The sequence below is a fragment of the Paroedura picta genome, chromosome 14 (genome assembly GCF_049243985.1).
Source record: "Paroedura picta isolate Pp20150507F chromosome 14, Ppicta_v3.0, whole genome shotgun sequence".
Lineage (NCBI taxonomy): Eukaryota > Metazoa > Chordata > Lepidosauria > Squamata > Gekkonidae > Paroedura > Paroedura picta.
The window spans coordinates 5,182,991-5,254,532 of NC_135382.1; the positions used below are offsets into that span (position 1 = coordinate 5,182,991).

Sequence of the window (71,542 nt, forward strand, 5' to 3'; positions counted from 1 at the left end):
GGGCGAAGGCTCTTCCCCCGGCCCACTCACCTTCTTCTTGACAGCGAACGCTCGTCCCCCGTCCCCCTCACCTCTTAGACTGACACTCGGAGGGGGCAATCAGGAGGCCGGGGGAAAGAGAAGGTCGGCTTGGCCCCCCCACCCTCCGCAAGTCCCGAAAGGTCTTCTCTCTCCCCCGGGAGAGGCCTGGCTGCAGCCTGGCTGGAGCCAGGCCACTCCTGGGGGAAAGAGAAGGCCGGCGCCGCCCCCCCCCCCAACTCACATGGCTGTGGCTTCTCCCAGCCGCTGAAGTGGCCCGGAGAAGCAGGAGGAGGAGCAGGCCGGCTGGAGGACTGTCGGCACGGTCTGGCTGACTGGACTGAGTCCCGGCCGGCCGAAGCAGCCAATGGGGAGGCGCGCTTCGTGCACCTCCCCATTGGCTGCTGGCCCTGGATGGACACTTTGCGGCTCCTGATTGGCCCCTCCGAGTTTTTATCCCGGAAAGGGCCCGCCCTAACTCCTCCCCAACAGCCCTTCCCCCCCCCCGGGGGGGCGGCACCAGCCATAGTCAGGGAGGCGGTTTACAGATTATTATTATTATTATTACTATTACTAACTCCCTAACAGGCTTGTGACGGGTAATAACATTCTGAAAAAACCAATTAAAAACCAATTTTAAAAACTCAACTCCCAACATGGCGGAAAATAGTCAGTCAATAGATCTACTTCACCAACCCCAGCCTCAACCATAGGCCTGGTGGAAGAGCTCCATTTTACAGGCCCTGAGGAATGTTCCCAAATCCTCAGCTCACCCGGGAGCTCATTACACCAGGTAGGGGCCAGGACAGAGAAAGCCCTGGTCCTAATAGAGGCTAGGCGCGCTTCCCTAGGGCTAGGAACGACCAATAGATTCTCATTCGCAGAGCATAAGGCCCTGCAGGGGGCATAGGGCAATAAGCGGTCCCTCAGGTATGTGGGTCACAACCCACATAAGGCCTTAAAGGTTAAAACAAAAACCTTGAACCGGATCTGGGCATATGGGCCCTCTAAGGTGTGCCAGTGAGGACCCTAGCAGCTGCATTTTGCACTAGCTGAAGTTTCCGGACCAAGGACAAGAGTAGTCCCACATAGAGCGAGTTACAGAAATCTATTCTGGAGGTGACCGTTGCATGGATCACTGTGGCCAGGTGATTAGGGGACAGGTAGGGCGCTAGTAGCCGAGCCTGGTGAAGATGGAAAAATACCTGGCCCGCTGCTCTCTTGACCTGCGCCTCCATAGTCAGGGAGGCATCAATTGTCACACCCAAATTCCTGACCTGGGATGCGATGGTAAGTTGCGCCCCTGCCAGAATGGGTAAGTCTCCTGACAGAAGATCTAGAGAACTTTTTAGGCGCGTGTCACTAAGTTTTAAAAAAATAGGAGGGGGCATTTTTGCCAATGCCCTAGCTAAGCTCTATAGTATTACAGAAAGTGGTGGTCTTAGTTTTTAAAGGATATCATAGAATCATAGAATCATAGAGTTGGAAGGGGCCATACAGGCCATCTAGTCCAACCCCCTGCTCAACGCAGGACTAGCCCTAAGCATCCTAAAGCATCCAAGAAAAGTGTGTATCCAACCTTTGCTTGAAGACTTCCAGTGAAGGGGAGCTCACCACCTCCTTAGGCAGCCTATTCCACTGCTGAACTACTCTGACTGTGAAAAACTTTTTCCTGATATCTAGCCTATATCGTTGTACTTGAAGTTTAAACCCATTACTGCGTGTCCTCTCCTCTGCAGCCAGCAGAAACAGCATCCTGCCCTCCTCCAAGTGACAACCTTTCAAATACATAAAGAGGGCTATCATGTCCCCTCTCAACCTCCTTTTCTCCAGGCTGAACATTCCCAAGTCCCTCAACCTATCTTCGTAGGGCTTGGTCCCTTGGCCCCAGATCATCTTTGTCGCTCTCCTCTGTACCCTTTCAATTTTATCGACATCCTTCTTGAAGTGAGGCCTCCAGAACTGCACACAGTACTCCAGGTGTGGTCTGGCCAGTGCCGTATACAATGGGACTATGACATCTTGTGATTTTGATGTGATGCCCCTGTTGATACAGCCCAAAATGGCATTTGCCATTTTTACCGCTGCATCACACTGCCTGCTCATGTTTAGTTTACAGTCCACAAGTACCCCAAGGTCTCGTCCACACACAGCGCTACCTAGAAGCGTATCCCCCATCCAGTAGGCATGCTTTTCATTTTTCTGACCCAGATACAGAACTTTACACTTATCTTTATTAAATTGCATCTTGTTCTCATTTGCCCATTTTTCCATTGTGTTCAGATCTCGTTGAACTCTGTCTCTATCTTCCGGAGTATTTGCCAGTCCTCCCAATTTGATGTCATCTGCAAACTTGATGAGTAGTCCCTCCACCCCCTCATCTAGATCATTAATAAATATGTTAAAAAGTACCGGGCCGAACACCGAGCCCTGAGGTACCCCGCTACTCACCTCTCTCCAGTCTGAAGAAACACCATTGACAACAACTCTTTGAGTGCGGTTCTCTAACCAATTCCCTATCCACCTAACTATCTGAAAATCCAGATTGCAGTCCTTCAACTTATCCATCAGAACATCATGGGGAACCTTGTCAAAAGCTTTACTAAAATCCAAGTAAATGACATCAACCGAATTTCCCCGATCCAGCAAACCTGTTCCTTGGTCAAAAAAGGAAACCAGGTTGGTCTGTCAGGACCTGTTGGAGACAAATCCATGCTGACTTCCTTGGATCACCAAATTGTCCTCCAGATGTTTGCAGATCGCTCCCTTTAATATCTGCTCCATTATCTTCCCCACAACAGAGGTCAGACTCACTGGTCTGTAGTTTCCCGGGTCATCCTTCCTCCCTTTTTTGAAGATCGGAATAACATTTGCTCTCTTCCAGTCCTCTGTGACATCTCCAGTCCTTAAAGAGGTTCCGAAGATGATGGACAAGGGCTGTTCAAGTTCTCTGGAAAGTTCTTTGAGTACTCTCGGGTGCATTTCATCCGGACCAGGGGATTTGAACTCATCCAGTGCAGCTAAATGCCTCTCGACAACCTCTCTATCCATGTTAACCTGCCACCCAGACACTGTCCTTTGGCTATGGCCATCTCTAGATGTGCCTAAACACTTTGACCTGTGGGAAAAAACAGATGTAAAATAGGCACTAAGCCTTTCTGCTTTCTCTGCATCTTCCGTTAGAGTTTGTCCATCCGCACCCAACAGTGGGCCTATTGCTTCCTTCACTTTACGTTTGCTCCTCACATAGCTGAAATATCTTTTCTTGTTACAATGGGCTTCCCTGGCCAATCTTAGCTCACCTTCAGCTTTGGCCTTTCTTATGATTGATCTACAGTGCCTAGTAACCTGTAGGTACTCTTCTTTAGAGCTCTGTCCTTCCCTCCATTTCCTGAACATTTTCCTTTTCTTTCTTAGTTCCTCTTGAAGTTCTCTGTTCATCTAAATAGGCTTCTTAGAGCTCCTGCAGTGTTTTCGTCTTTCTGCGATAGTCATTGATTGAGCATGCAATAACTCCTGTTTGAGTAGCGCCCACCCTTCAAATGCTCCCTTCCCTTCCAGCATTGTCGTCCATGGTATGACACTCATCATGTCTCTGAGTTTATTAAAGTTTGCCCTACGAAAATCCAACATCCGTGTCTGGCTACAAGGTTCCTTGGCTCCCTATGTTGCAAGAGGCAAGTCTCCACTAATGTTTAGGGAGATGTTTCCTTAGAGAACTCTCAAGATAATCAGTCATATTAAACTGGAAAGTTTCTTTTATTAAGGGGAAATAAGTGGTAGGACACACACTCGAAATATGCTGATACATAAAGAAGGCTAGAATCATAGAATAATAGAGTTGGAAGGGACCTCCTGGGTCATTTAGTCCAACCCCCTGCATTATGCAGGACACTCACATCCCAATCGCCCCCCAAAAAAACTATGTTCAAAGCATTAAAGAGGGAAATGTTTTCAAAACTTTAAACTTTGAGAATGTTTTCAAAACTTTAAAGGCAGCTGTAGTAAAGCAATATCTAATTGTGCATTTACAGTCCAAATTTTCTTCACACTTTGGAATTATTCAGACATAAACAGTATGTCAAACGTTCAACTCGGATATTCACAAGCAGCCAGGAAGCTAAAAGCCAAACTGGCTTATAATTGAGCATTCCTAATTTTATGGGGGATTTGGGTCTTTATTTTTAAAATGAAAATCTGACTATTATAGAATTGCAGCTTTTGGAAAGATTTAACTATTCAGAAAGGCAGGCAAACACACACGCAGTTCCTGTAATAATGTGAATTTGACAACAATTTGTATATTTTATGGATGTTATTAAATATTTGAATATTTTTCCACTTTGGTAGCATGACATAAGCCTCCATTTTAATTACACAAAGCACACTATGAGGCCACAAACTTGAAAGACCTTCTGTATGACTGGACTCACTCATAGGAAGTGAAGTGTCCAGGCCATTTCCCACCCACCCACCCACCCACCCAGTATTCAGTGTCAGCAGCATGGCTGATTAACTCTCTTGGAGCTTCTCTAGAAGCTCCAAGTACCTCCCAATACACAGAAATATCTACCAAATTCAGAAGGACTCTTGTGAACAGCACCAAATTCTGCACCTTCCATTGGAGAATGTTCATGGAAGCCTGAAGTAAAAATGGTGGTTTAATATGTAGATTGAACATAACATTCCAGCTTAACAGGTTTCACCTCAAATAGTTTTATGGTGACCTAGATGAGGTCACAATGTTTGTAGCTCAAGCTGCTCCCTCCAAATGCCTCTGGTTCCATTTATCTCGCAAACAGGGCGCGGGAAGAATATTGGTTTACATCTAGTTTTAGAAGTGAAGCTGATTTCCAATAAACAGTATAATTGTAAAAAGGAGAGATTACTGCACTCTCAGCTTCCAGTCAGTAGGAATTTTGGGCTCCAGCTGTTTTGGGCACATCACTTATATTGCACTGCCACCCACTGGATCTCATAAGTAAAAACACCACAGGAAATGCATTTCCTCCTACATTTCCTCAGCTTAATTCCTGCTAAGGGACAAGCTATCCCCAGACAGATATCCTTCCAATTCATTTCCTCTTGCCATGATAACTGTGAAATTTACCCAGCTCACAAAGAAAGAGAACTAAACTCTCTAATAGCCTTAATGGGTTTTAGAGGCCTTGGCTGGCAGCCAAGAGAGACTTAGATATGACTGCATAGGCAAACTAAATACACAATTTATTCCATGTGTGTGTGAGAGTGAGTGTGTGCGTGCATGCACAGCATGTTCATTGTCAGATAAGTTTCAAAAGTGATGTGTTAATGGAACTCCCTTCCACTGTGATGCAGCCAGCCATGGCTTTTCCAGACAACATCAAGAGACATAAATGAAAACTAATTGTGCTTCAAAGGGGTGGGGGGGGAATCCTGTTGTAGGATTATGTTTTCTTATAATAAGATTGTAGAAATAAACAGTAAGGACGGTAGGGTAGATTTTTCTTCTTTCTGTTGTAGTTTAGTTCCACTTTCTTATTTGAAATCAAAAGAGCTCATGCTGTACAGAAAAGCATTAAAGGAAAGAACACGCATGCCGAAACCCTTCCCCAAAGCAGCAGTAAAGAAGTGTACTTGCTTTACTTAAGTAGCTACATTGTTCTAAAACAGTAATCTGAAGACATTTGGAATATCACAGTTTACTAGGCCCCTTCCAAGTTTTAACGGTCCCTAAATGAGTATGCTGCTGTGGATTTCTCTGCCGTGATATATGAAAACCTTCCTGATACAGCCACATCACTGCTTCTGCTGCTGGGGATCTTTATTCTTCTCCCCTCACTCCCATGGTCAATAAAAGCCACCCAGAATATTTTGACCACTGCTAGATGTTATCACCTGGTCTTCTCTGGTCTGCAGGTAGATGAAGAGGCTAAATGAATCACAGAATCATAGAGTTGGAAGGGGCCATACAGGCCATCTAGTCCAACCCCCTGCTCAACGCAGGATCAGCCCTAAGCATCCTAAAGCATCCAAGAAAAGTGGGCATCCAACCTTTGCTTGAAGACTGCCAGTGAGGGGGACCTCACCACCTCCTTAGGCAGCCTATTCCACTGCTGAACTACTCTGACTGTGAAAAACTTTTTCCTGATATCTAGCCTATATCATTGTACTTGAAGTTTAAACTGGTTACTGCGTGTCCTCTCCTCTGCAGCCAGAAGAAACAGCATCCTGCCCTCCTCCTAGTGACAACCTTTCAAATACTTAAAGAGGACTATCATGTCCCCTCTCAACCTCCTTTTCTCCAGGCTGAACATTCCCAAGTCCCTCAACCTATCTTCATAGGGCTTGGTCCCTTGGCCCCAGATCATCTTTGTCGCTCTCCTCTGTACCCTTTCAATTTTATCGACGTCCTTCTTGAAGTGAGGCCTCCAGAACTGCACACAGTACTCCAGGTGTGGTCTGACCAGTGCCGTATACAATGGGACTATGACATCTTGTGATTTTGATGTGATGCCTCTGTTGATACAGCCCAAAATGGCATTTGCCTTTTTTACCGCTGCATCACACTGCCTGCTCATGTTTAGTTTACAATCCACAAGTACCCCAAGGTCTCGTTCACACACAGCGCTACCTAGAAGCGTATCCCCCATCCAGTAGGCATGCTTTTCATTTTTCTGACCCAGATACAGAACTTTACACTTATCTTTATTAAATTGCATCTTGTTCTCATTTGCCCATTTTTCCATTGTGTTCAGATCTCGTTGAACTCTGTCTCTATCTTCCGGAGTATTTGCCAGTCCTCCCAATTTGGTGTCATCTGCAAACTTGATGAGTAGTCCCTCCACCCCCTCATCTAGATCATTAATAAATATGTTAAAAAGTACCGGGCCGAGCACCGAGCCCTGAGGTACCCCGCTACTCACCTCTCTCCAGTCTGATGAAACACCATTGACAACAACTCTTTGAGTGCGGTTCTCTAACCAATTCCCTATCCACCTGACTATCTGAAAATCCAGATTGCAGTCCTTCAACTTATCCATCAGAACATCATGGGGAACCTTGTCAAAAGCTTTACTAAAATCCAAGTAAATGACATCAACCGAATTTCCCCGATCCAGCAAACATGTTACTTGGTCAAAAAAGGAAACCAGGTTGGTCTGGCAGGACCTGTTGGAGACAAATCCATGCTGACTTCCTTGGATCACCAAATTGTCCTCCAGATGTTTGCAGATCGCTCCCTTTAATATCTGCTCCATTATCTTCCCCACAACAGAGGTCAGACTCACTGGTCTGTAGTTTCCCGGGTCATCCTTCCTCCCTTTTTTGAAGATCGGAATAACGTTTGCTCTTTTCCAGTCCTCCGGGACATCTTCAGTCCTTAAAGAGGTTCCGAAGATGATGGACAGGGGCTGTGCAATGGCCTAATATCGGTTTCACACAGCAACAAAAGGGCTTGTTTCTTTAGCATAATTATATGCTATTTCTCCAAACTGGTAAATAGATGGGGAAGAAATTGAAGTAGTGACAGATTTTATTTTCCTGGGCTCTAAGATCACTGCAGATGGGGACTGCAGCAAAGAAATTAAAAGATGTTTGCCAGACCACCAAGCCAGTCAGAGGACTTGAATGAGATACTGCTAGGCCAAACTACAAAATTTTCAAAAAGGGGGGAAACAGTGGTCAGATATATGTTGGAGGACCAACTCGGCTAAAAATACGAACTCCATTAAATTCTTAACTGCCAGGATCAGCCCGTCTGATCTCTGCCATGTTGTGGTTGACCAAAGAAATTCCATGTTGGTTTGATGTGTGTTGTTTGAAAAACCCTTTGTAAGTGTTTTACAACCCTGAACTATTTCACACTGTTCTGTGTATCATTTCATGCCTTGTCTCTTTCTTGCAAATGTTGCTTTGTGCTTTGTTATCTGAAAAGGAGGGGGCCTGTCAACCAAGGTCAGACGGACTAGGGATGGTTTGGCAGGTAGCCCAGGATGGCACCTGTGAGAGGGGCATAATTCTACCCTGGGAAAGAGAGGGCATTTGGGCAGGAAGGATGCATTGATAACTGCTTGCTTGCCATGTATCGATTAAGCTAAGATTGGCCAGGGAAGCCCATTGTAACAAGAAAAGCAAATGTAAAGTAAAGGAGGCAGTAGGCCCACTGTTAGTAAAGCTTTTGACAAGGTTCCCCATGATGTTCTGATGGATAAGTTGAAGGACTGCAATCTGGATTTTCAGATAGTCAGGTGGATAGGGAATTCGTTAGAGAACCGCACTCAAAGAGTTGTTGTCAATGGTGTTTCATCAGACTGGAGAGAGGTGAGTAGTGGGGTACCTCAGGGCTCGGTGCTCGGCCCAGTATTATTTATTAATGATCTAGATGACGGGGTAGAGGGACTACTCATCAAGTTTGCAGATGACACCAGATTGGGAGGACTGGCAAATACTCCGGAAGTTAGAGACAGAGTTCAACGAGATCTGAACACAATGGAAGAATGGGCAAATGAGAACATGATGCAATTTAATAAAGATAAGTGTAAAGTTCTGCATCTGGGTCAGAAAAATGAAAAGCATGCTGCGTTGAGCAGGGGTTTGGACTAGATGGCCTGTATGGCCCCTTCCAACTCTATGATTTTATGATTCTATGATTCTATGATTGATTAGAATCGACTAAAGACGTTGGATTGTTCAGATCTATTTCCAATAAAGCTTTCTATTAATCTATTAGTCTATCTCCCTTTGACAGTTAGTCAATTCTCACAACCATCTTTCTCCGGGCCGGGATGTTGGACCACAGAGAGGATCAAACCCAGGACCAGCCACTGACGGATGGAGCGGCTCCCAAAGGGTGAACTGAGCAGGCCACCGGCAGCGCGGCTGTGGAAACCCCCACCGGGACACGTCCCAGGACAGCCGCCCAGACTGATGCCAGGTCTGGGATGGCAAACACCATAGACCGCCCAAGGGGGAATTTTTATTTGGAGAGGCATGTCACGGATCGCAGACGCATCTCCAGATATGACGACCCGGCGGGGGTCGAGTGGGGACCAGCGCTGAGGCGGGGGGTCACCGACCACGAGACAGTGATCCTCCTGGAGAACCTGGAACTCCAGGATCGAATGGACTGTATGCAAAAGTGGCTGGCGACAGGGGCAGAGGATCCGGACCAGGATCTACAGTGGGGTGCACGCTTCTTCTTGGCCGAATTGAAGCACCCAACGCTGATCCCAGAGGGAGTTGTCGGGCTGGCAGCCCTGAGACTGGCAGTGCGGGAGGCGGCTGCTCCAAACACGGGTGGGTGGGGAACCCCTGGCTGTGGTGCAACTGCAGCCGAACCAGCTGCTGGCTGGCCAAGCAGCCCCGAATGAACTGCCGGGGGACGCGGTGGCAGGGGATGGGCGCCGTCATCGCCGGTTCCGCACCTGCTTCAATGGAGACCCTGAGGAGTTCCATGGTTTCCTGATCCAACTCCAGGGCTACATGGTGGAGTTTGGCCACACCTTCCGAGATGACGCTGACCGTGTTCGGTTTGCGGGTGACTGCATGGATGGCGAGGCCACAAAATGGTTCATCAGCTTCTACAAGTACGCCCAAGCCATTTCATCCAGCGCATGTGAGAACGCTTCGAGAATCCATTCGAGGCGGAGACTGTGGAGGAGAACCTGCAAAACTTGAAGCAAGAGTCACACTGGGTAGAGGCGCAGTGGGTCCAGGCATCTCAGAAGGGCCTGTGCAAGGACGTGGTCAAGAAATGTTTGCATCTGGACGACCTGGAGACCGTGATGGGCTGGGTGAGGTTGGCCGGTGAAGTAGAGAAAAGGATGCACCTGGCGGCCCAACACAAAGATGAAAAGCCCAAGGGGGGAAGAAGCCAGCAATCCCGAAGCGGAATCCCCCACTGAAATCATCCACCCGGAGGCTGCGGAGCGGTCTCGGTGCCGTGAGAAGGGGCTTTGCCTGGGATGCGGAGGACAGGGGCACTTCCTTGCCAACTGCCCCTCCAAGAAGACCAAGACGACCACCCAGAAGAAGTCTCCGGGGAAGAACACACCTGGCAAGCCTGCCGCCGGCCCGGCTAAAGGACCATCTGCAGGAAAGAAGTCAGCAAAGGCACTGCTGACTCCTTTGCTGGAGTCTACTCATCCTTCTCTACTAGCAAGACTGGGACCAAAGACAGCAGAGCTTCAGGGGAGCCTTCGGGAAACGTGGACGACCTGCTGTGAGGCGGCCCTGCCAGCAGGTCCGAGGCAGGGGCAAGTGCACGGTGAGTCCCATCCCCCTACTACTCCTACCAGTGACTTTGACTGTTCCTGGGATGGGGAGGAAAGTAGGGGTGCAAAGTATTCTAGACTCTGGGTGTACCCGGACACTGATTAACCCACCACTGGTACAAACTTTGGGGGTGGGGGTGGAGCCACTCTGCAAGCCGCTCCATTTTGCACAGATGGATGGGAAAATGTGCGAAAGGAGGGGAGGCAGTGTCTCACACCATCCCGCTGGACTTAGAAATTGCAGAACATTGGGAATGGATTCAGCTGGTCGTGGCCTTTAGTGCAACCTTCCCGTTTGTCTTCAGTCTGGACTGGTTGCACAAGTTTGACCCCAGTGTGTGCTGGAGATCCTGAATGCTTAGGTTTAATGACCCAGGGTACTGGCAGCGCTGCAGGCAGAAAGCCCAGGACAATGCCTTGGAAGGCACTGTGAAAGTTGGACCATAAGGAAGGCCGAGCGTCAAAGATTTGAGGCTTTTGGACTCTGGTGCTGGAGAAGACTCTTGTGAGTCCCTTGGACTGCAAGGCGAACAAACCGGTCAGTCCTAGAGGAGATCAGCCTGGACTGCTCCTTAGAAGGCCAGATCCAGAAGATGAAACTCAAATACTTTGGCCACCTCATGGGAAGGAAGGACTCCCTGGAGAAGAGCCTAATGCTGGGAGCGATTGAGGGCAAAAGAAGAAGGGGACGACAGAGAATGAGGTAGTTGGATGGAGTCACTGAAGCAGTAGGTGTAAACTTAAATGGACTCCGGGGAATGGTAGAGGACAGGAAGGCCTGGAGGATGATTGTCCATGGGGTCGCAATGGGTCATACACGACTTCGCACCTAACAACAACAACAAGAAAGAAGTTCTAACTACAGCAAAAAAGTCTTCTTTAGTTATATTTCAAGTAAGAAAAAGGGACACCATAGGACCACTGCAAGGACGGGAAAGTGAAATTATAACAGATGATGAAGACAGAGCTGAACTGCTTAACTCCTATTTCTCCCCAGTCTTCTATTGTGACGGAAACAGTGATCAATGTGGCAAAAACGTAACACAACACAGGGGAGGGGAATGGTGGCCTAGGAAAGTGGTAGTCAACCTGGTCCTCCAGATGTCAGGCCCTCTGAGTGGCACTCAAGTGGCATTCAAGGCCCAAGCAGCCAATGGTTTCCTGCTTGCCCTAGACTTGACTCACTGCGCAGTAGGAACAGACCTCCGGCCCCATCAGTCCTCCCGGCGAATTCTCCTCCGCAGGGGGAAAGGAACAATGTGTGGCCCCCTGCGACCACACTGCTAACAACCCCCACCTAACACCCCCACACTTCCGCGCCGCCACTTCCCGCACACTCAAGACACCCACCCACCGCCGACTACCCCCTCGCTCCCCCCAACCCTTTCCGCACCCCACTATGATGACACGACGCCCACCGGCCACCTCTCGACCCACCGCACTTCCACCCCTTCCCACCCCCACACCCACCCCGACCGTTCCTGTCCCCGGCCCATTGCTGCCAGTCTACTAACCCTCACTCTGTTCGCTGCTTCCCCGAGCCTTTTCGCCCCTTCCGTCTGGGTTGCAGTGAGCCTGCATGGCCTCCATGAACAACCTGGAATGAACCAGGCATGCGCATGCCTGGTTCCCCTGCCCAACCCCCTGACGCGCCCCCAAGCCCATGCTCCCAGACCTCCCTGCCGACGCGCCTCCCGAAAGCTCCCTTGCCGCAACTTCCACAGGCATGCGTGCACTACAGCCCATGCCTGCTTGCTCTCACCGCCACCGGCCCAACCCTCACGCCGCTCACCAGCCTGAGCTGCCCTGCCTACTCGCTGCCGCTCCTGCTTTGCGCTACCTTACCGCCCGCCGCTGCACCCAGGTAAGCACACTCCAGCTCCCGGCTGCCAGAACGCCACCCCACCGCCCTTCTGCCGCCCCCATGACAGCCTTGTTGGGTAATTGTTGGGAGGATTAAAAGGGGCTGCTCCTTGCCAGAGGCGTGAGACTTTGGCGCGAGCCGAAGGGCGAGAGGCAAAGGGCTCTTGGCCTGTGGCTCTTAGCCTGGGGTTCTTGGCCGAGCAATTAGAATCAGTAGGTTATATTTCCCTAGTACTTGCACTGCCTAGTCATTACAATGGACCTCCAGGACACTCATCCCATCATCTGCAGTGAGTGTGACATGATTGCCTTCCTCCCAGAAGACAAGATGGACTACAGCTGCCCCAAGTGTAAGCTGGTAAGACTTTTGGAGGAAAAGATTAGGGGACTAGAAAACAGAATTATTACTCTGACCCAAAGTAAGAAAGGGGAGGAGTTCATAGTCCAGAGCTCTGCAATTTGGAATAAAGACAATACAACCAGTCCTGAAGAGGATAAGGAGATTGACCACAATAGGGAGCCTCTGCAGGCAGTTCAGAAAAAGGCTGAACGGTGAAGGGCGAGACAGTTCTCGGGGCCTTTGGAGCTCCAGAATAGATTTCAGGCCCTTGCAGAGGAGGTGCAAGGGTCAACAAGGGAAGAGGTCCCAAAACAAACTCTAAGACAAAGGGAAGGGGCCACGGGGACAGAAGGAAATGGAGTTGAGAAGAAAAAAAAAAGGAGAGTACTGGGAATTGGAGACTCCCTGCTAAGAGGAATGGATCGCCATGTGGCTGGGCCCGACCCCCTAACCCGAGAGGTGTGTTGCTTGCCAGGGGCGAAAATTAAAGATGTTTCAGAAAGGCTGCCCAAACTCCTCAAATCTACGGATCGCTACCCATTTGTGATGGTCCATGTGGGAACGAATGACATGTCCCTGAATACCATCGCTCCTATTAAAAAAGACTATCAAGATCTGGGGAGGAAGCTCAAGCAAATGGGGGCACAAGTGGTATTCTCTTCAATCTTGCTTGTCAAGGGAATGCATCGGGAGAGGAAGCTAATGGAGGTGAATCACTGGCTGCGTAGTTGGTGCCGGCAGGAGAGATTTGGTTTCTGGGACCATGGGATAGGCTTTCTTGAGGAAGGCCTACTAGCACCTGATGGACTGCACTTATCGAAACTGGGGAAGAATGTGTTTGGCAGGAACCTGGGGAGATTCATCAGGAGAGCTTTAAACTAAAGCCACTAGGGGAAGGAGACGATCAACATAGGGAGTGTAAGGAAGGAGAACGATCGGGGGCAGCCCAACCGGCAAAGCCAGCTCATAGGGAACCAAAAGTAAAAGGATTCAGATGCCTTTATACTAACGCCCGAAGCACGGGCAATAAAAAGGAAGAGCTGGAACTTCTCATGCTGATGGAAAGGAATGATCTAGTAGGCATCACAGAAACTTGGTGGAATGATTCTCATGACTGGAATATAATGGTGGATGGAGCTTGTAGCCAGACGCGGATGTTGGATTTTCGTAGGGCAAACTTTAATAAACTCAGAGACATGATGAGTGTCATACCATGAACGAGAATGCTGGAAGGGAAGGGAGGATGTGAAGGGTGGGTGCTATTTAAACAAGAGCTATTGCATGCTCAATCAATGACTATCCCAGAAAGACGAAAACACTGCAGGAGTTCTAAGAAGCCTATTTGGATGAACAGAGAACTTCAAGAGGAACTAAGAAAGAAAGGGAAAATGTTCAGGAAATGGAGGGAAGGACAGAGCTCTACAGAAGAGTACCTACAGGTTACTAGGCCAAAGCTGAGAGTGAGCTAAGATTGGCCAGGGAAGCTCATTGTAACAACAAAAGTTTTTTCAGTTATCTGAGGAGCAAATGTAAAGTAAAGGAGGCAATAGGCCCACTGTTGGGTGCGGATGGACAAACTCTAACGGAAGATGCAGAGAAAGCAGAAAGGCTTAGTGCCTATTTTTCATCTGTTTTTCCCCACAGGTCAAAGGGTTTAGGCACATCTAGAGATGGCAGTAGCCAAAGGATAGTGTCTGGGTGGCAGGTTAACATGGATAGAGAGGTTGTCGAGAGGCATTTAGCTGCACTGGATGAGTTCAAATCCCCTGGGCTGGACGCAATGCACCTGAGAGTGCTCAAAGAACTTTCCAGAGAACTTGCACAGCCCTTGTCCATCATCTTCGGAACCTCTTTAAGGACTGGAGATGTCCCGGAGGACTGGAAGAGAGCAAACGTTATTCCGATCTTCAAAAAAGGGAGGAAGGGTGACCCGGGAAACTACAGACCAGTGAGTCTGACCTCTGTTGTGGGGAAGATAATGGAGCAGATATTAAAGGTATAACAGAAACTTGGTGGAATGATTCTCATGACTGGAATGTAATGGTGGATGGATATGAACTGTTCAGAAAAAACAGAATAGATCAAAGAGGTGGAGGATTGGCACTGTATGAGAGGAAAGGGCTTACCCGTCAGGAAATTCTAGTGAAGGAGAGCATATCTACAGTGGAAAGCATCTGGGTGAAAATAAGCGAGGGGAAAACAAACAGTGTGGTGGTTGGGGTCTGCTACCGACCGCCTGACCAACGAGAGGATGTGGATGCTGCACTTTGTGAGCAGCTTGAGAAAATATCCAAGCGGCAGGACCTTGTCATCATGGGTGACTTCAATTTCCCAGATGTGTGCTGGGAAACAAACTCTGCGAAGCGTCCTCAGTCATGCAACTTTCTGACCTGCCTGGCTGACAATTTCATTTATCAAATCGTAGATGAACCCACAAGAGGGTCAGCCATACTGGACTTAATACTGACCAACAGGCAAGAATTGGTGGATGAGGTGAAGGAGGTGGGGGACCCTAGGGGGAAGTGACCATGTCCTCATAGAATTCCTTTTGAGATGGGGAGCCAAGGAAACTTGTACCCAGACGTGGATGTTGGATTTTCATAGGGCAAACTTTAATAAACTCAGAGACATGATGAGCGTCATATCATGGACGAGAATGCTGGAAGGGAAGGGAGCATGTGAAGGGTGGGCGCTACTCAAACAAGAGCTATTGCATGCTCAATCAATGACTATCACAGAAAGACGAAAACACTGCAGGAGCTCCAAGAAGCCTATTTGGATGAACAGAGAACTTCAAGAGGAACTAAGAAAGAAAAGGAAAATGTTCAGGAAATGGAGGGAAGGACAGAGCTCTAAAGAAGAGTACCTACAGGTTACTAGGCACTGTAGATCAATCATAAGAAAGGCCAAAGCTGAGAGTGAGCTAAGATTGGCCAGGGAAGCCCATTGTAACAAGAAAAGATTTTTCAGTTATGTGAGTAGCAAACGTAAGTTAAAGGAGGCAATAGGCCCACTGTTGGGTGCGGATGGACAAACTCTAACGGAAGATTCCCTCCCAGATTCTTTGGCCATGCTGCCAGCAAATGGGTGAACCTTTCATGCCCCTTCAGAGCTCCCCCCGTAACCCCCTGCTGGAAGGGGGTGAGGACATGTCATCTGTGCCCTTCTAGACATAATGACAAACTGTGGGGAAATCTCAACAAGCTCAGAGTTTTCCTGAGTCTGCCCCCACCCCTTACAAGGGGCAAACCATGACCTGGTGTGGGAGGGAGCGGCACATGGTGCTCAGTTATGCAGCATTCTGGGTCTCCAGGTGACAATGAAAAGATGCGGTGTTTATTCAAATCACATCAGTCTTGCATAAGAAATACTAATGGAGGACAAATGTGTAGCTATAGCCACTTTTCTATTACAAACCCAAATGTATATTGTCCATAATATCTAAACTTAACACTCCTGTCCTTGGCCCCTGGTCTCTCTGACAGCGGCATCTGCATTTGTGGCTTCCTTACAAAGAAGTAATTATCTGCTGGCATATAAAGAAATTAATTACTGATTTGTGTCAGAGAGAATATGCTAATGTTTTAAATAGCTTATCAGTGGATATAACAAGAGATACAATACACCAAATTGGAGCTACAATGCAAGATTATATATTGTCCTGGGCAGCTATATATCTTGAGTTATTTCTGCCCCTTTTAAAAATATCTATTTTTCATTTCAGAGTTTCTCATTCCCTTAGGTACAGAATGAACTTAAAAGCAACCTAGATTTTTCACAGGACTTTTAGAGTGTGTGATAGATCAATAATTTGCTCTTTTTTGTTTATGAAATATGCCAACTGGCTGGGACAGAGTCATTTTTAAGAGGCAGCCAAGATCAATACATGTATGCATAGATTTATGGGTAGTTTAGTTACAATAAAAATAAGTATTTCTGTTTTAAAAATTGTAAAAAGTAATCCTGGATTTTTCACTTCTGGATAAGTATAGGAATGCCATGAATTGGGGCAACCGTGGTAGAACTGTACAAACTTGCAGCCTGATAATAATCTTCCTGAATTTTACTAAACTGGCACACAATAAACCAGTAAGAGAAAAAAACAACTACACGGGCCTTCTAAGCTTATAAATATATATGTAGCTGAGCAATAGGAAAAACCAGGCCAGATTGATGTGGGGATGGGGATGGGACATTCCAGTCTCACCATGGCTTATTTTTGACTTGTCTTCAATCTGCATATCAAGGGGACAACCTGCCGCCCAGTCCCCCCTGACCTAGATGGTCTGTAGGATTTCACCTCCTTAGAATTTCATCAGGGCATCACAAATTTCTACTGTGTCTAGCTAATCATACCGGGGGTCATGTGAAAACCTGCGGTGTAATTGACAGTTGCTCCTCTCTGCCAGTCTCCATTGCTCAGTAGAGCAGCAGGGGTGGGGGGTGAGGGGAAATGATGTCAATCAATGCCTGGGAAACACTTCCTGTTTTGGAACAGGAAGTAACATCATGGCACTTTATGAATTTGAAAAATTCTCCTAGTAATACCATCAAGGGTGGTAAGGCAGCTGACATGCTGTCTGAAGCTCTGATCATGAGGCTGGGAGTTCGATCCCAGCAGCCGGCTCAAAGTTGACTCAACCTTCCATCCTTCCGAGGTCGGTAAAATGAGTACCCAGCTTGCTGCTGGGGGGTAAATGGTAATGACTGGGGAAGGGAATGGCAAACCACCCTATATTGAGTCTGCCAAGAAAACGCTAGAGGGCATTGGGGCCAAGGGTCAGACATGACTTGGTGCTTGCACAGGGGATACCTTTACCTTTACCTAGAGTGTCATGAAATAATTTCCTATTCTAAAACAAGAAGTGTCATCTGAAATTGCTTTAGGATGCTTTGGGCTGATCCTGCGTTGAGCAGGGGGTTGGACTAGATGGCCTGTATGGCCCCTTCCAATTCTATGATTCTATGATTCTATGATTCTATTCTATTCTAAAAATATTCTAAATAAATGATTCTATGATTCTAAATATGATTCTAAACACTCTCCCAGTGTTCCCAGTATTGACCCCCAAGAGTTGGCCACCTATGTGTATGGTAAGATTCCTTAAATGATAGTCTGCTCACCATTGCTGACTAAACCCTGCAATGCACAGTTTGATGGAGATGTTTGGGGCACTTTCAATAGAATCATAGAATCAAAGAGTTGGAAGGGGCCATACAGCCCATCTAGTCCAACCCCCTGCTCAACGCAGGATCAGCCCAAAGCATCCTAAAGCATCCAAGAAAAGTGTGCATCCAACCTTTGCTTGAAGGCTGCCAGTGAGGGGGAGCTCACCAGCTCCTTAGGCAGCCTATTCCACAGTTGAACTACTCTAACTGTGAAAAAATTTTTCCTGATATATAGCCTATATCGTTCTACTTCAAGTCTAAACCCATTACTGCGTGTCCTCTTCTCTGCAGCCAACAGAAATAGCATCCTGCCCTCCTACAAGTGACAAGCTTTCAAATACTTAAAGAGGGCAATCATGTCCCCTCTCAACCTCCTTTTCTCCAGGCTGAACATTCCCAAGTCCCTCAACCTATCTTCATAGGGCTTGGTCCCTTGGCCCCAGATCATCTTCGTCGCTCTCCTCTATACCCTTTCAGTTCTATCTACGTCCTTCTTGAAGTGAGGCCTCCAGAACTGCACTCAGTACTCCAGGTGTCATCTGACCAGTGCCGTATACAATGGGACTATGACATCTTGTGATTTTGATGTGATGCCCCTGTTGATACAGCCGAAAATGGCATTTGCCTTTTTTACCGCTGCATCACACTGCCTGCTCATCTTTAGTTTAAAATCCACAAGTACCCCAAGGTCTCGTTCATACACAGTGTTACCTAGAAGCGTATCCCCCTTCCAGTAGGCATGCTTTTCATTTTTCTGACCCAGATCCCTTTTTTGAAGATCAGAATAACGTTTGCTCTCTTCCAGTCCTCCGGGACATCTCCAGTCCTTAAAGAGGTCCCGAAGATGATGGACAAGGGCTGTGCAAGTTCTCTGGAAAGTTCTTTGAGCACTCTCGGGTGCATTTCATCCGGCCCAGGGGATTTGAACTCATCCAGTGCAGCTAAATGCCTCTCGACAACCTCTCTATCCATGTTAACCTGCCACTCAGACACTATCCTTTGGCTGCGGCCATCTCTAGATGTCCCTGAACACTTTGACCTGTGGGAAAAAACAGATGTAAAATAGGCACTAAGCCTTTCTGCTTTCTCTGCATCTTCCGTTAGAGTTTGTCCGTCCGCACCCAACAGTGGTCCTATTGCCTCCTTTAACTTACGTTTGCTCCTCACATAACTGAAAAATATTTTCTTGTTACAATGGGCTTCCCTGGCCAATCTTAGCTCACTCTCAGCTTTGGCCTAGTAACCTGTAGGTATTCTTCTTTAGAGCTCTGTCCTTCCCTCCATTTCCTGAACATTTTCCTTTTTTCCTTGCAGAGACCAGTTCTAGGGTTGCCAGTCTTCAGGTAAGAAGGGAACTCCTAGTATGGAGCTCTTCCCCCCACTTAAGGGCTATTCAGGAAATTGCATCTTTTTACCACTCAATAGAGTCTCAAAGAATCTGACAATCACATTCCCTTCCTCTCCCCACAATAGATACCCTGTGAGGTAGGTGAGGCTGAGAAAACCCTGAGAGAATTGTGGCCGGCCTGAGGTCACCCAGCAGGCTGCATGTGAAGGAGGAGTGGGTAATTGAAGCTGGTTCTCTAGATCAGAGGCCACATCACTTAACCACTACACTAAGCTGGTACCCTTCAAGAACTGGAGGAGGGATGACCCCTGAACAGATATACTCTCATTCCTCCCTCCTAGGTGTAAACTGCACAGAGCTTTTATTCCAACCCCAGATCAATTCAGTCCCTGCCCTCTACACAGAATGCGATTTCCGTTTGGATTTTGGGCTATTTAAATTTCCATTCTGCAGCAAGAAGGATTGATCCAGAGTGACCCTACCTTTATTGTGCGATATTGTGCGAGGTGGTGGGTTCTCCATCTTTGGAGATTTTTAAACAGAGGCTAGATAGCCATCTGACGGAGAGGCTGATTCTGTGAAGGCAAAGGGGTGGCAGGTTACAGTAGATGAGTGATAGGGATGTGAGTGCTTTCAACCCTCAATATTTTTCAAATCCGGATTGGGAAAGCAAGCTCGTGGTAGAGAACCTCTAATAGGCCACACCTGGTCATGTAACAAGCTTGCCTTAAAGGAGAAGCCCCGAGTTCAAATCGATCTGAATTCAACAGGATTGACAATGGAATAAACAAAGTAAGTGCAGACTCTGCCCTAGTCTCTGTGGAAGAGAGACAATGTTTAAAAGTTGGACTGCACAGCCTGTGTGCAGGGCATTGCATTGTTTTTTTTTAGCAAAAGGAGGCAGGATAGAGCTCTTCTTGCAGTGCCCAAAACCCAAAGCAGCAACTTACAGCTTTACTTAGGTGCCTGGCTAACAGCTGCCTCTTGATTCCAGCCAGCCCCTTCTTTTACCCAGCCTCCCATTGGTCCTGCAAATATTCCTTCATCTTGACCAGCACCTTTGGGCTCTGGCTCTGCCATGTGCATGGCTTCCAGGGCGAGTTGCTGCCTGGCCCCTGCTATTCATCATGAAGTCTCCCCTGAAACAGCTGTGGCAACTTAAGCTTCATTGCTGCATGTAGCGGCTCCCTCCTGGCTGCTCAGGCTGAAGGAGATATGTGCAGTAGGAAGGGTTGGGGAGACTTGCAGGAAGAGGCCACCAGGGTGCATTAGGAAGAGGCAGGAAGGACAGAAGTGTCACATCCATGGTGAATCTTCTGGGTGAAGAACCGCGGAAATGTTGCAGCTCTTTATTGGTGCCAGAAAATGATAAATGTTGTACCAAGACCATACTGAGAAACCCCCCACAAAACCCCTACTAATATGCACAACACAGACAGTAGATTGGCTAGATTAGCATTGATTGGGGTAAACTGATTGGCTAGATTAGCATTGATTGATTTAAACTGATAGGATCAGGCAGACTGGATCCTCACTGTCAATTCTGTGTCTACTTGGATCCTGCCTCAGACCTCAAGCTTGGCCCTTGGCAGACCCACATATACAACATAACACACACATACACACACACACACACACCTTAGACAGTCATTTTTCAAATGGTGTATGAAGTCCTGCCGGTAGCGGGAGGCTGAGAGAACCTGTGTAGACCGGTGCACCTCTGCAGCTGTGGCTGGTGGGGCTGTGGTCTGTCATTGCAGGGTGCAGTCTCAGCTGGTGACAGTGCAGGTAGGTGTGCTCTCAGTGGCAGCTGTGGCTGTGGCGGCCAGTCTCAGCAGTTCCACCGATGCGGCTGGTCCTGACTCACAGCAGCATACCTGGTCCATATGCTGGCATAGCGTGTGGCCATCAGGTGTCTCAACCTGGTACAACACAGGCTCTGTTGCTTGGGTGATGGCTGCAGGGCACATATACAACAGGGAGGATGCATAACACCAAAGGGAGAGGGGCTGAGCGTGCACATGCCTTCTACTCAGAAGGTGGTTGGCATGCTATAATTAACTTGCTTCCCCTTTTCCCCTTGTCTTTTACATTAATTTGAAAGATAAGTACCCCAAGTCCCGGAGGGATGGACAAGAACCAATGGGATGAAATTAACAGGGATGGACAAGAACCAATGGGATGAAATTAATTTTTAAAAAATTCCATCTAAACATCCAGAAGAAGTTCCTGACAGATAGAGTGGTTTCTCAGTGGAACAGGCTTCCTCCGGAGGTGGTGGGTTCTCCATCTTTGGAAATTTTTAAACAGAGGCTAGATAGCCATCTGACGGAGAGGCTGATTCTGTGAAGGCAAAGGGGTGGCAGGTTACAGTAGAGCGATAGGGATGTGAGTGTCCTGCATAGTGCAGGGGTGCATGGTGCATGGACTAGATGATCCATGCGGTCCCTTGCAACTCTATGATTTTAAGTAAACCAAGTCTGTTTCAGTGGGGTGGCAATGTTTGTCTGAAGCAGCAGAACAAGTCCAGAAGCACCTTAAAGGCCAACAAAGTTTCATTAATAAACTTAATAAATATATCAATAAACTTTTCCACATAGGCATGCTTCTTCAAGGTGCCCCTGGACTCAAACTTTGCTCTGGTCCTCAGGTCACTATGAAGCAGTACCTAGAAAACAACTGAATTACTTTGGAATTAAGTTACACAGAGGTCACGAATGAAGGTTACAACCTTAAGAACACTTTCCAGGGAGTAAGCCCCATTAGCTGTATTGGAATTGACTTCTGAGTCAACCCGCCTCAGAGTACTTCAAAGAGATTTCTCTATGCGTCTGGTTCCTTTACCTGGAAGTCCCTGGTTTGAATTGTTCCTCTGGCATGAACTTAATAGCCACGCTCTCTCAGCATCCGCCCCAACCCTTCATCCCTCTGCAATGCGAGAACAATAGGACAAACCTGCCTGACAGAGGTATGCATTCAGCAGAAACAGCTGAAAAACTGCCTGAAGAAATAACTGACTAGGTTTTGTTTGTAGTTCTATTTAAGCTGATTATAGATCAGAGGATCTGATAGGCTACCAGTATAGCTGAGCCTAAATAAAAGCCAAATTCAGGGATATTGAGCTACGCTGCTGGGGTGATGGAAACTGAGAACACCACACTGCCTTGGCTGGGGCTGGCTCCTCTTGAAGTTCAGTTTAAACTGAGGAGGCAGCCCAGAAATGGCCAGGACAGCAGGAGCTGAGAGCTCCAGCCAGGTTTGTGTGTAGTGGGGAAGCACGTCCTTACTAGGGATGGGTGATTCAATTCCAATAAGCCTAAAAGTATCCAAATTAGTGCTGATCTTGGTATTTTCCGAACCTATATGAGTCAAATAACAAACCCCTGCACTTAAAATGGGTTGAATCAGCAGTTGCTGAATTGTGACCCAATAATTTGACCAAAGAGCCTCTTGTGGCGCAGAGTGGTAAGGCAGCCGTCTGAAAGCTTTGCCCATAAGGCTGGGAGTTCAATCCCAGCAGCCGGCTCAAGGTTGACTCAGCCTTCCATCCTCCCGAGGTCGGTAAAATGAGTACCCAGCTTGCTGGGGGGTAAACGGTCATGACTGGGGAAGGCACTGGCAAACCACCCCGTATTGAGCCTGCCATGAAAACGCTAGAGGGCGTCACCCCAAGGGTCAGACATGACTCGGTGCTTGCACAGGGGATACCTTTACCTTTACCTTTAATTTGACCAGTTTAAAGATAGTGTTGGGGGGGTGGGAGAAGAAAGTATGCCAATCAGCTGCTTTATGGCCTCCTTAAATGCCCCCAACTTCTCAGGCTGCTGAAACACTCTTCTTTGCCTAAGAAGGAAGGGGGGAGGCAGTTAAAGGGCCCATCAAGAAGCTGATTATGGCAAAGCAACTGCTTGGTGTGCCCTTAAATGCCATTGACCCCACCATCTCAGGCACTGCCTGGGAAGACAAGGGGGAGAGACAGTGTGCCAATCAGCTGGTCTCTCATGATCAGTGGAGAGTGTTTCCACAGTCTGAGAAGGCGGGGGGGGGGGGGTTGAAGGGCCTAGTGGTTGCCTGGCTCCTTCTGTGTGGTCCCCAAGTTGGTTGTCACCGTGGGAGCAGCCGGGAGTGGTGGCAGGTGGCGGCCGCAACCGGCGACAACTGGTGGCAGCAGCATGTGGCAGGCAGTGGTAGCAGGCAGCAGGCGGCAGCAGGCTGCGGCAGCGGCAGCGCCAAGCGGCAGCAGAGCCATTGTAATGGCCTCCTCCACGCCGCCCCAACTGTTGTGCGCCTGGGCACCTGCACGTACACACACCACTGCCGCTGACCCCACCACCATAGTTGGGGTCACGGTGACAGAGTGGTTGAGAACCACTGCTCTAGTGCCTTGGAAGGCAGGGAGGGGAGAGAGGCATGGGCACAGGGAAAAATTCAGGCTGCTTCAGATTCCGAAGAATCAATTCAGCTAAATCCGGACCAGTGAAGTGTGGTTCAGGTGATTCAGATTCAGCCCAAATCTATTCTGGATGAATCCAAAATGGTCCTGATTTTTTTCCCCCAAGCACAAGCCTAGTCTTCACCACACAAGATCCCGGGACGAGCTTCTCCTGCAGCATGGTTTAAATCAATACTGCAAGAGAAGCCAACCCAGTCTCAATCATCAGAAAGGCCAAAGCTGAGAGTGAGCTAAGATTGGCCAAGGAAGCCCATTGTAACAAGAAAAGATTTTTCAGTTATGTGAGGAGCAAACGTAAAGTAAAGGAGGCAATAGGCCCACTGTTGGGTGCGGATGGACAAACTCTAACGGAAGATGCAGAGAAAGCAGAAAGGCTTAGTGCCTATTTTACATCTGTTTTTTCCCCACAGGTCAAAGTGTTTAGGCACATCTAGAGATGGCCATAGCCAAAGGTCAGTGTCTGGGTGGCAGGTTAACATGGATAGAGAGGTTGTCGAGAGGCATTTAGCTGCACTGGATGAGTTCAAATCCCCTGGGCCGGATGAAATGCACCCGAGAGTACTCAAAGAACTTTCCAGAGAACTTGCACAGCCCTTGTCCATCATCTTCGGAACCTCTTTAAGGACTGGAGATGTCCCGGAGGACTGGAAGAGAGCAAATGTTATTCCGATCTTCAAAAAAGGGAGGAAGGATGACCCGGGAAACTACAGACCAGTGAGTCTGACCTCTGTTGTGGGGAAGATAATGGAGCAGATATTAAAGGGAGCGATCTGCAAACATCTGGAGGACAATTTGGTGATCCAAGGAAGTCAGCATGGATTTGTCTCCAACAGGTCCTGCCAGACCAACCTGTTTTCCTTTTTTGACCAAGTAACAGGTTTGCTGGATCGGGGAAATTCGGTTGATGTAATTTACTTGGATTTTAGTAAAGCTTTTGACAAGGTTCCCTATGATGTTCTGATGGATAAATTGAAGGACTGCAATCTGGATTTTCAAATAGTCAGGTGGAGAGAACCGCACTCAAAGAGTTGTTGTCAATGGTGTTTCATCAGACTGGACAGAGGTGAGTAGCGGGGTACCTCAGGGCTCGGTGCTTGGCCCGGTATTTTTTAACATATTTATTAATGATCTAGATGAGGGGGTGGAGGGACTACTCATCAAGTTTGCAGATGACACCAAATTGGGAGGACTGGCAAATACTCCGGAAGATAGAGACAGAGTTCAACGAGATCTGAACACAATGGAAAAATGGGCAAATGAGAACAAGATGCAATTTAATAAAGATAAGTGTAAAGTTCTGCATCTGGGTCAGAAAAATGAAAAGCATGCCTACTGGATGGGGGATACGCTTCTAGGTAACACTGTGTGTGAACGAGACCTTGGGGTACTTGTGGATTGTAAACTAAACATGAGCAGGCGGTATGATGCAGCGGTAAAAAAGGCAAATGCCATTTTGGGCTGTATCAACAGAGGCATCACATCAAAATCACAAGATGTCATAGTCCCATTGTATACGGCACTGGTCAGACCACACTTGGAGTACTGTGTGCAGTTCTGGAGGCCTCACTTCAAGAATGACGTAGATAAAATTGAAAGGGTACAGAGGAGAGCGACGAAGATGATCTGGGGACAAGGGACCAAGCCCTATGAAGATAGGTTGAGGGACTTGGGAATGTTCAGCCTGGAGAAAAGGAGGTTGAGAGGGGACATGATAGCCCTCTTTAAGTATTTGAAAGGTTGTCACTTGAAGGAGGGCAGGATGCTGTTTCTGTTGGCTGCAGAGGAGAGGACTCGCAGTAAAGGGTTTAAACTTCAAGTACAACGATATAGGCTAGATATCAGGAAAATGTTTTTCACAGTCAGAGTAGTTCAGCAGTGGAATAGGCTGCCTAAGGAGGTGGTGAGCTCCCCCTCACTGGAAGTCTTCAAGCAAAGGTTGGATACACACTTTTCTTGGATGCTTTAGGATGCTTAGGGCTAATCCTGCGTTGACCAGGGGGTTGGACTAGATGGCCTGTATGGCCCCTTCCAACTCTATGATTCTATGATTCTAGTCTCAGGTCCAGGCTGGATTTTTAAAAATCAGCATTCTTCTTCTCAGATCTATTGCACTCCCTCCCCCTTCTCATTTGGCATTTCAGAAATATCTGGTACTATGATATGGGATTTTTCAGATATACCAAAACAATTTTGGGTTGAATACAAAAATATGAAAAATACTTTCTTTTTTTTGCATACCTCTGTTTGAGTTGTCAGCAAGGATTGCAACAAGATAAGATTTGTGTACCCTCGCTTGGTTGCCTCTGTGGAGAGCAAGTACTATATCATGACAGAATACTCACCCCCATGTGTGGAGACTTCTATTATAGAATGTATTTGCTAGAGCAGTGGTCCCCAACCCCCGGTCTGGAGACCAGTATTGGCCCGTAGATCAGTCGGTACCGGGCCGCAGCTCCTCTCATCCTCCTCTCCAGCTGCTGCCTTGGGTGCTGTCCTACCACGCTGCCACTGGCTCATCTTTGGTGCCCTTCAGAAGCTGCCATGGCTGGTGCTCCCCCTCAGCATGGCACTGGGCAGCTGCTGCTGGCAGGGCCCCCCAGTGGGCAGAGGGAAGTCAGGGGTGCCAGAGAGAAAGGAAGCAGAGCACGGGCTCAGGCAGCGGCAGTGACGTCCCTCCGCAAAAGACTACCCCCCCCTCCGAGCCTCAGTAAAATTGTCAAGCGTTGACCGGGCCCCAGTGATAAAAAGATTGGGGACCACTGTGCTAGAGCACTGTTCTGGTGCGGGGGTGGGGGAGAAGCCTTCCTGTTCTCTAACGCAGGCATGTCTAGGCCTACCATCCTGGCTGGAAACTTATTTATTCTTTAAAACAGTGCAGGGATTAAGCAGACAAAAAAAGCACCTTCCCCTTTTGGGGTGGCCTATGCAGGTGTCAAGAGGAGGGCAACAAAGATGGTGACGTATGAAGAAAGGTTGGGGGAGCTTGGTCTGTTTGGTCTGTTTATCCTGGAGAGGAGACGACTGAGAGGGGATCTGATAACCATCTTCAAGTACAGTATTTGCTGGCATTTAAGACTACTTTTCCCCCCTGAAAACATTCATCAGACTGGAGGGAGGTGAGTAGCGGGAGACAGAGTTCAATGAGATCTGAACACAATGGAAAAATGGGCAAATGAGAACAAGATGCAATTTAATAAGGATAAGTGTAAAGTTCTGCATCTGGGTCAGAAAAATGAAAAGCATGCCTACTGGATGGGGGATACGCTTCTAGGTAACACTGTGTGTGAATGAGACCTTGGGGTACTTGTGGATTGTAAACTAAACATGAGCAGGCAGTGTGATGCACTGGTAAAAAAGATGAATGCCATTTTGGGCTGAATCAACAGGGGCATCACATCAAAATCACAAGATGTCATAGTCCTATTGTATACGGCACTGGTCAGACCACACCTGGAGTACTGTGTGCAGTTCTGGAGGCCTCACTTCAAGAAGGATGTAGATTGAAATGTAAATTGAAAGGGTACAGAGGAGAGCAACGGGGATGATCTGACCAAGCCCTATGAAGATAGGTTGAGGGACTTGGGAATGTTCAGCCTGGAGAAAAGGAGGTTGAGAGGGGACATGATAGCCTTTAAGTATTTGAAAGATTGTCATTTGGAGGAGGGCAGGATGCTGTTCCCATTGGATGCAGAAGAATCATAGAATCATAGAGTTGGAAGGGGCCATACAGGCCATCTAGTCCAACCCCCTGCTCAACGCAGGATTAGCCCTAAGCATCCTAAAGCATCCAAGAAAAGTGTGTATCCAACCTTTGCTTGAAGACTTCCAGTGAGGGGGAGCTCACCACCTCCTTAGGCAGCCTATTCCACTGCTGAACTACTCTGACTGTGAAAAACTTTTTCCTGATATCTAGCCTATATCGTTGTACTTGAAGTTTAAACCCATTACTGCGTGTCCTCTCCTCTGCAGCCAGCAGAAACAGCATCCTGTTACATAGCCCTTCGCCGTTCAGTCTTTTTCCGAACTGCCTGCAGAGGCTGCCTATTGTGGTCAATCTCCTTATCCTCTTCAGGACTGGTTGTATTGTCTTTATTCCAAGTTGCAGAGCTCTGGACTATGAATTCCTCCCCTTTCTTACTTTGGGTCAGAGTAATAATTCTGTTTTCTAGTCCCCTAATCTTTTCCTCCAAAAGTCTTACCAGCTTACACTTGGGGCAGCTGTAGTCCATCTTGTCTTCTGGGAGGAAGGCAATCATGTCACACTCACTGCAGATGATGGGATGAGTGTCCTGGAGGTCCATTGTAATGTCTAGGCAGTGGAAGTACTAGGGAAATATAATCTACTGATATAATCTACTGATTCTAATTGCTCGGCTAAGAGCCACAGGCCAAGAGCCCTTTCGCGCCTCTGGTAAGGAGCAGCCCTTTTAAATCCTCCCAACAATTACCCAGCAATCACCTCACCCAGGCAGAACAATAGCCTCACCTTGTCAGCAGCAACTCTCCCCAGTAGCTCTCTCCACGTGCTATCAGTTGTCTGAGCTCTGCCTCTGGTGAGAAGCAGCCCTTTTTAATCCTCCCAACAATTACCCAGCAATCACCTCACCCAGGCAGAACAATAGCCTCACCTGGTCAGCAGCAACTCTCCCCAGTAGCTCTCTCCACATGCTCTCAGTTGTCTACAGTGCTACTCCTCCACCTCTTCGACCTATTCTGTTTTTTCTGAACAGTTCATATCCATCCACCATTACATTCCAGTCATGAGAATCATTCCAGTCATGAGGATCTTATCTATTTATACATGGGAAAATGTTTAAGGCAGCATCCAAGAGGATGCTGCTGACATTGGGTACATGCAGATTTGAGCATGGGCCTCCACAGCCAGGAGGGCTGCTGACAGAGGTGGAAAGCAGCTAACCTTCAGGTACCTGCTTAGGAAATGATAGTCACAGTGTACCATGAAGTGCATCACCTCCCAAGTCTGACATTAATCTAATGAGTAATGTCCATAAATTAAAATACTGTTAATGTATGGCAGGTCTTCATTTTTCAAATACAAAACCTCTCATTCACACATTCTCACATTAATTTTTAAGTCTTATGTAAAGACAAGTTGTTAGTAATAGACGCTTCTCAGTAGTGTATTATGTGTTTCATTTCAAATGCAATCGGGATGCTGCAGAAAGAACGTCAAGAATACAATGCATTAAGAAAAGAAAATGTACAAAGAACTTTTAAAAGTTAAAGACCTGACCCTCAAAGTACAGAGGGAATAAAAATTTTACTTCTTATCACTTTTTGCCCCATTTTTTGTGCATGTTGACAATGTCTGGAGAAAAACTACCCCAAAATGATTGAAAAGACTTCACAAAACAATTCCAAAATGCTTTAGGCACACTCTGTGTGAGTGACAACTACAAATTTAAGTGCTGTAATTCTTTGATTAATATAAAGAAAGTGATTTAGATTATTTTGATAACAGCCTTTAGGGGAGGAAATGACATTTAAAAGAATATAAAGACTCAAAGTTTGAATTACTCACCTCCCAACATGTTCTTATAAATAACCTGTCACTGTCACCTGTATTTTGGTGAGGGGAATAAAGTATAGCTGTTTTGCTTCTCACAAAGTAAACTGTATATTGTGTGCCAGAAAAATGACACTACACCTTTCTCCTGAGTCTTCCTGCTTGCAGTTTTGGGCACAGACAGAACTTTGGAATGGTTTCTGAACACTTAACAGAAGCAGCTGTACCTGTTGATTTGAGGGAATGAGCCTCTTGTGGCGCAGAGTGGTAAGGCAGCAGACTTGCAGTCTGAAAGCTCTGCCCATGAGGCTGGGAGTTCAATCCCAGCAGCTGGCTCAAGGTCGACTCAGCCTTCCATCCTTCCGAGGTCAGTAAATGAGTACCCAGCTTGATGGGGGGGGGTAAACGGTAATGACTGGGGAAGGCACTGGCAAACCACCTCGTATTGAGTCTGCCAAGAAAACACTAGAGGGCGTCACCCCAAAGGTCAGACATGACCTGGTGCTTGCACAGGGGATACCTTTACCTTTTTATTCGTTTGAATGCCAAAAAATTTCTAATGCTTTTCTTGATCTGGACAACAAAGGAGGCCCCAGACTGTGATGATGTCTGCTCTAGGGAAAACCTAGAATGTAGAAACTGCTGCAAACTCACAAAGGTATTCCCTGGAAGGGATGTGATTTTTGTTGCTACTCATAGCAGGCAATGAGGGCTTGGGGCAGGATGTCCCCTACCTAAAGTTGCACCCAAGCCCCCACCAAGACCAAAGAAACATATCATTTTATGTGTGAGACAGAAGAGATGCCAAACAGAGTGTTAAAGTAATCATAGAATCATAGATTTTTTCCTGATATCTAGCCTATATCGTTGTACTTTTAGTTTAAACCCATTACTGTGCGTCCTTTCCTCTGCAGCCAACGGGAACAGCATCCTGCCCCCCTCCAAGTGTCAACCTTTCAAATACTTAAAGAGGGCTATCATGTCCCCTCTCAACCTCTTCCGGGACATCTCCAGTCCTTAAAGAGGTCCCGAAGATGATGGACAAGGGTTATGCAAGTTCTCTGGAAAGTTCTTTGAGCACTCTCGGGTGCATTTCATCCCACCCAGGGGATTTGAAGTCAGTGGTTTGAAGTACTGATGGTTTAAAGTACTCATCCAGAACACAGAAAATTAATTAAACAATTGAAAAATGAAGCATTTTTGCTCTTGTGGTAAAATTTTAACTGGTAGTGAAAGATGTCACTGGTGGCTGGAAGGGGAGGGTCATGCTAATTAGATACACCTGCACCCACGATTGGAGAAGAGGCTAAACTGATCATCTTTAACACTTTTTGCTCCCTTTTATAAAATGCAAACAGCCTCCTGGAGGAGACCGTCCGGGGCCCTGTCCGTCCAGGGCATCCAGCCCTATCCGTTCGGTACATCCCTCCTGATTGGCCAGCCGCCATTTGGCCACTGGACATCACCAGAGACAGAGGTCAGAGTGAGGGGTACTGGGCTGGAGAGTGGGGGACTGAGGGGCCTGCCTGCTGCTGCCCTCGCTGCCAGAAAACCTCTGCTGCTTGGGAGTGGGCCCTGAGGCACTGCCTGCTGCTCTGGGTCGGGGGCCGAGGGACTGCTGGCTGCCCCTCACAGCTCTCAGCCCCACTTCTCTCTTGTTATGGGGAAAGGTAGAAAAGGTGATTTCAACCTGTTTAGAGGCAACTGAGGCCTGCTGGGTGACTGTGGGTCATTCCCAGTTCTCTCAGAGCTCTCAGCCCCACTTTTCTCTTGGCGTGTCTGTTATGGGGAGAGAGAGAAAAGGCGATTTTAAACTGCTTAGATACAACTGAGGCCTGCTGGGTGACTGTGGGCTATTCCAGTTCTCACAGAGCTCTCAGCCCCACTTCTCTCATAGGGTATTTGTTATGGGGAAAGGGAGAAAACACGATTTTAACTTGATTAGAGGCAACTGAGGCTTGCTGGGTGACTGTGGGCCATCCCAGTTCTTACAGAGCTCTCAGCCCCAGTTCTCTCATAGGCTGTCTGTTATGGGGAAAGGTAGAAAAGGAGATTTTAAACTGCTTAGATACAACTGAGGCCTGTTGGGTGACTGTGGACCATTCCAGTTGATATAGATTATATAGATTTATGGAACACAATTGAGTCATACATACACTTTAGCCACACTCTGTCTATGGTTTATTTTTTGGTCAGGCAGAATGTATCTTGAGTTCATTGTTGGCTGCTGTGGCACTATGTGTATTTCTTTGTCTCTCAAAGTAACCTTGAATTTGTCAAAAACAGATAGCTTGTGAATGTAGCATCTCTCCATATAAAGGAATGTATTCTTTGAAACAAAGAGAGAGAAAATTGTAATAAGATATATAGCCATTCGTGATAGGTCAGATTGTACGCCCTTTGTCGTCGACCTGATTGGTCAAAGGGACAGTGAGGGAGTGAGCGTCAGGATACCTCATGATGACGTATCAAGGTCTTAAAAATGAGCTGCACTAATGCAGACTTCAGAGAATGCACCAATTAGCTTTCTCTCCATGCTTGCAAACATGTATCCTAAATAAATCCTCTTGCTGCTTAGCTGTCTTTGTTGTGGTCTTGTACATTTTACACTGCATGATCCATAACACAGTTCTCACAGACCTTTCAGCCCCACTTCTCTCATAGGGTGTCTGTTATGGGGAAAGGAAGAAAAGGCAATTTTAACCTGCTTAGAGACAACTGAGGCCTGATGGGTGACTGTTGGGCATTCCAGTTCTCATAGAACTTTCAGCCCCACTTTTCTCATAGGGTGTCTGTTATAGGGAAAGGGAGAAAAGTCGATTTTAAACTGCTTAGATACTTGAGTACTGCTGGGTGACTGTGGGCCATTCCAGTTCTCTCAGAGATCTCAGCCCCACTTCTCTCATAGGATGTCTGTTATGGAGAGAGGAAGAAAAGGTGATTTTAAACTGCTTATTCACCTGATGCCTACTGGGTGACTGTGTGCCATTCCCAGGGCCATTCCGCACGACTTAAATGTAGCAGAAGTCTTACCTTTGGTGAACGCTATTAATTCAATGTATCTCATGACGTCGTACACAATCTGCAACACTCCTGCAACACTCCCGCAAAAATCACTTTGTTGTAGCGCTTTTTGGGAAATCCAGAAAAGTGGATTCTCACTGAAAAAACTGCTAGACGAGAACAACCTGCAACACATCTGAAAAAGACATGTGTATTCTCAATGTAGCAGTAGAAAGAATGTCCCTCCCTCGCTCTCACCCCCGAGCTTCCGGAGACGTGATTGCCATTTTTTTCCCTTAGACCGGCGAAAGCAACGAATGCGCGAGGCTTCTCCAGCTAAAATCCCTCCACAGAAGTGCTTAACAGTAAAACAAAGCTCCCTAATAGTGTCTTTAAAGTTCCCAAACACAATATAGCCCCCTGTTCGACACTGGCCGTAATTTCGGCCACAAATCGCGCCCATGGGGTAGGGGGTCTTTCTGAGACAATGAATGAACACATATTCGTTGCTACTGTTGTTTTCAGCTTTTTAAAAGAAGCGTTTTTAAAGGGAAAGGGGCTTTTTGGGAGCACGAACACATCAGTTTATTGGCTGTTCTGTTAGATTGACAGTCAGGGGCAGGAAGAAGCGTGGAAAAATATTGCTTCCTTTGTTGCGATTCCAGCGAGACCGGAAACCTGTGGGGAATGAATACAACACTACTGGGACTTCAATATTCCACTAAAATTAAAGGTATGTGGAATGACGAAATTCCACTATTTAATATAGCGTTTCTGCATACTGAAAACATTCAGCAAAATTGGTCCTTGTGCGGAAAGCCCCCCAGATCTCACAAAGCTCTCAGCCCCACTTCACTCACAGGTGGTTGTTAGGGGAGAGGAAGAAAAGGCAATTTTAAATTGCTTAGAGACATCTGAGGTCTGTTGGGTGACTCAGGGCCATTCCCAGTTCTCTCGGAGCTCTCATAGCCCCACTGTCAGGATTGTAGAATCTCTGTCATAAATTAGCCTGAGTTCCTCCATGTCAGTTATACTGCTTAATTGAACCTGGCGCCTGCTAGCCCCGGCCTTGTAGTTTGTAGCAATAAAATAGAATAGTGATGTTATTCTAACCTTATCTTGTTATGGGCACACAGGGTTGTTGTCAATTCTCTCAAGGATGGGAGTGTGGAATCCTGTTGTTGTTTCACATATGTCTTTTCTCACTAACCCCCCTCCTTGGGAACTGTCAAGTTTTGGGCGGGAGAAATGTATTGATAAGCTGAGGCAAATCTGGCTTCGAGTCAGATTTGACTTTCAGTCCAATGCGTATAGTGCTAATCAATAAAACTATTGAATAAGTTTTGTTGTGAGTTTCCTGTGCGTCTGACATCAAGTCAAATCTGACAACTCCTTTCACCTGCAAAATGCAGGGCGAGGGACATACTTTTTCTGAGCAGGGAGAGGGCCTGGATTGGGACCTCTCCCAGGGCGACGGCGCGAGTGCCGGCCCGCACAGCTCGGGCATGATGCGGGCAATCTCGGGGACAACCCCGGGGCCCGAGGAATTTTTGGAACGACACGTCACCCAGCGCAGGCGATTGTCAAAATACGACCGCCCTACTGGGGATGAGAGGTGGCCGGAGCACCTGGGACTGCCTAGCTACGCGCTGGAGCCTGTGGGTGAGACACAGGACTTGCAGTACAAGCTGGACAGGGTGACTAACTGGCTGCAGGATCTTTCGGGTCGGTTGGATCCGGAGGAGAAGCGCTGAACGCAACGCCTGCTGAAGGAAGTGCGTGGTGGTGGTGCGCACGATACCAGCCTGCGACGAGTGAGTGGTGGGCTTGCACTGCGGGAGCACGGCATGGCGGACACGCAAGCGGCAGCGGATGCTGAGGCGTTGGCCAGGGCCAGGGCGCAGCTGGAAATCGAGGCGGAGGCAGAGGCTCGAGCGAGAGAGCAACGCGAACAAGAAGGCGAGGGCGAGGAGCGAGAGGACGAAGGCGGCGCGGGCGGCGATGGAGCCGGAGGAGACGGCGCGGACGGAGGCGAGGACGCAGCGGCGGCGGCAGCAGCGGCGGCGGCGGCGGACGTTGCGGGAGCCGAGGCGGCGGCGGCAGCAGCGGCGCGCGAAGCGGCGCGAGCGGCAGCGCGAGCAGCAGAGGCAGCCCGGGTGGCGGAACGAGCAAGAGTGGCGGCGGGGAGAGGACGAGGCATCGGCCGCGGTGCAAGACCCCCAGCACCGGCCCCGGCACCGGCGGATTGGGGCCCGGGGCGCCTACCAGCCCACCTCCGGGGTGTGGAGATGCGGAGCACCTATAAATTCAAGGCTAAGTTTTCCGGAGACCCCTCCGATTTTCCTACGTTTCTGGTGCACCTCCAGGCCTACATGATGGAAATGGGGTTCACTTTCCAGGATGATGCTGAGAAAGTGCGTTTCGTGGGCCAAGCCCTAGAAGGCAAAGCAGCCAAGTGGTTTGTGGACTTGTACCGCTATCACCCCCAAGCCATTCGTGACTACAACCATTTCATGAGAGCCCTGCGCCAGATGTACGTGGAACCGTTCGAGCGAGAGACCGCGGAGAAGAAACTCAGGGCTCACCGACAAGGGAAGTTGTCAGTGGTCGAGTACGCCAGGGAATTTAAAGAGCTGGCTTCCTCGGTGCCGGACTGGACGGAGCCCCAACGTGTGCTGTCGTTTGTGGGGGGCCTCAATCCTACTCTGGCAGACAAATGCCTCCTCCTGGAAGACCCGCTTACAGTCGAAGGTTGGGTCCAATTGGCTGGGGAGATGGAAAATCGATTGGAGCGAGCTTCGATGGTGCAAGTCCTGGCAGGCAAAACCGTGGCGAAAACTTCCACCCCGGCGAAAACCAAGCCCCGAGCCAAGTTGGAGCCGTCTGAGCGCACCCGGCGCATGGAAAAAGGGCTGTGCTTGGGTTGTGGCCAAGCGGGGCACTTTCTCGCAAACTGCCCCTCAAAAGCAACAGCGACCCCGAGGGCCGTGAGCAGCGCCCCACCGAAAGCCCAGCCTGCCAAGAAAACCACTCCCAAGAAAAGTGCCAAGTCTCTCCTGGTGCCAGTGGCTGCCGTGCCAGCAGTGGACGACTCGGAGGAGGGAAGCGGGCTGGAGGACGAGGATCAAGCCGAGGAGCAGTCGGGAAACGAGGACGGTCTGCTGTAAAGGCGCCCCGCCAGCAGGCCGCCAACAGGGGCAAACGCGTGGTGAGTGATTCCCCCTTACTACTCCTACCTGCCAAGCTCTCCAACCCCAAGTCGGGGAAAACAGTGGGAGTCCGGTGCATCGTGGACTCAGGGTGCACCCAATCCCTAGTGAGCCCGGCACTGGCCGAGACTTTGGGGGTGGGAAAGGTGCCGCTGAGGGAACCCTTGCCCATCACCCAATTGGATGGGAAATGTGCTCCCGGAGGGGAGGCCACGGCGAAAACGCGCCCAATGGACTTGGACATAAAAAAACATTGGGAGCAAATCCAGCCTTTGGTAGCCCCTCATTCTGCCTTCCCTTGTGTGTTAGGGTTGGATTGGCTGAAGGAACATGACCCCCTAGTGAAGTGGAAAGAAGGGACCGTGGACTTTACCTCTCCCGCCTGCGAGCAGCACGCACGGCCGCGGGATTCCCCACTGACGGGGGTTGTGGCCGCTTTGGGATCGGGGGGGACAGCGCTCCCTCCTGAGTATCGAGACTTTGCTGATGTGTTCGCGGAGGTAGAGTGCAACCAACTGCCCCCCCACCGTAAAACTGACTGTGCCATTGAATTAAAGAAAGGGGAACCACTCCCCAAAGCCAAACTTTATTCCATGAGCCCCCGGGAAATGGCGGAGCTTAGGGAATTTTTGGATAAGAACTTGGCGAGGGGTTTTATTAGACCGGCCACATCTTCATTGGCGGCCCCGGTCCTTTTTGTAAAAAAGAAGGACGGTTCGCTACGTTTGTGTACTGACTACCGTGGGTTGAATGCGGTCTCCACCTGCAATGCCTACCCGCTCCCCCTGATAAAAGACTTGTTGGGCCACTTGGGGAAGGCACGAATTTTTACGAAATTGGATTTGAGGGAAGCCTATTACCGAGTTCGGATCAAGAAGGGGCACGAATATCTAACGGCTTTTAACACCCCCCTGGGGCAATTTGAGTACACCGTAATGCCGTTCGGCCTCGCCGGCGCTCCGGGCGTGTTCATGAATATGATTAATGAAATTATGCATGATTTATTGTACCAAGGGGTGTTGGTTTACATTGATGATATTCTTGTGTATTCTGAGAATGTTGAGAGTCATGCTGATCTGGTACGCGAAGTGCTCAACCGCTTGCGAAAGCACCAATTGTTTGCTAAACTGTCTAAATGTGAGTTCCACCGCGATGCGGTGGAGTTTCTGGGGTTCCGTGTCTCCCAAGCGGGGATTGAGATGGACCCTGGCAAGGTGCGTGACTTGCTGGCTTGGGAACCTCCCCGCACCAGGAGGCAACTGCAAAGTTTCCTAGGGTTCGCTAATTTTTACAGGACTTTCATCCCCAATTTTGCCAAAGTGGCGCTGCCCCTCACTGACTTGTTGAAAACCAAACAAGGGGGAAAAACGGCGAGCCGCCCGGGGACGCCCCTTCTGTGGACTCCCCCCTGTCAAAACGCATTCGACAAACTAAAGTTATTGTTTACGTCCGAACCCGTACTGGCCCATGCTGACCCTTCTAAGCAATTTACTGTACAAGTAGACTCCTCGGACGTAGCAATGGGGGCCGTGATCCTCCAAGAGGGGGAGGACGGAAAGTTACACCCGCTGGCCTATCTGTCAAAGAAATTCTCGGGGGCAGAGCGAAATTGGGCAATTTGGGAAAAAGAGGCGGCTGCAGTAAAATTGGCCCTTTCCACCTGGAGGCATTGGCTAGAAGGATCCGCGATCCCATTTGTAGTCTGGACGGATCATAAAAACCTTCAGGCACTTAAGCAGCCCCGATCGCTTTCCGCCAAGCAAATGAGATGGGCAGAGTTTTTCGCCCGTTTCAACTTCTCCCTAAAGCATCTGCCGGGTAAAATGAACTTTTTGGCAGATGCATTATCACGCCTGCCCCAGTACAACAGCAAACGAGACCCATTGGTGGACACCGTTTTCACCCCCGCCCAACTAGGGATGGCCGCCGTGACGCGCAGCCACGTAAAGACTGATACGCCCATTCCAGGGGGCTGGGTCCAGAAGGAGATGTCACAAGATCCGGAGTTTTGCTCCCTCCGCCCTGATCTGACTGAGAAGGGGGGGCTCTTTTTTAAGGGTGAGAGACTCTTTGTTCCTGTTGCGGCCAGGGGAAAAGTTTTGAAACTTTGCCACGACGCAAAAACTGCTGGACACTTTGGTTTTGTAAAAACTCTGCACCTAGTCAGGAGACAATATTGGTGGCCGTCCCTGCGCAAAGATGTGGAGAAATATGTGCAGGGATGCCCTATTTGTATTGCCTCAAAACCGGTTGGAGGCAAGAAAAAGGGGCTATTGCAACCACAGCCCACCCCCTCTCGTCCATGGACAGATGTCACTATGGACTTTATTACGGACCTCCCTCCCAGCCATGGGAACACCGTTATATGGGTGGTAGTGGATGCTTTTTCCAAACAGGCTCACTTCATTCCCTGCACGGGGGTGCCTTCAGCACCAAAATTGGCTTCTCTTTTCATTGAACACGTGGTACGTCTGCACGGGATCCCGACACGTGTCCTGACGGATCGGGGCCCCCAGTTCGTTTCTAAGTTTTGGAGGGAACTCCTGAGACTTTTGGGGGTGGAGCAAGCCCTCACTTCAGGCTATCACCCTGAATCAAATGGCCAGACCGAAAGGGTAAACCAAATCCTGGAACAGTACTTACGTTGTTTCATCAATCACCAGCAGGACAATTGGGTCTCTTTACTACCGATGGCTGAATTTGCCTACAACAATGGGGTTCACGCCTCAACTGGGGTATCACCTTTCAAAGTAGTGTATGGGACTGATTTAGCAACAGCCCCCACCTGGGAGCTCCACTCCACTGAGGCTCCTGACATAAATAAATGGGCAGCCACCATCAGTACAGGTTGGCCAGAAATTGTAGCTAGCCTCAAGGAGGCAAAACAAGCCTATAAAGCTCAAGCGGATAAGAAAAGAGTACCTGCACCTGACTGGAAAGTAGGAGACCTGGCCTATTTGTCTACTAAGAACCTGAGGTGCCAACAGAAGTCAAAGAAACTTGGCCCTAAATACGTGGGGCCATTTAAAGTGATAAAACTGATTAATACTGTGACTGTTGAGCTAGCTTTACCAAAGACTTATAGGAATGTGCATCCGGTTTTTCATTCCAGCCTGCTGCGGAGAGCTCCGGTCCCTGACGAGTGGCACCCTCCTCCAGACCAGCCTGTGCCAATTTTCATCGATAAAGACACCCACTATGAAGTCAACCAAATTTTAGACTCTCGTTTGCACAAGGGTCGCCTTCAATATCTGGTCGATTGGAAAGATTTCCCCTCAGGGGACAAAGAGTGGGTGGAGGCAAGGAATGTGAAGGCACCCCGCCTCCTCCGGGCTTTCCATCGAGCATTCCCGGATTGTCCTCGCCCGGTAGATGCCGGCTAGATGGAGGAGTGAAGTTAGTTTTAATGCGGAGGGATGTCAGGATTGTAGAATCTCTGTCATAAATTAGCCTGAGTTCCTCCATGTCAGTTATACTGCTTAATTGAACCTGGCGCCTGCTAGCCCCGGCCTTGTAGTTTGTAGCAATAAAATAGAATAGTGATGTTATTCTAACCTTATCTTGTTATGGGCACACAGGGTTGTTGTCAATTCTCTCAAGGATGGGAGTGTGGAATCCTGTTGTTGTTTCACATATGTCTTTTCTCACTAACCCCCCTCCTTGGGAACTGTCAAGTTTTGGGCGGGAGAAATGTATTGATAAGCTGAGGCAAATCTGGCTTCGAGTCAGATTTGACTTTCAGTCCAATGCGTATAGTGCTAATCAATAAAACTATTGAATAAGTTTTGTTGTGAGTTTCCTGTGCGTCTGACACCCACATCCCTCACAGGTTGTCTACTGTGGGGAGATGAAGGGGAAATGTGTTTGTTAACAGCTTTGTGATACCTTTTGGTAGTAAACAGTGGTGTACAAAAATCCATCTTCTAAGTGGCAACAGTGAAAGAAGCATGTGGGCACATAACTTTATTTCAACAGTAACAAAATGGAGACAGAAGGAGTATGGCCACAGAACTGGGAGGAATTGGTTGCCATGTAATCTCCCCCTAAGAATAGTCTCCAGTCTGATTTTCCCTTCACATATCTGAAGACATGGCTCTGGAAAGCTCATCTGTAACCACTGTGCCACAATTCCCAAAGGTCAGTCCACTCCTACACTCAACTAACATTCCAAACCACAGGTTCTTGACAGCCATGGCCCCATTTGGCACCACACCACCACAGCTCCCCACATAACGCACATATTGAACCTCATGCCCTTACAGACTGGACAACTCCTCCCCTTCCTCTTCCCACTGCCAAGCTCTATCTTAATCACTCTCTTCCTTTCTACCTCCCTCTCTGTTATTTTCCTCCTGCCCCCTGCTAGCGCCCGTTGTATCAGCTACAACGGGCTTTAATTCTAGTGGTAAAATAATATCTTCATGGCTGGGCGACTGTTTAGCTCAGTTGGCCAGGGAGGCTCATCACTGGCCCAGGCCAAGTTCCTCTGCTTTTGGAGTTTATTATAAAGAGTCACGAACAGGACAAGAAGTTCTGTGGCAGAGCAGATTGCCTCTCCTCAGAGAAAGAACATTAGGCCTGGAGAAAGAGTTCAAAAGATGCATGATCCTGGGAGTTGCCAGGCCATGCAACCAGCATTGGGTTCACAGGTGGGGACGATGGGGGAGATGGAAAAAAAATTTCACAGTCAGAGTAGTTCAGCAGTGGAATTGGCTGCCTAAGGAGGTGGTGAGCTCCCCCTCACTGGCAGTCTTCAAGCCAAGGTTGGATACACACTTTTCTTGGATGCTTTAGGATGCTTAGGGCTAATCCTGCGTTGAGCAGGGGGTTGGACTAGATGGCCTGTATGGCCCCTTCCATCTCTATGAATCTATGATTCTGTCATATACATCTCTTCTGGTGAAAAGCCAGAAGTAACCTAAGGGAGCTCTAGGAACCTTGTGATTCCTAGAGCTACCCTGTGTCACTTCCCAGTTTTCCCCAGACGTGATGTAGCAGCACATGCCACACGGGTGGAGTTTTGAAAATTTTTCTCTCACCACTGCTTGGAGCAATGGTGGGCAACAAGAGCAGGGGGGCAAGAAAGCCCCCACCTCCACCTGGGGGATAGTAAACTTAGTGATACTAGTTTAGATTTTCCAGGCAGGATGGGAAGCTTCCATGCGAGTTACTACAGGTGTTCTGAGGCCTTTAGAGAAGAAGCCTCCTTGAGCAAGTGCTGGAAAAGACGAGCAGAAATCCTGGGAGTTAAAAGGAGGGAGAAGCTCTGTCAAAAGGGATTTGGGCCCTGCAGAAGAGCCATCTTTCTATTCCTTTATTGCAAAGTACATGTGGTCTAGGCAAACAAGACTTCTCTTTGGTGATATACCTGCTTTGTACATACATGCACCTCAGACACAATGCAGATCTTCAAACATGCAGAGGCACACGTGAACCCAAAGTCAGCGATGCTGGCAAATAAAGAAGACTTCTAAAAATCGTTTGGCCTTATGATGCCTTTAAAGACATGCTAGCTTTGTTTGGATTTAAAATTGGCAGCAGCCTAAGTTGCTCATTTTTGCACCATATGCAGTGCCAAGCTGCACTGGCACAAGCAACAGAACATTTTGCCAAGAACCCACTGTGAGCAGATCTATTAAAAATAAGAAATCTTCATTACCTGATGGCAGATAATCAAGCAAACTGGCAGGCCTTTTCAGGTCACCTGTTCTTCCTGCTCTGGGTAGTTTGAATCCAGATTTAGAAAACTAACAGTATTGTTTCATACACTTTATCATTTTCTACCTCTTTCAGCTCAGTGATAAAGCCCAAAAGTAAAACTACACTGGGTTGGGTGGAACGGTTGGAAGTCTTCCAACCATAGTGTAGCATCAAGTATAGTGTCTTAGCTCCTGGCAGGTGATGTTTCTGAAGATAGCTGGAGAAGTTTACTGAATGACTTCTCTTGATAGCTAACATATTTTATGAAGGCACAGTTACTAGCCATTACTCTCTGACATGCGCATTTGGATGAGATCTAGCAAGATAACATTTGAGAGTTGAACTATAGCCAGAAATTGAGAAGGTTTTCACAATAACTCTGTGAAGGAGGTTGGGTTGAGAGAGTGGGACTGACATTACGTTACCCAGGGAGTTTCATGCAGGGTTGACAGCCCTAGGTTGGAAAATGCCTGGAGACTTTGGGGGTGGAACCAGAAGTGGGTGGGATTTGGGGCAGGGAGGGACCTCAGTGGAGTATAATACTAGGGAGTCCACCCTCCAAAGCAGCCATTTTCTCCAGGGGAGGTGATCTTTGTCTTCTCCTTCTTCTGTTCTGACAGAGCAGTAATATCAGGGCTCTCTCAGCCTCACCTCCCTCACATGGTGTCTGTTGTGGGGAGAGGAAAGGGAAGGTACTTTGAGACTCCTCTTGGTCCAGAAAAGCAGCATATAAGAACAAACTCTTCTTCTTCTGAATGGCTTTGGATAAGTTAGTGCATTAGCCTGCTAATCCTCTCTTTCCTTACCAAATTCTTTCGGTTCTCAATAAAGCTGTTTATACTTTAAGCAGCCAATGCATGTTTAAACCAACAAAACTTTGCATCTTTAAACCAACAAAACTAATGTTGGTTGCTGGACAGAAGAAGAAGAAGAAGAAGAAGAAGAAGAAGAAGAAGAAGAAGAAGAAGAGTTGGTTCTTATATGCTGCTTTTCCCTACCCGAAGGAGGCTCAAAGCGGCTTACAGTTGCCTTCCCTTTCCTCTCCCCACAACAGACACCCTGTGAGGTGGGTGAGGCAGAGAGAGCCCTGATATCACTGCCCGGTCAGAACAGTTTTATCAGTGCTGTGGCAAGCCCAAGGTCACCCAGCTGGTTGCATGTGGGGGAGTGCAGAATCGAACCTGGCATGCCAGATTAGAAGTCCGCACTCCTAACCACTACACCAAACTGGCTCTCTCTACTACACCAAACTGGCTCTCTCTCTCAGGAAAAGCTTGGTTTCCTGAATCTGTGGTTGGCTACTGTTGTTATCTCCTGATCTCCAAGGAACCTGACTGGCAAACCTTTTGTACTCTGATACCCATCATGACTACCAGCCTCATCCCACTAATTGCATACTGATAAGAATTTTCTTGGAGGAAAGAAATTAATGACCATCTGATTTCCTTCCAGTTGTTCTATGATCGTTTAATCAATCCATGTCTCGTTTAATGTCTCTTTCCTTTGTCTTTTCATCTAGAACCTGGCTTGAAAGTGGATGAGCTAGGATGGCAACTTATTATGTAAATCATTATTTATTATGCACGCTTGTTTTATCACCACCTCATTGTGTCCTCCCCATATTTATCAGCTTCAGACACATGCTGGGTAGAGAAAGAGCTGCATTCATCAGTTCAAGCAGCTCCCTTTTTTTGACTTGCAGGAGGGTATTTGTCCCAATAAGATGCGACACCAGGAGTTGGCATTTAATATGGCCACAGCTTTATTTTCCTCCAGCACAAAGAAGGAAGCCTGACCCGCAGCCATCCGGCTGCAACAACATAGGGTCCAGTGGCATCTTGGCACCCACCCTCTTCCCAGCCGGGCACCTCTCGCCACTTAGATCTCCTCACATGGGAAGTGGACTAAATGGAGCCAATCGATGCCCAGCTCATTGGGGTACACTGGTCATTTGGCTGTGGGCCCCAGGTCTCCCAACCATGTAAGCCGTGCTCATTATCCAGCATTTCTCTTACTGAGACCCCCTCCTTCAGGAAGTCCAGTATGCAAACTGGGCTCGCTGCCAACCGTTTCCCTGACATTTTCTGTCAGCGCCATCGTTGTCTTCCTAATTTGGGGGGATAGCTTTTACACATGCAACGTGAAAATTATTGGCTCTACTGGAGGAAAGGTACAGGGATTAGAGAAATGCTTGAACACGCTGCAATATTTAAAGGATGGTGAAGAGTTTGTGGACAGAACTCATAAAGCACTCTTGAGAGAGCAAGTGCAGGAGGAGGGAAAGTTAACAAAACAAACACTGGAGCACCGAACACAGGAGGGTATTAAATGGAAGGCTGTTATGCATAGGAGTAGAAGAATAAGGAGAAGCTCTGCCCCATTGATGCTCAGCAATCATTTTAAGGATCTGCCAGAAGATGTTGATTCAGGAACAGAGGAGCATGAGCAATTCTCCATGAAGAGCAAGCCCCCACGAAGACCAGGAAACAAATCAATGGCCCCCACAGGTAAGAGTTCTAGGACTTCTCCCGCACACATCACACAAAGGCCAAGAAAAACTTCACAGGCCCCTGTAGGTGGGAGTTCTAGGTCTGCTCCCAAGAGTACAAAGAAACTGGTACTGGGGATTCCCTGCTGAGAGGCATAGAGGCCAAAGTATGTAACCAGACTTGTTGTCTCAAAAGGTTTGCTGCCTACCTGGTGCATGCATCAAAGATATCACAGAACGGATGGACAGGCTCCTCAAACCCACAGATCATTATCCCTTCCTTCTCATTGATGTCCGAAAAAATAATACTGCCCAGCATAGCATGGAACATATTAAGAAAGACTTTGTGGATCTGGGACAAAAGTAAAAGGAACTGGGAATGCAAGTTGTGTTTTCATCAGTCCTTCCTGTAAGTGGCTGTAAGGGAGAGAAAATTATGCAAGTTAACGACTGGCTACGTCACTCGTGTTGTCACTGGTGTCATCAGGAAATCCAATTCTGGATCATGGTCTACGATGTCAACATGAGGGGCTACTATCAGGAGACGGTGTGCAACTCATAAGGGATGGGGAAAGTATTTTGGGGAGAACCCTTGCACACCTGGGTGTAAACTGCACGGAACTTTTATTCCAATCCCAGGTCGATTCAGTCCCTGCCGTCAACACAGAATGTGATTTCTGTTTTGATTTGAGGCGATTTAAATTTTCCTTCTGCAGCAAGAAGGATTGATCCAGAGTGACCCTACCTTTATTGTGCGATAGCTTAGAGTGCTTTTAAACCTCAGGGCCATTCCGCACAAACTTAAAAGTGGCTATTTGGTTGCCGTTTCTGAAATCGCTACTTAAAGTAGCAAAAATTGTCCATTACGCACAGCTGCGGTTTTTGCGGAATTTGTCACTTTCACTTTGCGGTATTTGCGTTACCCACAGGTTTCCGGTCTCGGTCTTCTCTCCACAAAGGAGGCCCCTTTTTAGCGCTTCTGGCTTCCCGTGGCCATCAATCAAACAGCTGGGACACGTTTGACCTCCACCCACAAACCGCAATCGGAAGGGTTCCCATTATTTTTTTTAAAAACCCAAAAAACATGTAGCAACGAATCATCGATATATCATTGGCGCAGTTGGACAGGGTTTCCAATGTTTCCTATGAAAAAAAGGTTTTATGAGGGAAACCTGTACCCCACCCACAATACACACCCACAGATTACCTGCCTATGTGTACCTAAGCAAACATGTGGTCGGCCTCACTTTTTGTTCTCCTAGTCTCGTAGCCATCGCACAGCTAAACATAGCAATGGAGAAGATTATTCTTGTGTTAATCATAGAATCATAGAATCAAAGAGTTGGAAGGGGCCATACAGGCCATCTAGTCCAACCCCCTGCTCAACGCAGGACTAGCCCTAAGCATCCTAAAGCATCCAAGAAAAGTGTGTATCCAACCTTTGCTTGAAGACTTCCAGTGAGGGGGAGCTCACCACCTCCTTAGGCAGCCTATTCCACTGCTGAACTACTCTGACTGTAAAAAACTTTTTCCTGATATCTAGCTTATATCGTTGTTGTTATGTGCGAAGTCGTGTCCGACCCATCGCGACCCCATGGACAATGATCCTCCAGGCCTTCCTGTCCTCTACCATTCCCTGGAGTCCTTTTAAGTTTGCACCTACTGCTTCAGTGACTCCCTCCATCCACCTCATTCTCTGTCGTCCCCTTCTTCTTTTGCCCTCGATCACTCCCAGCATTAGGCTCTTCTCCAGGGAGTCCTTCCTTCTCATGAGGTGGCCAAAGTATTTGAGTTTCATCTTCAGGATCTGGCCTTCTAAAGAGCAGTCAGGGCTGATCTCCTCTAGGACTGACCGGTTTGTTCGCCTTGCAGTCCAAGGGACTCGCAAGAGTCTTCTCCAGCACCAGAGTTCAAAAGCCTCAATTCTTTGACGCTCGGCCTTCCTTATGGTCCAACTTTCGCAGCCATACATTGCAACTGGGAATACCATAGCCTTGACTAAACGCACTTTTGTTGGTAGGGTGATGTCTCTGCTTTTTAGGATGCTGTCTAGATTTGCCATAGCTTTCCTCCCTAGGAGCAAGCGTCTTTTAATTTCTTTGCTGCAGTCCCCATCTGCAGTGATCTTGGAGCCGAGGAAAATAAAATCTGTCACTATCTCCATTTCTTCCCCATCTATTTGCCAGGAATTGAGAGGGCCGGATGCCATGATCTTTGTTTTCTTGATGTTGAGTTTCAAGCCAACTTTTGCACTCTCCTCCTTCACCCGCATCAACAGGCTCTTTAGTTCCTCTTCACTTTCTGCCATTAGAGTGGTATCATCTGCATATCTGAGGTTGTTGATATTTCTCCCTGCAATCTTGATCCCAATTTGTGACTCCTCTAATCCCGCCTTTCTCATGATGTGCTCCGCATACAAGTTAAATAGGCAAGGCGACAGTATACAGCCTTGCCGAACTCCTTTCTCAATTTTGAACCAATCCGTGATTCCATGTTCAGTTCTCACTGTTGCTTCTTGACCTGCATATAAATTTCTCAAGAGACAAATAAGATGCTCTGGTATTCCCATCTCTTTAAGAACTTGCCACAATTTGTTGTGCTCCACACAATCAAAGGCTTTAGCATAGTCAATGAAGCAGAAGTAGATGTTCTTCTGGTACTCCCTAGCTTTCTCCATGATCCAGCGTATGTTGGCAATTTGATCTCTAGTTCCTCTACCTCTTCGAAATCCTGCCTGTACTTCTGGAAGTTCTCGGTCCACATATTGCTGGAGCCTAGCTTGTAGCATTTTGAGCATAACTTTGCTAGCATGAGAAATGAGTGCAATGGTGCGGTAGTTTGAACATTCTTTGGCATTGCCCTTCTTTGGGATTGGAATGTAAACTGACCTTTTCCAATCCTGTGGCCATTGCTGAGTTTTCCAAATTTGCTGGCATATTGAGTGTAGCACTTTTACTGCATCGTCCTTTAAGACGTTGTACTTGAACCTTAAACCCATTACTGTGTGTCCTCTCCTCTGCAGCCAGCAGAAACAGCATCCTGCCCTCCTCCAAGTGACAACCCTTCAAATACTTAAAGAGGGCTATCATGTCCCCTCTCAACCTCCTTTTCTCCAGGCTGAACATTCCCAAGTCCCTCAACCTATCTTCATAGGGCTTGGTCCCTTGGCCCCAGATCATCTTCGTCGCTCTCCTCTGTACCCTTTCAATTTTATCGACGTCCTTCTTGAAGTGAGGCCTCCAGAACTGCACACAGTACTCCAGGTGTGGTCTGACCAGTGCCGTATACAATGGGACTATGACATCTTGTGATTTTGATGTGATGCCTCTGTTGATACAGCCCAAAATGGCATTTGCCTTTTTTACCGCTGCATCACACTGCCTGCTCATGTTTAGTTTACAATCCACAAGAACCCCAAGGTCTCGTTCACACACAGTGCTACCAAGAAGCGTATCCCCCATCCAGTAGGCATGCTTTTCATTTTTCTGACCCAGATGCAGAACTTTACACTTATCTTTATTAAATTGCATCTTGTTCTCATTTGCAGTCCTTCAACCTATCCATCAGAACATCATGGGGAACCTTGTCAAAAGCTTTACTAAAATCCAAGTAAATGACATCAACCGAATTTCCCCGATCCAGCAAACCTGTTACTTGGTCAAAAAAGGAAACTAGGTTGGTCTGGCAGGACCTGTTGGAGACAAATCCATGCTGACTTCCTTGGATCACCAAATTGTCCTCCAGATGTTTGCAGATCGCTCCCTTTAATATCTGCTCCATTATCTTCCCCACAACAGAGGTCAGACTCACTGACCTGTAGTTACCTGGGTCATCCTTCCTCCCTTTTTTGAAGATCGGAATAACGTTTGCTCTTTTCCACTCCCCTAGGACATCTCCAGTCCTTAAAGAGGTTCTGAAGATGATGGACAAGGGCTGTGCAAGTTCTCTGGAAAGTTCTTTGAGTACTCTCGGGTGCATTTCATCCGGACCAGGGGATTTGAACTCATCCAGTGCAGCTAAATGCCTCTCGACAACCTCTCTATCCATGTTAACCTGCCACCCAGACACTATCCTTTGGCTACGGCCATCTCTAGATGTCCCTGAACACTTTGACCTGTGGGAAAAAACAGATGTAAAATAGGCACTAAGCCTTTCTGCTTTCTCTGCATCTTTAGTTAGAGTTTGTCCATCCGCACCCAACATTGGGCCTATTGCCTCCTTTACTTTACGTTTGCTCCTCACATAACTGAAAAATCTTTTCTTGTTACAATGGGCTTCCCTGGCCAATCTTACCTCACTCTCAGCTTTGGCCTTTCTGATGATTGATCTACAGTGCCTAGTAACCTGTAGGTACTCTTCCTTAGAGCTCTGTCCTTCCCTCCATTTCCTGAACATTTTCCTTTTCTTTTTTAGTTCCTCTTGAAGTTCTCTGTTCACCCAAATAGGCTTCTTAGAGCTCCTGCAGTGTTTTCGTCTTTCTGGGATGGTCATTGATTGAGCATGCAATAGCTATTGTTTGACTAGCGCCCACCCTTCACATGCTCCCTTCCCTTCCAGCATTCTCGTCCATGGTATGACACTCATCATGTCTCTGAGTTTATTAAAGTTTGCCCTACGAAAATCCAACATCCACGTCTGGCTACAAGCTTCCTTGGCTCCCCATCTCAAAAGGAATTCTATGAGAACATGATCACTTCCCCCTAGGGTCCTCACCTCCTTCACCTCATCCACCAACTCTTGCCTGTTGGTCAGTATTAAGTCCAGTATGGCTGAACCTCTTGTGGGTTCATCTACCATTTGATAAATGAAATTGTCAGCCAGGCAGGTCAGAAAGTTGCATGACTGAGGACGCTTTGCAGAGTTTGTTTCCCAGCACACATCTGGGAAATTGAAGTTACCCATGATGACAAGGTCCTGCTGTATCCACATCCTCTCGTTGGTCAGGCGGTCGGTAGCAGACACCAACCACCACACTGTTTGTTTTCCCCTCGCTTACTTTCACCCAGATGCTTTCCACTGTAGATATGCTCTCCTTCACTAGAATTTCCTGACAGGTCAGCCCTTTCCTCACATACAGTGCCACTCCTCCACCTCTTGGATCTATTCTGTTTTTTCTGAACAGTTCATATCCATCCACCATTACATTCCAGTCATGAGAATCATTCCACCAAGTTTCTGTGATGCCTACTAGATCATACCTTTCCATCAGCATGAGAAGTTCCAGCTCTTCCTTTTTATTGCCCATGCTTCGGGCTTTAGTATAAAGACATCGGAATCCTTTTACTTTTGGTTCCCTAATGTCGGGGACCCGCTTGCTAACTGAAAAACCAGGGTGCCCCTTTGAAGAAAACGTCACGCCAGGCCTGGTGAACGATACAACAGGAACAAGCTTTATTTCAGCAACGTGGAGTCCGCTGGTATGGAGTAAGAGCTTCCACCGAACTCCAGGTGGAAGCTCCCTTTTATACAAAACCCACCTCCTTAGGCTGTATTGCCCCACCCAGTACTTGCGGAGGGAACATGCTGATACAATCATGACTCATGCACATATGCGAGGTTTTCCGGGGTTCCTGATGGCCCATTTTCCTGGAACAAAGGGCCATCTCCGGGCCCTTGTCAAAAGGTGGAGGGGGACATTGAGGTTCTTTAGCGGCCATTGCCACCTCAACGATCGGGTGGGGCGCCCAGCTGCCGGCTTGCCTATGATCACCATGCCCTACCTCCGTGATCGCGGGCGCCTCTGATGGCGGGGTTCGGTCCGGTTCCCCAGCCACCAAGGACCGAACCACGACATTCTGCCCCCCCAAAGGTCCATTCTCCAACCCCCCGGGACGGCCAGGATACCGCTTGTGGAAACGTTCAGTGAGTCGGGGCGCAAGGACGTCCGCTGCCCAGACCCATTCCCGGTCCCCCAAAGCGAAGTCCTTCCATTCCACGAGGTACTGCAACTTCCCCCTGTGGAGTCTAGAGTCCAGGATATCCGCCACCTCGTGGTGCTCCCCCCCCGGCAGGACCTCGGGCGCTGGCGGGGAAAACACGGGGTGCCAAACGTCACCGTCCGGAGTTTTTTTTAGAAGGCTCACGTGAAAGACGGGATGGATGTGCCGGAGGTTCTTGGGGAGCTTGAGCTTGACCGAAACTTCGTTGATCGGGGCCAAGACCTCGAAAGGCCCCAAAAACCGAGGGCCTAGCTTCTTGCTGGGCAAATTCAACCGTAGGTTCCGGGTGGAAAGGTAAACTCGATCCCCCGGTCGGATCTCTTCAGCTGGTCGTCTCTTCCGGTCGGCGTCCTCTTTCTGCGCTGCCTTGACTTTGTGGAGCTGCTCCTGCAGCGACTTCCAGCAGCTCCCGGCACGCTTCCCCCACTCGCGAAGGTCGGCCGATTCCCGGGCGGGGACCTCTCCAAGCTCCGGGAAGTGTCTCAGGTCTGTCCCGTAGACGACGGCAAAAGGCGACATCTCCGTGCTGCTGTGGTCTGCGTTGTTGTACGCGAACTCGGCCAGGGGGAGCAGGGGCACCCAGGTGTCTTGATGATAGGAACCGAAACACCGCAAGTACTGCTCCAGTACTTGATTAACCCGCTCGGTCTGCCCGTCCGTCTGGGGGTGGTAAGCGGAGCTCAGCCCTTGCTCGATGTCTAACAGGCGCAGGAAAGCTTGCCAAAACCGGGACACGAATTGTGAGCCCCGATCGGAAATCACCTTGTCCGGCAGCCCGTGCAGTCGGAACACGTGATCCAGGAACATCCGAGCCAACTGTGAGGCACTGGGGACACTGGCGCAAGGAATGAAATGGGCCTGTTTGGAAAATAGATCTACCACCACCCAGATCACCGTTTTCCCCTTGCTGGGAGGCAAGTCTGTTATAAAGTCCATGGAGATCACTGACCACGGCCGGGTCGGGACCTCGAGCGGGTGCAGCAGACCTTTCGGCTTGCCAACCCCCGGCTTGCAGGTCAGGCAGACAGGACAACCACTGACGTAAGCTTTTGTGTCCCGCCGCAGACTGGGCCACCAAAACCGCCGCCGGGCCAACTTCCAGGATTTTACGAAACCGAAGTGCCCGGCGGTCTTAGCATCGTGGCAGAGGCTGAGGGCTTCCCGTCGTAGCCCTTCCGGGACGTAGACAGCCTCCCCCCTCCGCCAGAGACCGGAGTCCAAAATCAAAGAGTCCCGGAGCTCAGCCAGCTCCTCGTCTGTCCCGTAGGCTGCCACTAGGCGGTCTCGGAGCGGGGCGGTCGCCGGGTCGGGCTCCCATTCCTCCCTGGCCCGACGCCTAGTGACGACCCCCCGTCCCAGCTGCTCCTCACCAAACACGGACCTGGTGCAGGGAGCGTACCCCTCCCCATAATGCGGCAGACGGGAGAGGGCGTCCGCGAGGAAATTCTCTTTGCCGGGGATGTGACCAAGCTTGAAATTGTACCGCGAAAAGAACTCCGCCCACCTCATCTGTTTGGCGTTCAGGGATCGCGGTTGCCGGAGCGCCTCCAGATTCTTGTGATCTGTCCAGACCTCGAACGGCTCCTCTGTTTCCTCCAGCCAATGCCGCCATTCGGTGAGGGCGAACTTAATCGCAAACGCCTCCTTCTCCCAGGTAGACCAGTTCCGCTCCGTTTCGGCGAATTTTCGTGAGAGGTAGGCCGCCGGCCTCAGCTGTCCCGCCTTGTCTCGCTGCAGGAGAACCGCCCCGGCTGCTGCGTCGCTGGCGTCGACTTGTACCACCATCGGCTGGGTTGGGTCGACGTGCAGTAGCGTGGGCTCAGACGCGAAAGCTTGCTTGAGGGCCAGGAACGCTGCCTCCGATTTCTCATTCCAGCCGAGCGCTGCGCTGGGCCGCGTGGTGCGAGGACCTCTCCCCTTGGTACCTAGCAAGTCCGTGAGGGGAGCCACTACGGAGGAGTATCTGGGGATGAAGCCTCTAAAAAAGTTAGCAAACCCCAGGAAGCTTTGTAGCTGTTTCCGGGTGCGGGGCCTTTCCCAGGCCAGCACCGCCTGCACCTTCTCGGGGTCCATAGCTATGCCCTGGGCTGAGATGCGGTAGCCCAAATAGTCCAGGGAGGGACGGTAGAATTCGCACTTAGCCAGCTTCACGTATAGGTGGTTTGCCAGCAGGCGCTTTAACACCTCCCTCACCAGGGTCACGTGCTCTTGGGGATCTTGGCTGTAGATCAGGACGTCATCCAAATAAACAACCACCCCCTGAAACAGAAGGTCCTGCAACACCTCATTAATTAGACTCATGAAAACCCCAGGTGCCCCGCTTAAACCGAACGGCATCACTTTAAATTCGAATTGTCCCAATTGACAGTTAAACGCTGTTTTCCACTCATCCCCCTCCCGGATGCGTACCCGGTAGTACGCCTCCCTTAGGTCCAGCTTAGTGAACAGAGTCCCTTTGCCCAGCCGGGCCAGCAAATCCGGGATCAGCGGGAGGGGGTAAGCGTTCCCCGCTGCGATGGCGTTGAGGCCCCGGTAGTCCTGGCACAGCCGTCGGGACCCATCCTTTTTCCGGACGAACAAGACTGGAGCTCCCATGGGACTGGAAGCGGGCCGGATGAAACCTCGGGCCAGATTTTTACCCAAAAACTCCCGGAGGTCCTTGAGCTCACCCTCACTCATCTTGTAGATGCGCCCTTTGGGTAGTACCGCCCCCTCTGGGATGTTGATAGCGCAGTCCGTGCGGCGGTGTGGGGGTAGCTCGTCCGCTTCCCGCTCGCTGAAAACGGCTGCGAGGTCTCGGTACTCTGGCGGGACCTCGGGCTCTGGTATCTCCTGCTGCGCCGCCGCCGCTCCCCTGGGACGCGCCGCCGTCCTCTTGTGGCTGGAATTCTCGTGGGGGACCCGATGCCGTGCACCCACCGTCAAGTCGAACTTCAGGGTCCCCGCCCGCCAGTCCACCACGGGGTTGTGTTCCTTCAGCCAATCCAGGCCCAACACCGCCCGATATCCCGCTACGGGGACCTGGATCAGCCACCGCAGCTCTTGGTGGTCCCCTATGTGGATGGCGATAGGACCCACCTCCTCCCCGAAAGGTCCCCCCTGAATCGGGCTGCCGTCCATCTGGACGAAAACCAGGGGAACCTTCCGAATGCGCTTCGGTAGCCCCAAAGCCCGGGCTATCTGGGGGTGGACCATGCTGTGGTCGCATCCAGAGTCCAAAAGAGCCTCCCCCACCCAACTTAGTCCGTTCTCCGGGTTCCGGAGCTCTAAAATTACCACGTTCGGAGGTCGCGCCTCATGCTGTAGGGGTTTTCCCTCGCACCGCGGGACCTGCTGCCCGGCGCCGTCTACAGCAGGTCCTGGCCGTTTCCCGTCGCCTGGGCGCTTCCCGGTTCGTTGCGGAGGTCCTCCGCCCGGCGTGCCTGCTGGGGGCGTGTCGCACCTCCCCCCTGGGAGAGCCCGCGGTCCTCCCCCCCTTGCCGTTGGCACGCTGCTGCGAAATGTCCTGACCCCCCGCATTTCAGGCACAGACCTTCCCGGCGTCTCCTTTCCCGCTCGGGGTTCGGGGGTCGTTTGGGGCGAGAGTTGTCGGGGCCCGGTCTCGGCGCCTCGGCTGACCCGCCTTTGGCCTCCCGGGGGGGTGCGGCGGCCCAACCCAGGCTGGCTTCCAGCTTGGCGACCACAAAACACCACCCCTCCAGTGTAGACAGATCTTCTTCCGTCCCCTTGATCACGGCCCATTCCCTAAGCTTCGGGTTAAGGCCCTCCCGGAAGTACTCGATTTGGGTCTCCTCGTTCCAGGAGAACACCTTGCCTGCTTCCCTCCGGAAAATGTCTATATAGTCCATAACCCCCCTAGTACCCTGTCGAAGTCCCTTGATCCGACTCTTTGCCTTGTCCTCAGCCTGGGGGTCCTGGAATCGTCGGCGGAGCGCGACCACGAAGTCCTGCAGGTCCCGAGTTGCCGGGTCGCCGCGCTCGGCCAACCCTAGGTACCACTGACCCGCCTTGCCCTGGAGACACGAGGCCACCCCCCAGACCAAGTCCTCGGAGTCCTCATACCGGTCTCCATACCTCCGGGCATGCGTCAGCGCGTGGAGGAGGAACTGCGGGAGGTCGTCCGGCGTCCCGTCGAAACGCGCCTTAAGCTCTGGGGGGGAACGTTTTGGAGAGTAGTCCGACCCCCTCCGGATCCGGGATTCTCGGCGTCCGCCGTCTCGTCCTGCTCCGCTCCACCGGCTACCAACTTGCCCAACGACGCCGTGCCGCTCCCTGCCTTGCACGTCGCTCCTGCGTTGGTCCGGCTCTCGCCGCCCCGTCGGCTCACCCGCTCCCCCGAGATCCTCTGCTGTCTCGCCTCTCCGCTGGCCGTCTCGCCTACTCGGGACTGAAAACTGCTCCGGGTCGGGGTCCGGGGCCCGCTCACCAGTGCCGGGCTCGTCCTCGTCGCTGGAGACGTCCTCACTCGACGCGATCCCCTCCGCCGTTGTATTACCAGTCCCTCCGGGCCCGGCCCGAGCTTGCTCACGGGCTTCAGCTGCCTGCAAGCGCCTGGCCAAGTCCGCCATGGCCCGCCGCAGGTCCTCTAGGGATTCCTCAGGTCCTACCGGGCGAAGCGCCTGCCTCAGCTGGGTGTCCCAGGTTGGGGCCAACCCCCCAGACCTCGGCGCGCTCCCCGCCGTGCTTGGGAACCCCATGGCCCGGCGCCTTCCCTTGGCCGCCGCTGCCGAGGGTCTCGGGGTCCCGGACAGCTGCTCCTGGCCCCCCGATTTTCGGAGGAAATCTCCCGGGGACATTAAACTCATGTTCCCGGGGTTCGTGGGGGTCGAGACCGCCCCGTTGCTTGAAAACGCCATCTCTGGATCCGTCCCGATAAGCGCTCGGATGCGATGCCGACCCTGGAGTTCGGTGGGAAGCTCTTACGATGTCGGGGACCCGCTTGCTAACTGAAAAACCAGGGTGCCCCTTTGAAGAAAACGTCACGCCAGGCCTGGTGAACGATACAACAGGAACAAGCTTTATTTCAGCAACGTGGAGTCCGCTGGTATGGAGTAAGAGCTTCCACCGAACTCCAGGTGGAAGCTCCCTTTTATACAAAACCCACCTCCTTAGGCTGTATTGCCCCACCCAGTACTTGCGGAGGGAACATGCTGATACAATCATGACTCATGCACATATGCGAGGTTTTCCGGGGTTCCTGATGGCCCATTTTCCTGGAACAAAGGGCCATCTCCGGGCCCTTGTCAAAAGGTGGAGGGGGACATTGAGGTTCTTTAGCGGCCATTGCCACCTCAACGATCGGGTGGGGCGCCCAGCTGCCGGCTTGCCTATGATCACCATGCCCTACCTCCGTGATCGCGGGCGCCTCTGATGGCGGGGTTCGGTCCGGTTCCCCAGCCACCAAGGACCGAACCACGACACCTAAGAGCTGGCCTTGCCGGTTGGGCTGCCTCCGATCGTTTTCCTTCCATACGGAGTGTATGTTGATCGTCTCCTTCCCCTAGTGGCTTTAGTTTAAAGCTCTCCTGATGAATCTCCCCAGGTTCCTGCCAAACACATTCTTCCCTAGTTTCGATAAGTGCAGTCCATCAGGTGCTAGTAGGCCTTCCTCAAGAAAGCCTATCCCATGGTCGCAGAAACCAAATCTCTCCTGCCTGCACCAACTATGCAGCCAGTGATTCACCTCCATTATCTTCCTCTCCCGATGCATTCCTCTTCCCTTGACAGGCAAGATTGAAGAGAATACCACTTGTGCCCCCATTTGCTTGAGCTTCCTCCCCAGATCTTGATAGTCTTTTTTAATAGGAGTGATGGTATTCAGGAACATGTCATTCGTTCCCACCTGGACCATCACAAATGGGTAGCGATCCGTAGATTTGAGGAGTTTGGGCAGCCGTTCTGAAACAGCTTTAATTTTCGCCCCTGGCAAGCAACACACCTCTCGGGTTAGGGGGTTGGGCCCAGCCACATGGCGATCCATTCCTCCCTATTGTGGTCAATCTCCTTATCCTCTTCAGGACTGGTTGTATTGTCTTTATTCCAAGTTGCAGAGCTCTGGACTATGAACTCCTCTCCTTTCTTACTTTGGGTCAGAATAATAATTCTGTTTTCTAGTCCCCTAATCTTTTCCTCCAAAAGTCTTACCAGCTTACACTTGGGGCAGCTGTAGTCCATCTTGTCTTCTGGGAGGAAGGCAATCATGTCACACTCACTGCAGATGATGGGATGAATGTCCTGGAGGTCCATTGTAATGTCTAGGCCGTGGAAGTACTGGTCAGCAGCAACTCTCCCCAGTAGCTCTCTCCACATGCTCTCAGTTGTCTGAGCTCAGATCCTAGCAATAGCCCAGCGTGTCTGTGCCACCGTGTCGCGGATGAGGTCTACTTTTTGGGAATACAGACTACATGTGGACAGAAGGAGGAGAAGGGCCATCACTAGAAGGACTGTGATTCACAGCAAATCTCTAACAGCACGCGTGGGGGCTTGGAAATGCTGGCAAGCTCTATCAGAGGTCTGGTTCCCCAGAGAGTTCTGGGGGGACGAAAGATCCACCAACTGGTGGGAAAATTTTGTGATGTCTCGCTGGGATGATGACCCCTGGATTGCAAACTTCAGAATGTCGAGGGAAACTTTTTTTTGAAATTGTGGCCGCATGGAGAGGCAAGTAACTAGCATGCGGTGCCCCATTCCAGTTGCAAAAAGGGTAGCAGCCGCCTTGTGGTACTTGGCCACCCCACAGTACTTCCGGACAGTTGCCCAGCAATTCGGATTAGGAGTCTCCACAGTCGGCGAGTGTCAAGATCAGTCCCTGTTCTCTGCCATGATCTCTGTTTGGTGAACCTGTGTGACTCCATCTTGCCTGTTGCATATTTTGCTTTGTCCTTGTGACCCATGTATTCTCACTGTTCCCATGCCTTGTAGTTGTCTCCTTTGATTTACCTGCTTTGATCCCTGCCTGTTCACACTGCATATTTTCCCCCTCATTGTGAAACATTGTTACAAGGATCCTGCGGTTCCTGCGAAAGGCTTATCAGCTAGCCTGTGGTGCCAGCTTGGCCAGGGCCGCGTTAATTTCAACACCTCTGGCAGGAAGCCTGGGATGGCACCTGGGAGAGGGGGCACCCCCTCCCATGGAAACACTCAAGTTTTGGGCGGGAGAAATATATTGATAAGTACTTGTTGTTCTTGTGTTGGGCAGATTTGACTTCTAACGTTATAGTGACTAGATCTAACTTCCATTTCCATACAAGTTTTGTTGTGAGTTTTGTCAGTGCTTGACAGTAAGTCAAATCTCACAACGCCTTTCTCTCGGCAGGTTGGCCATGCGGAATGATGGCACCTTTTTAAGTGACTACGAGGACGAGGGGGACCTGACCGCTAATGACACCGAGGGCGGCCTTGGGGCGCTGGGCTCCCTCGACCTAGGAGGAGTGTTTGCCCAAGGTAGTTCGACTCTGGCCCCCTTGGGCACATGGACCAAGACCACCACTCAGGTGTTGATGCAGTCCGGGATGGCGAAAACGCTGGGCAGCTTCAGTCCAGCGCCCCAGTTCTTTCTGGAAATGCACGTCACTGAACAGCGCAAGTTGTCCCGGTACGACCGGCCAATGGGACAGGAGTATTGGCCCGAAGTACTGCCGAAGGGGGTTCCGGACTGCGGGACCGCAGTGGCGCTCGAAGTGATGGATCTCAGAGACCAGATGGGCCGCGTGGGAAACTGGCTTACTTCGGTAACCGGTGAATTGGGACCGGAGTCCCAAAGAGCAGTGCGCCGTCTTCTCCGAGAGCTGCAGGTGGCCTCCGCCAGGCCGGGAAGGAGACCGCTTATCGCCTTTCCAGTTCTGCCGCCCTGCGGAGCGCAAGCTGAGGCGACAGGAGCAGTTGGGACTGGGGCTGGAGCCGGGGCTGGAGGGACTGGGGAAGCCGCGGAACCACTGTCCTTGGAAGATGAGGAGCCTCAAGATCCTGAGCCGCGGGCTTGCGCAGAGGGGGGTCAGCAAGGCCCCCGTCCGGGCGGGCAAGGAGCTGGAGCCGGGGATGGCGACCAGGGGCAAGGAGCTGGAGCTGGGTATGGCGACCAGGGCCAAGGAGCTGGAGCCGGGGACGGCGACCAGGGGCAAGGAGCTGGAGCCGGGAACAGTGTGGGATGGAGATGGAGATGCCGAGGCGGCTGCCCCGGCCCCCTGTGCCTGATCGCGACTGGATGGACGCACTGGGGTCAGGTTGCCTCCACAACTAAGAGGAGCGGAGATCAGATGGCTTTATCAATTCAATACTCGCTTCACCAGCGACCCCGAAACCTTCCCGGGATTCCTCGTCCACCTCCAGGCGTACATGATGGACGTGGGATTCACTTTTCAAGATGACGCAGAGCGCATCCGGTTCATGGGTGACTGCATGGATGGAGAGGCGGCCAAGTGGATTATTGATTTGTACCGGTACAACCCCACAGCGGTGCGGAGCTACAATTGTTTCATGCAAGCCATGCGAGAGATGTTCGTGGACCCGTTCAAGCGTGAGACGGCTGAAAATCAGCTGAAGTCGATCAAGCAGGGATCGAAGTCGGTGGCCCAGTACTCCAGAGAATTCAGGAAGTTGGAAGTTGGCTGCCTCGGTGCCCAGCTGGACCGAGCCCCAGCGTGTGCATGCCTTCCACGAGGGGCTGAACAAAAGCCTTGGACGACTCGAGGACGGTGATGGGTTGGGTCCGCCTGGCCGGGGAAGTGGATGCGGCGGAGCAAGCTTGCTGCCGAGAGAAGGGGCTGTGTCTGGGCTGTGGCTAGTCGGGCCACTTCCTTGCCCAGTGCCCTGCCAAGAAGCCACCACTGGCAACAGGGGGCAAATTAGCCAGCGAATCCACCATGTCTACTGGTATGGCGGTCGCCGGTGCTGCAAAACAGAAGGGGGCCACCAAGAAAACCATGCGTTCCCTGTTGGCCCCATTGGGTGGCACCGCGGCTGCGCCCAGTTCCAGTGACAGCGGGATGGGAGAGGAACCTAGCTCCAGCAAGCAGTCAGGAAACGAAGGCGACCTGCTGTGAGGAAGCCCCACCAGCAGGTCCCAGGCAGGGGCAAATGTTCAGTGAATGCTCTCCCATTAGTCTTCTTCCCCGTGACTTTGACAGAACCCAAATCGGGGAAGCAGTTGGGGGTTTGGTGCATCATGGACTCCGGGTGCACTAAGACTTCAATCAATCCCCCACTTGCCAAGACTCTAGGGGTCGAGGAGGTACCGCTAGCAAAACCCCTTCGCATTGCCCAGCTAGATGGGAAGCTAGGTGGCGGAGAAGCAACGAGCAAGACACTTCCCTTAGAAATTGACATAGCAGAGCACTGGGAAAAAATACAGCCCGTGGTAGCTCCTAGCTCCGTCTTGGGGTTGGACTGGCTGTGCAAACATGACCCTATGGTGAGCTGGAAAGAGGGCACAGTCAGTTTTCAAGACCCGGGTTGTGGGAAGCACCGGCGGGACAAGTCACACAAACGTCCGCGCGGCGCCCCCCCTGAGGTGGCTGCCGTGGCCAATGCCGGAGAGGTGGGCTTGCCAAGGGACTATTGGGATTTCCAAGATGTCTTTGCGGAGACGGAATGTGACCAGTTGCCCTCCCACTGCAAAACTGATTACGCGATTGAGCTCAAACCCGGGGAGCCGCTACCAAAAGCCAAACTTTATTCCATGAGCCCCCGGGAAATGCAGGAATTAAGGGCTTTTCTAGACAAGAACCTAGCCCGCGGCTTTATCCACCCAGCCACCTCCCCCCTGGCAGCACCCGTCCTGTTTGTGAAAAAGAAAGATGGATCTCTACGCCTCTATACTGATTACAGGGGGCTGAATGCAGTCTCCACGTGTAATGCCTACCTGCTGCTGTTGATAAAAGACTTGTTGGGGCATCTGGGGAAAGCCCGTATTTTCACAAAGCTGGATTTAAGAGAAGCCTATTACCGGGTGCACATAAAGAAGGGGCATGAATACTTGACTGCTTTTAACACCCCTTTGGGACAGTTCGAATATACTGTTATGCCGTTCGGCCTCGCCAGCGCACCAGGCGTGTTCATGAACATGATTAATGAAATTATGCATGACCTGTTGTACAAGGGGGTCCTGGTTTATTTAGACGACAATTTGGTGTATTCTGACGACCCTGCCAAACACGTGTCACTGGTACAAGAGGTGCTGCGCAGGCTCCGGGCACACCACCTGTACGCCAAAATTTCAAAGTGCTAATTTCATTGGGAGGCGGTTGAATTTCTGGGGTACCAGGTGTCCAACTGGGGAATTGAAATGGATCCTGGCAAGGTCCGGGACTTGTTAGCATGGGAACCCCCTCGAACGAGAAGGCAGCTCCAGAGTTTCTTGGGCTTCATTGCCAACTTTGCTAGAGTTGTGCTGCCCCTGACTGATCTCTTGAAGACTAGGGGGGGCAAGTCAGCGGCATGCCCGGGCGTGCCCTTGGTGTGGACGCCGGACTGCCCAGCGACTTTTGACAAGCTAAAAGCACTGTTCACCTCTGAGCCGGTGCTCGCCCACGCAGACCCCCAAAAGCGATTTACAGTACAAGTAGACTCCTCGGATATGGCCATGGGGGCGGTGATCCTCTAGGAAGGGGGGATGGCAAATTGCACCCAATCGCCTATCTCTCTAAGAAATTCTCGGGCCCGGAGAAGAATTGGGTGATTTGGGAGAAAGAGGCGGCCGCCATAAAACTGGATCTGGCGACTTGGCGGCACTGGCTAGAGGGGGCGGCCCTCCCATTCATAGTGTGGACAGACCACAAGAACTTGCAGGCAGGCGCTCAAGCAACCCCGCTCGCTGTCCGCCAAACAGATGAGGTGGGCAGAGTTTTTCTCTCGTTTCAACTTCACTCAAAAGCATCTGCCGGGCAAAATGAACTTTCTGGCCGATGCGCTCTCGTGCCTCCCCAGTATGACAGCAAATGCGACCCATTGGTCGACACAATGTTTACCCCCCCCCAGCTCGGTCTGACGGTCATGACACGCAGCAAGACAAAAGGGGGTGGACCGTACCCGGGGGGCTGGGTCCAGAAGGACATCCAAAGTGACGCTGAATTTGTGACACTGCGCTCTTCCCTAGAGGAGAAGGGGGACCTGTTTTTTAAGGACGACCGCCTGTTCGTGCCTCAGGGCGCCCGTAAGGAGGTTTTGAAGTTGTGCCATGATTCCAAACCTGCAGGGCACTTTGGGTTTGTAAAAACCCTCCATCTAGTTAGATGGCATTATTGGTGGCCATCTCTGCGCAAAGACGTGGATTCCTACGTACAGGGTTGTCCAGTCTGCCTAACTTCGAAACCCATGGGGGGAAAAAAGAAGGGACTGTTACAGCCACTGCCTACCTCTTCCCGTCCCTGGGCGGACGTCACCATGGATTTTATTACTGATCTTCCCCTCAGCCAGGGGGGGAAGTGCTGTATCAAACAGAGTATCATGTCCAGATCACGGGAGCTGATTGGACAGATTAGTCTGGCTTGGCCTCACTTAGAGTACTGTGTCCAGTTTTGGGCACCAGTTGAAGAGGGATAGATAGCCATCTGACGGATTCTGTGATTCTAGGATTCTATGTATTAGCAGAGTGGTACATGCTATTCAGACTGTTTTTATGGCACAGAAAGAGGCCCCACTCGCCCCATTTCCACCAACCATCTAACAGATACCACCCAATCGAGCAACACTGTGCAAACACTGTGCAACTATAAGTCACACCCCCACTCTGTAAGTTGTACCCCATCCTTTCTAAACAATGGGGCAACGCAAAAAGTAATATTAGGGTGGCTGAATACCTTGCCACCACGTTAACATAGTCCTTGAAAGCCGCTGCTTCAGCAGTAAGAAGAAGAAGAAGAGTTGGTTCTTACAGTCGCCTTCCCTATCCTCTCCCCACAACAGACACCCTGTGAGGTGGGTGAGGCTGAGAGAGCCCTGATATTACTGCTCGGTCAGAACAGTTTTATCAGTGCCATGATGAGCCTAAGGTCACCCAGCTGGCTGCATATGGAGGAGTACAGAATCGAACCCGGCATGCCAGATTAGAAATCCGCACTCCTAACCACTACACGAAACTGGCTCTCTAAGAGGTCACCTCCCATCCGCTTGATAAGTTTTAGGCCTGAGACCTCTGGGAGGGGGTTTTCTCTGAGGTGTACGACAAGAATCGATGGTGCTCCATCCTGAAATACTTCTTCCACAACCATCTGCAGAATTGAAGGCCACTCCATTCCCTGATGCGCAGACTAGGAGATTAACATCCCTCAAGACCGAGATTATTTCCCCAACTGAATTCCTTGGTTTAGCAGTCTACTGAAAAGATGACACTATGACCCACTACAATGGCCAACAGTGCTTTGGAGATTCATCATGGAATGAGGCACATATTAATCACAACATGAAGGACAGATATACATCCTGTACACTTTTGAACGTGAATGCCCAGTTACCATAATGGTCTAAGCCAAAGCCATGTAGACTTGTGTGGCTGCCCCAATTCTAAAGGAGTGGGTTCCAGAATCACTTTTCTTGAAGCCCAACCTACTGAGGCATAGCCTCATGACTGCTGCAAACTGAAACTTGGACAGACATGTGCCATCCTTGTGCAGAAGCAAAGGTCTTGGTCCCTCCAGCCACATCGTCATGAACCGTCTGGTACTGGCAAATTTTGGGTGCCCCCCACAGGCATAAACACTTGTACACCTTTACCTGTTTGATCCATTTTTGACATACAAATGGCAATGATTTGTCTCTTCTTTGTAAACTCCACATCCCCCACTCCTAATGCTTTGGATCCCAACGTGGCTCTGGAAGGGGTTACCAGTTCAGTGCACCTGAAATCCCCATGATTTGTCAACGTGAATACTGCCCTCATAAGGCACACTTCGTAAGAAGAGAAACAGATGACTTTCAATTGCTGCACCATTTGCCCCCCAACCACTAAAGTAATGCGGCACCTGCCATCTCCCCTCACAGGTGCCAATCTGTCCCAACCTTTTACCACTCTGCAAGTCAAAAAAGGAGCATGAAGAAAGGTCCCAGGTTCCTAAAGCCTTACTCCAAAATGATAAACCACCACCACCACCCCCAGCAGCAAAATCCTAAGGTTCATGATTGGTGGCTCCGTAAAAGGTTCTGCGATGCACCACAACTCACATTCCTTCTTGAGCTTGGCCTCTACCACCTCCAGACTGTTGTGCACTGACACCAGGTGGCCACAAGACCATGAAGGATATACAAAAAGCCTCCCCAAAACCTTTTGCAAGATAGCTCCCTGCTGTCCTGTCTGGATAATGCCTCAGCCAATGTCAAAGCACCTCCAGCCAAACTGGCATGGGGGCCAGGCCACAAAGAGCTTCCGGGACATCAAATAGATTTTGCACCTGCAGAAGTGGCTCCACTTCCCGATCCCGATTCTTTTGGGTCCTGTGAAAAGGCACCATGGTGCTACTCTCCTGTGTGCAAGTAGAATCATAGAATCATAGAATCATAGAGTTGGAAGGGGCCATACAGGCCATCTAGTCCAACCCCCTGCTCAACGCAGGATTAGCCCTAAGCATCCTAAAGCATCCAAGAAAAGTGTGTATCCAACCTTTGCTTGAAGACTTCCAGTGAGGGGGCGCTCACCACCTCCTTAGGCAGCCTATTCCACTGCTGAACAACTCTGACTGAGAAAAACTTTTTCCTGATATCTAGCCTATATCGTTGTACTTGAAGTTTAAACCCATTACTGCGTGTCCTTTCCTCTGCAGCCAGCAGAAACAGCATCCTGCCCTCCTCCAAGTGACAACCTTTCAAATACTTAAAGAGGGCTATCATGTCCCCTCTCAACCTCCTTTTCTCCAGGCTGAACATTCCCAAGTCCCTCAACCTATCTTCATAGGGCTTGGTCCCTTGTCCCCAGATCATCTTCGTCGCTCTCCTCTGTACCCTTTCAATTTTATCGATGTCCTTCTTGAAGTGAGGCCTCCAGAACTGCACACAGTACTCCAGGTGTGGTCTGACCAGTGCCGTATACAATGGGACTATGACATCTTGTGATTTTGATGTGATGCCTCTGTTGATACAGCCCAAAATGGCATTTGCCTTTTTTACCGCTGCATCACACTGCCTGCTCATGTTTAGTTTACAATCCACAAGTACCCCAAGGTCTCGTTCACACACAGTGCTACCTAGAAGCGTATCCCCCATCCAGTAGGCATGCTTTTCATTTTTCTGACCCAGATGCAGAACTTTACACTTACGTTTATTAAATTGCATCTTGTTCTCATTTGCCCATTTTTCCATTGTGTTCAGATCTCGTTGAACTCTGTCTCTATCTTCCGGAGTATTTGCCAGTCCTCCCAATTTGGTGTCATCTGCAAACTTGATGAGTAGTCCCTCCACCCCCTCATCTAGTTCATTAATAAATATGTTAAAAAGTACCGGGCCGAGCACCGAACCCTGAGGTACCCCGCTACTCACCTCTCTCCAGTCTGATGAAACACCATTGACAACAACTCTTTGAGTGCGGTTCTCTAACCAATTCCCTATCCACCTAACGATCTGAAAATCCAGATTGCAGTCCTTCAACTTATCCATCAGAACATCATGGGGAACCTTGTCAAAAGCTTTACTAAAATCCAAGTAAATGGCATCAACCAAATTTCCCCGATCCAGCAAACCTGTTACTTGGTCGAAAAAGGAAACTAGGTTGGTCTGGCAGGACCTGTTGGAGACAAATCCATGCTGACTTCCTTGGATCACCAAATTGTCCTCCAGATGTTTGCAGATCGCTCCCTTTAATATCTGCTCCATTATCTTCCCCACAACAGAGGTCAGACTCACTGGTCTGTAGTTTTCCGGGTCATCCTTCCTCCCTTTTTTGAAGATCGGAATAACGTTTGCTCTTTTCCAGTCCTCCGGGACATCTCCAGTCCTTAAAGAGGTTCCGAAGATGATGGACAAGGGCTGTGCAAGTTCTCTGGAAAGTTCTTTGAGTACTCTCGGGTGCATTTCATCTGGACCAGGGGATTTGAACTCATCCAGTGCAGCTAAATGCCTCTCGACCACCTCTCTATCCATGTTAACCTGCCACCCAGACACTATCCTTTGGCTACAGCCATCTCTAGATGTGCCTAAACACTTTGACCTGTGGGAAAAAACAGATGTAAAATAGGCACTAAGCCTTTCTGCTTTCTCTGCATCTTCCGTTAGAGTTTGTCCATCCGCACCCAACAGCGGGCCTATTGCCTCCTTTACTTTACGTTTGCTCCTCACGTAACTGAAAAATCTTTTCTTGTTACAATGGGCTTCCCTGGCCAATTTTAGCTCACTCTCAGCTTTGGCCTTTCTGATGATTGATCTACAGTGCCTAGTAACCTGTAGGTACTCTTCTTTAGAGCTCTGTCCTTCCCTCCATTTCCTGAACATTTTCCTTTTCTTTCTTAGTTCCTCTTGAAGTTCTCTGTTCATCCAAATAGGCTTCTTAGAGCTCCTGCAGTGTTTTCGTATTTCTGGAATAGTCATTGATTGAGCATGCAATAGCTCTTGTTTGAGTAGCGCCCACCCTTCACATGCTCCCTTCCCTTCCAGCATTCTCGTCCATGGTATGACACTCATCATGTCTCTGAGTTTATTAAAGTTTGCCCTACGAAAATCCAACATCCGCGTCTGGCTACAAGCTTCCTTGGCTCCCCATCTCAAAAGGAATTCTATGAGGACATGGTCACTTCCCCCTAGGGTCCCCACCTCCTTCACCTCATCCACCAACTCTTGCCTGTTGGTCAGTATTAAGTCCAGTATGGCTGAACCTCTTGTGGGTTCATCTACCATTTGATAAATGAAATTGTCAGCCAGGCAGGTCAGAAATCAGTAGATATGGTGTGCCCTCCCCCACATGATTCACACCTATGATCAAAATGGCTTCTACCCCAATTGCAGCCTGTCCTGTTAAAATACCAGCAAACCAAGCTGGAGACTTTCTTAACAGGGCTGCCAGTGAGGGATTAGGGGATTAGCCAACCTTCAAGCAAAGGTTGGATACACACTTTTCTTGGATGCTTGAGGATGCTTTGGGCTGATCCTGCGTTGAGCAGGGGGCTGGACTAGATGGCCTGTATGGCCCCTTCCAACTCTATGATTCTATGATTCTATGTGGGCCAGGTGCTGACTGAGGTGCTACCCCCTCTCTGGGTATTCTGCTGAGATCAATCACAAATACTCCGCATACTCACACAGCCAATTGGCAAACGTTTGTTCACACCCAGATTTCTCCCTCTTTTTCTTATCCCTTTACTATCCCGTGTCCCCACCTTTGCTCTGGCCTTCCACCAGCTCAAGGATATCTACAAGGAACCCATCCAGGGCCCTCTCCAACTTTTGCTGTCACATGATTCCCTGGTGGGGCATCTGAATCTGTGTACCAGCCAGGAAGTTCCTGAAATTCAAGTTCTACTCCTTCCTTATCAAGAAGAATCCCGGCTTCCTCCCTGCACTTGTAAAGCCACTGGGGTAGTCCAGGCACGAAAGCTCCCTTGATCCAGTACCAACCGTCCCTTAGGTATTCCTCCCCTTCAACCCAGGATGATGACTCACCAGAGAAGGGCACCTCTAATTGTGGCCTTTTGTCCTGTCACATCTTCCTTTGGGTCCTCCTGCATTCTGTGATGTGTGAAGATTCCATTGAATCTGAGCTGTCCCCCTCACTTCCAGACACAGATGTGCTCCCCCTTTCACAGGAAGCCTTGGCAGGCCCACTCCCTGAAATCTGAGCTACAGCTTGTGTATAGCCTTGCCAAAATGATGCAGTGTCCTCCGATGAAGTCAGCCTATCCTTTAAGCCTATATTTGGGCATAGATGTGGCCTCAATCACCTGCAGCCATCTTGTGACCACAGCCTTTGGCATAAGGCCTCCTGCCAACTCTGGAACTGGACCTCTCTTTCCTCCCACCTTGGTTGCCCCACCGTGAAGGTCTTGTGGCATGTGGCCTCCCTGCCTTCTTAGCACTCTGGGCTCATCCCCTCTGGCCACTGTCAGACAAGCTAGCTATCTCCGATGCCACAGATGAAGAGCTATCTGATGAGGCTTCCTTTCCCACTCCCCTAGGACCCTTTCCCCCTTTTGGGTGACTCACAATTTTCTGTGAAGAAACCCTCCTCCATCTACATGGGCTCACAGCCCCATGCCCTGATCCCTGTCTGGACCAGCCCAGCCAGCCACGGAAAAAAAAGGTTCTTTCCCTTTCTCTGCTCTGAGGGCTGACCCACCACATGGATGAAACCGTGGCTGCCCAGGCCCTCACAGCGCTGGCCTACCTGCCTCTTTCCCAAGCCCCTCCCTGGCTGGCCCCTGCTGACAGGACCCTCAACGGGGAACCTCTACTTCTCCACACCTCTTCCACCCTCACAGCAATCAGCTGGCACCACGTGGGCAGTCTCCCCACCTCTACCTTTTATCCCATTTATAGAGGCCAACAGTCCCGCTGACCTCCACACAAGTCACTACTCACTGCCACTCAGAAGAAGAAGAAGAAGAAGAGTTGGTTCTTATATGCCGCTTTTCCCTACCCGAAGGAGGCTCAAAGCGGCTTACAGTCGCCTTCCCATTTCTCCCCCCACAACAGACACCCTGTGGGGTGGGTGAGGCTGAGAGAGCACTGATATCACTGCCCGGTCAGAACAGTTTTATCAGTGCCGTGGCGAGCCCAAGGTCACCCAGCTGGTTGCATGTGGGGGAGCGCAGAATCGAACCTGGCACACCAGATTACAAGTCCGCACTCCTAACCACTACACCAAACTGGCTCTCACTCAGCAGAAAAAGCAGGTGGGGACTGAACCTCCACAAACCCCGGGGCAAGAGCCTGCTGCTGCCCTCAACTGGAAGCCTGTGCACGGCTCCCAAAACCTCCTCCCCTCTGAAAACCTCTACAGAACAGCAAAGCTATCTTATTGGCAGCAAAGGTGGAGAGGCTGTGCTTTGCCCACGTGCCACCATAAATAAGTGCCCATGGGCCCTCCCCTTGAACATGCCACTGTGCACCTCCGCGCACCTCCAACTCCAAGGCTGTCACATCTTTTGTGATGCCTCTCTGCAGCATGAACCGGCAGCCCCGTTTATTCTCGGCTGCTCTTTGTTGCTAGTGAATGTAGTTGGAATGGTTGGACTCAGTGGGTTGGGAACCAGACCAAGCCTGAAGTATTGGGCTGGTTTCTGTGTTTAAAAAAACTGTGATAGACATCCTTTCCACACAGACAGACACACATCTCCAAGGGATTCACTGTTTACATCCTCTGATGCAGAATAAGCCAATTTGTAGATTCTTCACAGCCCAAGGGAGATAGGGTAGCTCGGTGACAGAGAACTGCACACAGAATACCTGTGATAGCCAGCCTCAGAAAATTTCAGTTAGGAAACCCGAGAGGTGTGTTGCTTGCCAGGGGCGAAAATTAAAGATGTTTCAGAAAGGCTGCCCAAACTCCTCAAATCTACGGACCATTTGTGATGGTCCATGTGGGAACGAATGACATGTCCCTGAATACCATCGCTCCTATTAAAAAAGACTATCAAGATCTGGGGAGGAAGCTCAAGCAAATGGGGGCACAAGTGGTATTCTCTTCAATCTTGCCTGTCAAGGGAAGAGGAATGCATCGGGAGAGGAAGATAATGGAGGTGAATCACTGGCTGCGTAGTTGGTGCCGGCAGGAAAGATTTGGTTTCTGGGACCATGGGATAGGCTTTCTTGAGGAAGGCCTACTAGCACCTGATGGACTGCACTTATCGAAACTGGGGAAGAATGTGTTTGGCAGGAACCTGGGGAGATTCATCAGGAGAGCTTTAAACTAAAGCCACTAGGGGAAGGAGGCGATCAACATAGGGAGTGTATGGAAGGAAAACAATCGGAGGCAGCCCCACCGGCAAGGCCAGCTCATAGGGAACCAAAAGTAAAAGGATTCAGATGTCTTTATACTAACGCCCGAAGCATGGGCAATAAAAAGGAAGAGCTGGAACTTCTCATGCCGATGGAAAGGTATGATCTAGTAGGCATCACAGAAACTTGGTGGAATGATTCTCATGACTGGAATGTAATGGTGGATGGATATGAACTGTTCAGAAAAAACAGAATAGATCGAAGAGGTGGAGGAGTGGCACTGTATGTGAGGAAAGGGCTTACCTGTCAGGAAATTCTAGTGAAGGAGAGCATATCTGCAGTGGGAAGCATCTGGGTGAAAATAAGCGAGGGTAAAACAAACAGTGTGGTGGTTGGTGTCTGCTACCGACCACCTGACCAACGAGAGGATGTGGATGCTGCACTTTGTGAGCAGCTTGAGAAAATATCCAAACGGCAGGACCTTGTCATCATGGGTGACTTTAATTTCCCAGATGTGTGCTGGGAAACTAACTCTGCGAAGCGTCCTCAGTCATGCAAGTTTCTGACCTGCCTGGCTGACAATTTCATTTATCAAATGGTAGATGAACCCACAAGAGGTTCAGCCATACTGGACTTAATACTGACCAACAGGCAAGAGTTGGTGGATAAGGTGAAGGAGGTGGGGACCCTAGGGGGAAGTGACCATGTCCTCATAGAATTCCTTTTGAGATGGGGAGCCAAGGAAGCTTGTAGCCAGATGCGGATGTTGGATTTTCGTAGAGCAAACTTTAATAAACTCAGAGACATGATGAGTGTCATACCATGGACGAGAATGCTGGAAGGGAAGGGAGCATGTGAAGGGTGGGCGCTACTCAAACAAGAGCTATTGCATGCTCAATCAATGACTATTCCAGAAATACGAAAACACTGCAGGAGCTCTAAGAAGCCTATTTGGATGAACAGAAAACTTCAAGAGGAACTAAGAAATAAAAGGAAAATGTTCAGGAAATGGAGGGAAGGACAGAGCTCTAAAGAAGAGTACCTACAGGTTACTAGGCACTGTAGATCAATCATCAGAAAGGCCAAAGATGAGAGTGAGCTAAAATTGGCCAGGGAAGCCCATTGTAACAAGAAAAGATTTTTCAGTTACGTGAGGAGCAAACGTAAAGTAAAGGAGGCAATAGGCCCACTGTTGGGTGCGGATGGACAAACTCTAACGGAAGATGCAGAGAAAGCAGAAAGGCTTAGTGCCTATTTTACATCTGTTTTTTCCCACAGGTCAAAGTGTTTAGGCACATCTAGAGATGGCTGTAGCCAAAGGATAGTGTCTGGGTGGCAGGTTAACATGGATAGAGAGGTGGTCGAGAGGCATTTAGCTGCACTGGATGAGTTCAAATCCCCTGGTCCAGATGAAATGCATCCGAGAGTACTCAAAGAACTTTCCAGAGAACTTGCACAGCCCTTGTCCATCATCTTCGGAACCTCTTTAAGGACTGGAGATGTCCCGGAGGACTGGAAAAGAGCAAACGTTTTGGGCTGTATCAACAGAGGCATCACATTAAAATCACAAGATGTCATAGTCCCATTGTATACGGCACTGGTCAGACCACACCTGGAGTACTGTGTGCAGTTCTGGAGGCCTCACTTCAAGAAGGACGTCGATAAAATTGAAAGGGTACAGAGGAGAGCGACGAAGATGATCTGGGGCCAAGGGACCAAGCCCTATGAAGATAGGTTGAGGGACTTGGGAATGTTCAGCCTGGAGAAAAGGAGGTTGAGAGGGGACATGATAGCCCTCTTTAAGTATTTGAAAGGTTGTCACTTGGAGGAGGGCAGGATGCTGTTTCTGCTGGCTGCAGAGGAGAGGACACGCAGTAATGGGTTTAAACTTCAAGTACAACAATATAGGCTAGATATCAGGAAAAAGTTTTTCACAGTCAGAGTAGTTCAGCAGTGGAATAGGCTGCCTAAGGAGGTGGTGAGCTCCCCCTCACTGGAAGTCTTCAAGCAAAGGTTGGATACACACTTTTCTTGGATGCTTTAGGATGCTTAGGGCTAATCCTGCGTTGAGCAGGGGGTTGGACTAGATGGCCTATATGGCCCCTTCCAACTCTATGATTCTATGATTCTAAAGGCCACAACAGTTTACAATCCTGGGTGGGAAGAAGAGCTGTTTTTTTATACCCCACTTTTGATACCCAAAGGAATCCCAAAGCAGCTTCCAATCGCCTTCCCTTCCTCTCTCCACAACAGATCCTCCTTGAGGTAGGTGGTGCTGAGAGAGTTCTAAGAGGATTGCTCTGTTAGAATATCTCTAAGGCCAATTCCACACAGCAGCAGCTACGGTGGGCACCGCTTGTGTGGTGCTGTAAAGCATAAAGTTCTGCATTTTTCCATTTCCCCACACGGGACATAAAGCAGCGGTGGACTAGTTCTGCCATGTGGGGGAGGGGCACAGGGGGGATTATTTTGCAGGATAGTGGGATTGTGCAAAATAAAAATAAATGCCCTTGTCAGGACATTTTTTGCCCCCTTTGGGCCACCATAGGGCTTCCACACCTGGCTCTTCCATGTCCACACAGGCCTGCCATGGGACAGGCCCTGCTGGCCTCCACATTGGGTAAGGGAACTCAGAAGAATCTACTTTCACTTAGCCCAGGGCTTCAGGGCTTGATCCACACCAAATCTGGGAGTATGGCAGCCTAGCGGCAACATCATTTAAAAGTTTAAAACAGGCATCTGCCACTCTTCCATATGACTGGCCTCTTGGCCTTTTCCGCCTGTGTAGAATCGGCCTATGAGAACCGTGACTAACCCAAAGTCGCCCAGCTGGCTGCATGTGGAGAAGAAGGGAATCAACCCCTGTTCTTCAGATTAGATTCTGCCACTCTTTAACCACTACACTACATCGCTCAATGGTCTCAGGAACCACCCTGGAAATATGATCCAGTACAATCAGTCTACCTTCTCTTCTCACTCCAGTATGTAATCTCTCCAGGTTGAGGGACTGGGTGATGAAAAAGAACTCTGCCTGAGGCTTTGGAGAGCTGCTGCCAGACTGAATAGACCAAACAGACCTGGGTGGACCTGGGGTCTGATTCAGTAGAAGGTAACTGGGTGTTCATGAAATCCTAACAAAGGAATGGATTTCAGGCAAGGGAAACTGCTATGTCTGGCCACTTCTAATGCTATTCATGTCATACTGGGAGTTCACATCTGTGTTAGAAGAAAAGCATTAAAATAATGTACAGGCAGCCAGCCTCTTTTTTCACACAAATGAGAACAAAAAAAATTACAAGTTCATGATGTGTGATTTTTGAATGCTTGTAAAAGGGCAAACAGAGGAGAACATCCATCTGTTTGAGTACTTCTGTATTGGAAAT

The 71,542-nt window shown here is 49.6% G+C and overlaps 1 protein-coding gene across 1 annotated transcript; it reads left to right on the top strand.

Moving 5' to 3' along the window:
* Positions 1 to 35,642: 35,642 nt before the first annotated feature.
* LOC143823989 (uncharacterized) lies at positions 35,643 to 58,351 on the top strand. Its single transcript, XM_077310775.1, has 5 exons — positions 35,643 to 37,188; positions 56,626 to 57,040; positions 57,150 to 57,449; positions 57,639 to 57,911; positions 58,115 to 58,351. Exons 1-5 carry the CDS (start codon positions 35,777 to 35,779, stop codon positions 58,349 to 58,351), a joined length of 2,637 nt encoding a protein of 878 aa, XP_077166890.1. The 5' UTR covers positions 35,643 to 35,776.
* Positions 58,352 to 71,542: the final 13,191 nt, after the last annotated feature.

Bases quoted from the DNA above. Each gene is read 5' to 3' on its own strand.
- LOC143823989 (XM_077310775.1), top strand. From the start codon at position 35,777: ATGAGCCCCCGGGAAATGGCGGAGCTTAGGGAATTTTTGGATAAGAAC. The intron at 57,041-57,149 runs GTAACCGGTGAA...TCGCCTTTCCAG, and splicing joins TGGGAAACTGGCTTACTTCG to TTCTGCCGCCCTGCGGAGCG. The intron at 57,912-58,114 runs GTTGGCTGCCTC...TTCCTTGCCCAG, and splicing joins GAGAATTCAGGAAGTTGGAA to TGCCCTGCCAAGAAGCCACC.